Source organism: Melospiza georgiana, chromosome 16 (genome assembly GCF_028018845.1).
Source record: "Melospiza georgiana isolate bMelGeo1 chromosome 16, bMelGeo1.pri, whole genome shotgun sequence".
Classification (NCBI taxonomy): Eukaryota; Metazoa; Chordata; class Aves; order Passeriformes; family Passerellidae; genus Melospiza; species Melospiza georgiana.
The window spans coordinates 540,511-609,148 of NC_080445.1; the positions used below are offsets into that span (position 1 = coordinate 540,511).

Here is a 68,638-nt window from a genome sequence, read left to right on the forward strand (position 1 = left end):
TCCTTTCTGCAACATTATTATTAAAGCCAGTATTGAATTGGTGGTGTGATACGTAAAATTTCAATCCTGGCTTTGACATTCCAGGAAGTTAAAAACCAATTACAGTGTGTGCTTTGCCTCAGGACAGAATGAATCATTGAACACAGCCACTTCACCGAGAGAAATTAAAGGCTGAAGCAGCAACATGGGGAAGGTATTACGTTAAAAATCAAAGGTCAATTAAAGAAAAACTGAGTCTATTTTATTTTTACTATTTTGCTTACATTTTCATTCCTTTCTGATGAACAGGGAGACAAAATAAACCTGCACTTGTATTTATCTGCCAGGTAATAAATCCGGGCAGAAGCTGTTTTCAGGAGCTGAGGGGAAACATTGAGGTGATAAAAACTCCCAATAACCAGCATTAATCTCGATGTAACGAAGCCAGCACAGCAAGAGGGCAGCCCCCGCAGCAGAGAAGGGGTGCCCAGGGGACAATGTCCATTCGCGGTCACTCCGAGCCCACAGGGCCCCCTTTGGGCCCGGCTTGGCTGTGCCACACGGGGACGGGCGGCACCGACTGCAGGAGGGGTGAAAGACGATGCAGGGCAGACCCTGGAGCGCAAAGAGCTTCGTGTCCCGCAGACCCTGGAGCGCAAAGAGCTTCGTGTCCCGCAGCCAGCGCCTTCCGGGGAGCGCGGACCCACCGGGCCACGGGTGGGGCAGCACCGCAGGTCCTGGGGGCACGACCGGCCCTGCAAGGCAAATCACCCGAGACATCAGTGGAGCCCCTGCCCACCTCCCTCCCTCAGCGGCAGAGGTGATGCCACAGCCCATGAACCACCCAGCACCGGGGAGCCGCCTCCAGGTTCCTGCTGACCGGGCACGGCAGGAGCTGTGAGCCATGGCAGGAGCTGTGAGCCATGGCAGGACGGTGCCCCCGGGCAGGGGCAGGGGCTCGGCGCTGTGCCAGGGCAGCGGGAGGGCACTGGGCTGTCTCCGAGCTGCGGCAGGAGGTGCTGACCCCTCCTGCCACACAGCAGACCGCTGGTGCTTGCCTCGCTCGGCAGCAGCTTGTCAGCGCAGATGCCTTCAACATGAGCTCTAATAGATAATCCACACCTTGAAATGCGGTCTATCATCTGCTCGTTACCCTCAATAAATCATTCGCAAAATACTAAAGTGCTTCAAGACTGTCCTGGGGGCTCCGGGAGCTGCTTTGCGGCGCTCACGCTGGAGCAGAGGGAGCGGGGCAGCAGCCGCGGCGTTATTCACAGTCTGGAGCACAGAGCGGCCCCCGGCCCCATTACCACTGCCAAACAGTCTGACCCCAGCCCTGGAAACTCATCAGGGCTGTTGGGAAGTGCAGCCGCTCTCCAGGGAGCCGGTTCTGCAAGATTAAAAACGGGAGCGATCTGCGGAGCGCTCACATCTAACGGAGTGCGCGCCACAGGGACAGCGAGCTAATGTATTCCCAGACAATTTAGACTCATTTCAATAAAACCACAATTAGATGGCAGCAAATGGCGGGGAGAGCAGCTGTTACAGCACCGGGACACCCAACACGACACGCCCTGGGGCTGCGTGACACAGACAGGGCAGAGCGACCGTCTGCTGGCTGGGCGGGGAGCGAGGGATGGAGCAGGGCTGCGAGTGAGGGATGCTCGGGAGCTCCATAGGGGCTGGAGCTGGGCTGCGAGTGAGGGATGCTCGGGAGCTCCATAGGGGCTGGGAGCTGGGCTGCGAGTGAGGGATGCTCGGGAGCTCCATAGGGGCTGGAGCTGGGCTGGGAGTGAGGGATGCTCGGGAGCTCCATAGGGGCTGGAGCTGGGCTGCGAGTGAGGGATGCTCGGGAGCTCCCATAGGGGCTGGAGCTGGGCTGGGAGTGAGGGATGCTCGGGAGCTCCATAGGGGCTGGAGCTGGTTTGGGAGTGAGGGATGCTCGGGAGCTCCATAGGGGCTGGGAGCTGGTTTGGGAGTGAGGGATGCTCGGGAGCTCCGTAGGGGCTGGGAGCTGGTTTGGGAGTGAGGGATGCTCGGGAGCTCCCATAGGGCTGGAGCTGGGCTGCGAGTGAGGGATGCTCGGGAGCTCCATAGGGGCTGGAGCTGGGCTGGGAGTGAGGGATGCTCGGGAGCTCCTGCCAGGGCTGGAGCTGGTTTGGGAGTGAGGGATGCTCAGGAGCTCCATAGGGGCTGGAGCTGGGCTGGGAGTGAGGGATGCTCGGGAGCTCCTGCCAGGGCTGGAGCTGGTTTGGGAGTGAGGGATGCTCGGGAGCTCCCATAGGGCTGGGAGCTGGGCTGGGAGTGCCAGGTGCCTCCTAATCCGAGGGACCTGCTCCCCAAGGACCCCACACCCCCAAAGCTGCAGGAACACCCCAACAGGATAAAGGCCCACGGGTCAGGAATTCACAACCAGCCTCACTCCACAAAGCCACCAGCATCCATCACCAGGGGAGAGCCCCAGGGGCTGGGGGAGCTGAGCAAGGACACGTGAAGGGGTTGGGGAGGTTGCCCAGCACCAGAGCCCCTCATTGGCAGTGATCTCCTGCAGCCCCAGCCCAGCCTGCTGCCCACCAGCTCCTGTCACACACAGCAGAGACCAAGGCAGGAGGGGACACATCATGGACCCAGGTCCTGTGGGGTCAGGGGACCCGAGCCAGACCCTCAGCCACCATGGGAAGGGGCACAGGAGACCAGAAAGGAGATCCCACATCTTCAAAAGCCCCTCAGGCCGCCCCTGCCCAGGAGGCTTCTGATGGTCCCTGATGGTCCCCGAACAGCCCCTGCTCCCCTGACCTGGGGACCCACAGTAAAATGGTAAACCCACCTTGGAATCAGCCTCTGGCTGATGTCGCCATTTCTTATTAAAAGCTGGGTTTTTGCTCTACGATGGACTAGTTTTATGTTCCCATAAATTGCCAACAGTTAGCCCAGATCCCCACAGAGCCAGGATCGATACCTGGCCGAGGGGAAAAAGTGCTGAGGAAGGAAAAGCAATACTCCAATTAGAGCAAAATTTAAGAGTCCAGGGGTAGGGGTGACAGTGCCTAATGTGTTACAATTTATTGACAGCCTCCCAAACCCGGGTTTGTTGTGGCTCTCAGAGGCAGGCAGTGTCCCACCAGGCACCCACTCTGCACTCTCAGTCCTGACTGGCACAACCAGGGACCATTCCTGTGTGCTTTGGCACCTCCAGCCACGCACAGGCTGTTCCTGGCTCCTCTGGTGCATCCATCAGCAGGGCAGCTCTGCTGGTGCCCCCTGAGCTGGCAGCACACCCTGCAGCCCATGGGACAGTGACAGGGCCAAGGAAACACCTGGCACTGCCCCACGGCTGCTCCTCAGGGACACAGCCCCTGCCCAGGGTTCAGAGCCCTGTGCCCAGCTCTGCCTGGTCTGATCCCAGTGAAACACAGCATAATCCAGCCTGGGAGCGCCAGCCCCGGGCTCCCCTCCCAACCCACCCCAAGCATTGCTGGGCCCTGCCCTGCCCCAGGTGCTGCCCACAGACCCTCAGAGTGGGAGGCAGCAGAACTGAGCACTCCAGGATCAAAGTTCTCAGATGTTCTACATGAACCTTGCACCCCCCTCCCAGGGAGGCTGGAGGATGGCACTGGGCTCACTGTTAAATCCTGTGGCCAGAAAATCCAGCTGGATTGCAGAAATGTTGGCAAATACAATAAACACAAGTACATTAACTCTAATTCTGCAAAGCCTTCGGCTATATTAATCTCTCTTTAATGTAATCACCTATAAATAAATGATGACCCCATGATTTAATATGACATCTGCCATCCCCATTTCCACACAAGCTGTGAAGCAGTGTCTCTGGTACACAGTAGGGGTGGGACTCGTGTGCCTGACTGGCCAGGGCAGCTCCCAGGCTCAGCTCCAGCTCACCACTCCCAGCAGGATGGATGGATGGATGGATGGATGGATGGATGGATGGATGGATGGATGGATGGATGGAAACACAGACCAAGGCTCCCTGGCAGGGACCATGCATCCCCCAGGGCCCCAGGACCCTGTGGGCAAGGGCTCATGCAGCACAGCTGTTGATGGACACACCAACATCACCATTTGTGTAACCACTGCCAGGCACGGGGACAGGACACCCCATCTGGGGATTTGGGCAACAGGGGGAGTCACTGACAACTTCCCCTTTGGTGAGCACTGAGGGCATGGGGGTGACAATGCTGCTCACCTGTGCAACAGTCCCCTCCTGCAAAAATATGCACGGAGGAGGAGAGAAAAGGAACCCTAGAGAACCAAAAATCGTGTTGAAAGGTGAGTTTGTGATGCCCAAGCCAGCCCCTGATGCACTGATCCGAGGGCACAGCACAGAGGGCTGCAGGCTCAGGGTGGGGCACATCCTTCCATCCTTGGGCCCAGAGGAGACCCTGGGCTGCCCAATCTGTGCCCCCTCTGCCCCGAGACTGGGCAGCCCGGCAGGGGCTGTGCCTGCACAGCTCTCCCAGCCCGGCTGGGTCACTGCAAACAACCCACCAGGGACAGAGGTTTTCCATTCAGCACCAGGAGAGGCAGCCCGTCCTGCTCCTGCCTTGCTCCATCCTCCTCCTCCTCCTCGCTGGGCTGGGGGGTGGCAGCAGGAGCAGCCCATCCTCACCCTCCTCCATGTCTGGAGCCACCGCTGCTCACCCTGCTAAAGGAAAAATGATCTTTAATTAGCACAGAGCTGGAGGAGCTTCAAGCCTCCCGTGTCTGCTGCTGGCAGAACCCCTGAAGCCACCCCAGCCCCCAATACCTCTGGCCATGCTGTAGCAGGGCTGGCCTGAGGGTCTCCTGGAGGGGCGGGGATGTGCCTGGGGGTCTCCTGGCCCCAAATGCCACAGGAGCTGGGGCCACGTGTCCCTCCTGTGGGGAGCCTGGCCTCAGTGCTGTGCGTGGCAGGGGGCAAGGGCAGGGCTGGGGGTGGCAGGGAACTGCTCTGGCACTGAGCAGCCCCTTCATGCGGGGGGCTGAGACACGAGGGATGGATGGATGGATGGATGGATGGATGGATGGATGGATGGATGGATGGATGGATGGATGGATGGATGGAACCATGGATGGATGGAACCATGGATGGATGGATGGATGCATGGATGGATGGATGGATGCATGGATGCATGGATGGATGGATGGAACCATGGATGGATGCATGGATGCATGGATGGATGGATGGATGGATGGATGATGGATGGATGGATGGAGGGATGGAGGGATGGATGCATGGATGGATGGATGGATGGAGGGATGGAGGGATGGATGCATGGATGGATGGATGGATGGATGGATGGATGGATGGATGGATGGAGGGATGGAGGGATGGAGGGATGGAGGGATGGAGGGATGGAGGGATGGATGGATGGATGGAACCACGGATGGAGGGATGGATGGATGGAGGGATGGATGGATGGAGGGATGGATGGATGCATGGATGGATGGATGGATGGAACCATGGATGGATGGATGCATGGATGGATGGATGATGGATGGATGGATGATGGATGGATGGAGGGATGGAGGGGCAGGGAGCACTCCCAGCTCTGCCTGGGCAGCTGTGAGCCCTCCTGCAGCACAGAGGAACCCGAGCACCTCCCCCTGCCCTGGGCTCAGGGCCCCACTCACCAGCAGTGGCTCTGGTGCAGGTCCCACACCCCTCCGAGCAGGGCAGCGCTGGGTGAGGGTCTGTGGAGAGAGAAGCATCAGGACAGCACAGGGGCAGCAGGAGCCCTCCCCTGCCCTGCCCTCCCCAGCACACAGGCTGAGCCCAAGCCAGGCTCTGCCTCTGTGTCCCCAAAGCAGCCCTGGGGAAGCTCCTGTGCCCCCACCCTGCGCCCAGAGCAGGCAGGGCAGGAACACAGCAAGGCTGAAGCTGCAGCCTGGAAAAACGCTCACTCAGGCAGGATGCCTAGTAATAAATTTATTGTATTTTATTACATATTCCCCTTTTTGCACTTAATTCCAATTCCTCATATTCAAACTCTTCTTTCTGAAAGAAAATGATTTTTAACATAAAAATATAAATTCTGCATATTAAAAGTGCATACACCTCGAATAATAAAACATACAAATAAATAATAAAAGGCATTGACACAGTCTCATGCAGTTGTCCTCAAATAATTTAAAATTTATGGTACAATGTTCAACCCCAAGTAGACAGCCTGCTTTCCAATTACTGTACAGGTCAAAAACATTAAAATACAGAGGAGAATATCAAAGGTGTGGGAAAGCCCCACGTCCCTGTACCAGGTACAGTGATGTGACATGCAGTTTGAGAACTGTAGATATTCCAGTGTAAAATCTGACATTGTGTCCAGAAGAGAAATTGCATTTGCAACAGGACTTAAAATTCAATTTTAACCAATGGTGAGGCACAGGTGGTGAGCAAATCTGTACAAATTCATACTTGGAAGGCCACAGGACAATGAAGGAGCCACCGGTGGCCTGGATTCCCTTGTGTTACCCTACCCAAGGCAGTGTAGCACCTCCAAAGGGGTTATTGCACTCACAAATGGCACACGAGCCTGAGGCCAGCCCGTGCGCGCTGCAGGGCTGAGAGAGCCGGGACTGGTGGTTACACTTAGTTTTAATCTGTGTCTTTTAAAAAACACTATTTGCAGATAAATTGAGTGCTATCACCTTCCAAAAAACAGAGTCCCTAAGCCTTCAGGTCTAACACAGACATTGTACAAGTCTTCAGGTGCTTTTCTTCTACAAAATAAAGCTCTTAACAGTAACTGCTTTACGATGCTTTTGTTGAGAAAACCACGTAGGACTTTCATCTCACCACAGATTAAAACTAAATTTCAGTTCCCTCCACAGGTATCATTAGATACTGCCAAATTCTTTTGGATTAGTAGGCAAATGACAAAGATTTAAAAAAACCTAAACCAAACCAAAATAAAACAAAAAAAAAAAAACAACAAAACAAAAACAAAAACCACCACCACCCAACAGTGAAATTATTTGGAATGTTGTTTCCACACCCTCTCCATGCCAGCTGACCAAGGGGAGGGCACCAAAGGAGGAGTCCTGGGACCTGCAGGAAGCCCAGGGCAGCTGCCCTGGCCGTGCAGCACACAGGGCTGCCCACAGGACATGGCTCCAACCCCAGCACCCCAGCACCAGGGCACTCTGAGCACGGCCGGGCAGCCCAGGGCTCCCCCAGAGAGGCAGGCAAAGCCCCAAGAGCAGCCTGGGCAGCAGGGAACAGCAGGGAACAGCTGCCCTGACAAGGACACTCACAGCAGCTCTGTGTGCCCTGCTCACAGCCCCTCATGCTGCATGCAATGCCAGGCTGCACACAGAACCCCGAGCAGGTTGCCCTGCCAACAAAAGGAAAAACAACACAAAAGAGAAATCAGTTTGTTCTCATTTCCCTGCTCCAATCCCTCTAACCTTACGTTACGCTGCAGCCTTGTCAGTAACGCAGAATCCTGCAAAGGAAAGAGCCAGAGATGTGCAAAGGAAGCAGAACCCAGGGACATGCTCCTGTGTGCCAGCAGCAGGGCCAGCACAGGCTCCAAGCCTGCCCCAGAGCCACGGCTGGGCGAGAGGCTTGCATAGTTAGGAGGGACATGCGGGGGGACAGCAGGGCCATGCAGGCTGCCTCACACCGAGGACAATGCTGGGCATGCTCCAGTTGCAGCTTCAGAAAGCAAAACCCCTGCAGCGACAGCGGTGAGGGCACTTGCAGTGGGAGAAGTGCAATTAAGCTGCTAGCTTTCTATCCTAAGCATCTTGTTTTTATTAATCCGTATTTGATAAGTGTGAAAGGGTTAACAATTTACACACCCAAAGTGAGACACAAGTTACAGAGAACTGCAGGCACCAAATTGTCTATCAAATGTGATTAATACAAATAAAAGGTGCCTCTTCAATACACGTCGTTGAAAATGTGCTTATAACTTGAATACTACTAAACACTGTCCAAAAGACACAGCCCAAAAAGGGTAAAAAAAAGTCTCTAGGTGACTCCTGTAGGAATTGAGCACTGGAATGAAGGCGCTGCTCTCCTGTGCCCAGGGGCCAATTCCAGGAGCAGGAGCAAGTGGCAGACTGGGGATGTGGGGTGAAATGCAGGTCCCACGCTGGCACAGGCAAACCAACCCAAAGCCAGCTGGAAACACTCTGCCTGAACGCTGCTTTGCCTTGGAGCTCACCTGTCTGGGAGCAGGGCCATGCCTGGGCCTCCCTTCCCAGGCATTGCCCATCACTGTGAGCTGTTCCTGGCTCCCAGGACCTTGGCAGGAAGGCCCCAGACCCCGCCAGCCCAGCCAGGCTGGGCAGGACAGAGCTGGCAGAGCTGCTCCCATCACACTCAGATGCCAGTGAGACTTCCAGGCCCTACATGCCACCACCCAGGGCAGGCAGAGGTCCCTGGGCAGCAGCAGCCTCTGGGAGATGGCAGAGCCCACCTCCCCCACAGCCACGAGTGCTTCTGATGGCCAACAGGAACTTTAAGATGTGACCATGTACATGCAGCTGCTCCAGAACAGCTCAAGCCACTGCTGCTTGAAGGATCCACCGGCAAAGCCACGGTGGTGCTGGCATCTAGGACTTGGCAGATCCCTCTCTCGAGTGTTCCCTGGTACCATGCCACATCCTGGCAGCTGGACAACACAACACCATGGACAGGAGCTCCTACACATGAAAGGGACAAGAGAGAAGTCTGCTTTAAAGCAAGGAGAGAAGACTGATGATTTTCCCCTTTAAGTAGGGCCTGTAATAACCTACATGCCATTTCTGAAACATTTATCCTACTTCACTGATGGAGTCAGGACTGTAACAGCAACAAGGCTTCGATTAACACTCCCAGAGAACAGTGTTTCCCTCACCCTTCAAGCCTGTCCTGTGCAAGGAAGCTCACTGACTACTGAAGATGTGTGACACAGACAGGCAGAGCTGTGCAGGGACAGCAGGGGCTGCTCCCAAGGCCCCTGGTACAGACACAGACACGAGCAGGATGCACTCCCCACAGGCTCACACTCCCCCATTGTGCACAGTGCATGTCTCATGTCCCACAGGAGCCCTGGTGCACCCTGCTAAGCCAAACCCCTTTGCCTGGTGCACCCCAAGCCAAACTCCCTGAGCAGGAAACCCACCCGAGAGGAGCAGCTCCACCCGCTCAGGGACAAGGGCACTGCAGGGCAGCCCTCCTGCCTATCACACTGCACAGCAAGGAGCCTGTGCACAGAGCTGCCCTTCCAGAGGGACAGAAATCCAGGCTGGCTGCATTGAGAGAGCAGATAGGGCTGGAGCTGGCAGCAATTAGCATCAGGAATTATGGAGAATGTGCAGAAAGAGAGTGAGATCGGCTTCTCATGGGATCGCAGAGGTTCAATTACTTTTATCAGCTGCTGGAATACCAGGACCTCCATCTCCCTTCTACCCAAATGAGAGCTCCAAGGACCATTATCTTGCTACAGATAGAAACACTGAACTGGTGTTCAGCTCAAACATGGGTTTGGACATGGCTCCAAATTCCCTTCAGTCAGGCATGCAGCACAGGAGCAAACCACCTCAAAACCCACACACCAGCTTCCAGTTTAAACTCCTCCAGTGAATGATGACATGAAAAAAATGTCATTTGATAAAAATAACCTTTCACAAATGTCCATGGCAAAATGCACAGAAAGTAGTTCTGTCTATTAAAAGATCCCAAACGGAGCCAGCGTAAGCCACCGGAATTACATTCTTGCTAGAAGAGTTGTTACAAGAGAAGAGCCAAGACAGTGTAAGACCTTAATACAGATAAAACCTTAAACAAATACTTCAACATCAACATTTCAGGGAGTAATTTAAGTACTGCAATGTGAAGCAAGTCTTATCTGCTCTGCTGGATGTAACAGAAAATAATCCATGAATAATCCAAGTCATACATTTCAGAAGCAAGCAATGCAATCTTTGCTTCTCGTTGCTGCAATAAATGAGACTGAAACAATGCCTGGGCGAAGGAATGCATGGGGGGACAGTCATGTCTGGGTTGGAACAGGCAGGGCATTCCACCTCAGGCTGTGGGCACTGCTGGAGCACGTGGAGGGGATGCAGCAGGACATCACCAGGACCCTGCAAGGGCTCCATGGCAGGTGGGCTCATCCCACACTGACCCCAGCTCGAGGGCACTCCCAGCCCAGCCCCACACACACCAGGAGCCTGCTGCCCCCAAGCCCTCCTCCCCAAGCCTGCTGCAGGTGTGTGCTGAGCAGAAAAGTGATCCCAGAGCAGCAAGGTGTCCTGGGGGCAAGGCTGCCTGCAGGGCAAGCAGGACCTCAGCAAGGGAGGGGGCAGAGGCCAGTTTGTTATGCTGATGGGACAGAGCACACACGTCCCTGGCCCAAGCTCTGCCATTGGGCTGGACAGGCACAGACCTCACTCAGCAGAGAGCCTGCCCAGCACATTGCCCAGCTTGTCACAACCTACACAACAGGCTGTGGATAAAGGATATGCAGCATGTCAATAAAAACTCATGGATTTAAAAAAAAAAGGATTACACCACATATATGTAAAAGGACTTAAGAAATCCACCTTAAGAGGAACCTTACAGACCTTGAGGAATCTCCCCTGTAAGAAGGGCATGTAAACAAAGACATCAGTAGATGTAGTGTTTTGACCCTGGTGGAGGCTGTCATCCAAACAAGAAGGGGAACCTTCCACTGAGGGACATGTGGCAGCCAGTCCCACGGGCAGGGGACAGGCAGGCCAGAGGGAAGAATGTACAGCACTCTGGGGAACAGGAAAACTGCCCCTACAACCCACACCAAGGGGCCTGTCAAAGCATGCTCAGAGAGGGCACGATGACACTTGGTCTAAACATCACCCCTAGAGATAATGGAGGCTTAATTACACCTCTAGGATAAGGGTCTGAGCACATCAGGAAATGCTTCCCAGGAGTTTGAACAGAGCCATCCTGACAGCATCATGGCCATCCAGGTGTGTGGATGTAACTCTCCCATGGCACTGCTTCCACAGGACGAGCTGGCCAGCAGCTGCTGCCCAGGGATTTCTTCTGTTGTTTAGTAGAGCATTTCAGAAGAAAGTAGTGAAACAGGACAGGCTAGAGGTTGCCTTGGGTATGGACAAAGCAAAACTCTTCACAGACACAGCAACAAAAACTGCAGGTTACATTTCAAACTTCCTGCTGCTGGAATGCAAAAAGGAAATCTATTACACAGACGTGCACAGAGACACACAGGTACCTTTCTGTCCGTCACTAATGCTAGTCCCTCCTATACTGGCTGAGTATATACCTGAGAAACAACATTAGTGTTGAAATATTGCCCTTTAGAAAGCTTGGAAATGGAGGGGAGCAGGGACAGAGAGTTGAGAGCAGAAAGAAGCGACAGTCTCTCCAGTTTCCTTCGCATCCTCCACAGCTCAGAACAAGGCCATACACCAGTGTGGACACAGCCCACTCAGAACAAGACCAAAGGAATATCAGTTCACAGCTCTACAAAGCACACCAGTGTCAGTACAACTGCGGGCAGGTCCCAACCCTCAAATCTGAAGAAAGTTGTTGCACTTTCGACAGAGACTCCTGTACAAGTGCTATGGGACAGCTGCGTTCATGTTCAACGACTCCAGCTAGGCTACTTGCACCAGTGCTGGCTGCCTGTGGCTATTTGGTTTGATGGCAGAATCAAAGGCGCTTTAACAACTTGCAGTTAACTTCTCCTCAAAAACATACATTAGGCACATGAACAAAAAACAAGAGCTCAGAATAAATTAGCTTCTCAGCAGAAGAAAAGACACCTGGATTGCAGCATTTCACTGAGGTTCCAGAGAAGGCCGTACAGACACCTGCATGCTGGAAGGTAACTTTTTCAGCGGCTTGTCAGCAGACTGCTTGCCACTGGAAGGAGGAGACTGGACTCCGGGATCTAGCTGGGAAGACTTGGACTTGCGACTGGATAGCAGAGAATGTTTGTTAGATGTGGCATCTTTTGAGACAAGTTTTTCTTTTGTGGTCATGTTGGCATTGGTTTGAGAGGCTGGTGGGACACCACCTTTATCCGGTTTGTCCTCCAGCACGTTTTTACTGCCTGACTTGGAACTGACACTCCCTGTCTTTTTTGAAAGCATTGTTGTCTTCCCCAGGTCTGCCGACCTCCGTGTCTCCTTCTGCCTTAAGGCTGATTTAAAGAAAGACAAACCCTTCTCTTCCGACTTGCTGTCCCTCTTGAGGCCGGAGCGCGCGGCAGCGCTCGGGGAGCGCAGGCTGGCCATGGAGGAGCTGCGCACGTGCCTGCTGTCCACCGCCCTGCTGTCACTCCTGGAGTGGCTGATGCGCGGGGAGCTCGTCCTGGAGCCGCTGGTAACGCTCGTTTTATCCGAGCCCAGGCTGACCTTGGAGCCCTCCCTGCTGAGGCTGCGCTCCGAAGTCCGGCTCTTCCCAGAGGAAGAGCCCTTAGTCAATGAGCCTGATGGGGTTTTCTTGGCAGCTGTGGAGGATGGAGAAGAACCTGACTTCTGCTTCTGTGGAGCTGAAGGGACAGACGCCTCCAGGGGCTTTGTGCTGTGGTCCTTCCTGGCCTGCGTGGGAGCAGGAGACCCGTGTCGCCCGCTGACCCTCGAGGAGTCTGCCTTACTTCGAGACCGGGAAGCTTTCTGAGAGCTCTTCAGTGGAGGAGAAGAGTGAGAGACTTTGCTCTCTTGGGTAGCTAAGACTGTCCTTCCCTTCCTCAAACTTTTGTCTGGCTCAGAAGCTCCTTTGGAGCTGTGACCCTTCTTAGGGGTGTCATGTGCCTTCTCCACAGCCAGCCCAGTCCCAGCTGGGGCTTTCACCTCCTTCACTGGGGAGCTGTCCACAGAATCGCTCTGGTCAACAAAGGCGATTTGATTGTTGTTATCAAAAGGGTCCAGAGCAGGGTGATTCCTGTCTGGCTGCACAGAGCTTTTCCCATAGCCATCTGAAAGGTCTGAGCTCGATGTCCTTACAACGGACTCTTCCCTGAACGCCCCTTCCATGACAGCCAAAGGGGCTCTGCGAGCTGTCCTGTGCTCTCGCCGACTGCTGTCACAGGGCTCCAAGTAGCTGCTAGAGAGATTCCTCAGGCTGCCAAAGCACGAGGTGGAAACTTTATCGTCAGCAGCTTCCCCAATCTTCTCCAGAGTGGAAGCAGAGGTATGTACTGGGGAATCTCCAGAGAAGCGCGATGGGGAGTTGGAGCGGAACTGCAGCTTTGCAGAGAGTGACCACGAGGGCCTGACACCATTCTCACTCACTGCCAGCGGGCTGGTGACAGAGGATCTGGATGACAAGCTCTGACGCTGGACACTCCTCACAAATGGTCGAGTTGAAAATCCTCCTGCAGAGAGAGCACATGACAGTCTCAGTGGGAAAGCCAAGGTGCAGCTGGTTTACCCCACCCATCCACGTTTCCCCACGAGAGCCAAGCAGCCCACCCACACCTCACCATGTTTATCTCCACGCAGGCTGCAGGCACAGCTTCTTGCAAAAAAGTTGAATGAGGAATCCAACAACTGTTACATGCTAGGGGTCACCCAGGAGCAGCTTTCTGAAGCCTCTAACTGATAACCCAGATTCTTTTCTCATCCCTGAGCAACAGATCAAACACAAGGTTTGCACCTCCAAAGTCCTTGAAACTGGCAAGATCACCAGCTAGGATTATGATCCTGTATTAAAGAATATTTCTCAGAGCATTCTGTGAAAGGCAAAGTAGGATTCCTACCTCTAGATCAAGTGATGTAATTGTATTTAGAAAAACAAAATATAAGTATTTTAGAAGTGTGACTTCCATGGTTGGGCCTGACAGCTGTCACAGCACTGCTGCAGGGGCATCTCCACAGCAGCTTCCAAATGCTCTGACTGACCCATGAAGCTCTGCATTTTCAGAAGTTACAAGACAATGTGTGGAGGAACCAGGCAAAGCCAGGAACTGAACAGTAACTTGCACACATGGGTGAGTTTTCATCTCCCTCCTTGGGACCATCCATAAGCACAGCAGCAGGTAATTAGTGCTTATGTTAAATCTGCCAGGACTCTGTCAGCCACCCTGCAAAGGTGATGCAGTGAGACCCAGAGAGAACACTAGCACGAGAAGTTCCTGACTGAAAGGTTTTATTGATGGCATTTGCTTTCTTTGAAAGGCTCCTTAAGGTTCCTGCCCGCTGTCCTCCAACTTTTCCTACGAGACAGAAGCCCACCCGTGCTCCCACCGAGCCAGCTCCTGCCTGTCTCAGCTGGACTAACCATCCCTCTCAACCACAGATGTTGCAGCTGTTTCCGCAAGGATCGTGCCCCAGGAGGACAAGCAGCCCCACGAGAGGTACACACCATCATCTTCGCTGCGCTCCCCGGTGAGCTCCACGGACTCGGAGAGCGAGGCGAGCGACGTGCGGCGCGAGGAGGCGGCCGAGGCCACGCTGGGCTGCTTGCTGCCCGGGAGCCGGCTGACCCAGTGCTCACACAGCGACGAGCTGGTGGAGCCTGCGGGACACACACACACACAGACACACTTCAGCAGAGCGGGGCAGCCCTGGCTCGGGCACTGCTGCACTGCCCTGGGTCACACCTGAGCCTGGAGCTGGCCCTCACAGCCTGTGGGACACACACACACTTCAGCAGAGCGGGGCAGCCCTGGCTCGGGCACTGCTGCACTGCCCTGGGTCACACCTGAGCCTGGAGCTGGCCCTCACTGCCTGTGGGACACACACACACAGACACACTTCAGCAGAGCCGGGCAGCCCTGGGTCAGGCACTGCTGCATTGCCCTGGGTCACATCTCGCACCTGCAGGACACACACACATCAGCAGAGCGGGGCAGCCCTGGGTCAGGCACTGCTGCACTGCCCTGGGTCACACCTGAGCCTGGAGCTGGCCCTCACAGCCTGTGGGACACACACACACATCAGCAGAGCGGGGCAGCCCTGGGTCGGGCACTGCTGCACTGCCCTGGGTCACACCTCGCACCTGCAGGACACACACACTTCAGCAGAGCCGGGCAGCCCTGGCTCGGGCACTGCTGCACTGCCCTGGATCACACCTGAGCCTGGAGCTGGCCCTCATGGCCCCAGCACCCAGACACTGCCACGGGAACAGGGCTGTACTCTTGTGGAGCATTTATGGTCAGATCTGCACTTGTCCCAGCGTGCTGTGAATACCAGCACACAGGCACTGGCACTTCAGCTGCCACCCCAAGGCCACAAAAATCCCTTTTTTCCAGGGGCCACAGCTCACCCTGGATTCCACCAACACATGCACTATGGGCACCTCCTTAGGACTGAGAGTGCTGCCACAGGGAAGGAGCAAGTCACAATTTGATGTCCTGCACAAGGGCAGCTCTGAGCAGTCACCCATGGGGCACAGGGGCTCCCCCATCTCCCTGCCAAAACTGCCCTAGCAGAAGAGCTGGAAAGTTGCCATGGCCTCTGACACCCAGCCACAGACTCAGACAAGCCTCGCTGAGTTCTGGGACACAAGAATGGGGGTTTAAGCAGAGCTGGGTGGAAAATTCCCCAGAAGGACAAAGTACCCAAGGAAGACAAGTCAGAGGCAGCCCTGGACAGGGCCAGCAGGGCTTACCTGCCACCGAGCTGTTGGCAGACCACGAGGGGATCGCTGTGCGCCGCTGGTAGAACAAGATGTAAGCGGTCTGCTTGCAGACTTCACTTTCAGAAAGCTGCTGAACTTCACTGTCATCGAAGCAGTACCACTGGCCATCCACAGAATTCTTGCAATAAGCTAAGGAACAATACATTACTGTAAGACTCTCTCACTCCTACTGCTCTCAGGTTTGCTGCATGACATTTAACATAAGGTTATCTGCTATGATGGACTCAGACAATGCAAGAGACAGATGGATTCTGGCATCATCTTCCAGTCTGACTGGCAAGATGGAAGCCTGAGGCTGCCAGAACATTATAAACAGCTTACATTTCAGGACTTTCTTTGTTCACTAATACCACTCAGAACAGAACATCATTTGGGGAGGCTCCATTCCCGTCACCCTCTGTAACTTGTGACACTGCTTCCATCAGTGACTCCCTTTCTGACTCCATACAGAAATATAACCAGCATCTTTGTGAAAGGCTCCCCCACAGACAGCACAGCAGGACACTTGCCTGTATAATGTCCCCCTTGCATGGTGCCATGGTGGTTGCAGACAGCATACAGGTCATAGATGTAGTCCTCAGGATCCCTGCCGAGGCCATAGGGTTTCCTCCAAGGTGACCAGTGTGATGGCAGGCTCCAGCTGCTCTGGCTGCGTTTCACAACATGAGGAGTCATGTCCAAGCCACTCAAGGGAAACTTAACCATGTTCTGAAGTTTCATCCTTCGGTCTCCTTCCTGTGTACAGAGAAGAGCATGAGCTGCAGAGGCCGAGGCCACCATGCCTGGGAAAGCCCAGGTGAGGAACACATAGGGCGGAATGGCTGCTCCTAAAGAGGGGAGTTCACTCACATCACTCAGCAGTCCCTCAGCAACACCACAGGCATCCTTACCTGCCTAAACCTTTTGAGATGTATGATGAGAACATCAGGTAAGGTCCAGAGGCTCAGTGTGATGCTACCCTGCTGCAGCTGCTTACAGTGTGGGCATCGCCATGCATCATCTGGGGCAAGCTACAAGGAACAGGCAGGAGTGGGTGTTGGTTTGCAAATCCAAGGCAGCTTGCACCACACCCCTGCTCCCCTGCTGCCCCTAGCCCCATGCAGACATTGACCCCTCTGCCTCATCTCCCTCCAGCACTTATCGAGCTCACTGGAAATGCAGGGTTCCCAGTGATGCTTTTCAAAGTGACAGGCAGAGATATGTGTGTCTCATTCAGGAGGTACTTTCTGCTGCAAGGCAGAATTCAGCCAGTGCTGCTGTGCAGAGGACTTTTTGCACCTTATAAACACCAGTGCCTTGGAAGTGGAGAAGGAAAAGGAAAAACCAAGGAAAAAAGCAGGCAGGCTTGGCAGCCTGAAAAGTATTGTCTCAAGAAAACCAGCAGTAGAAAAAAAAAGCAAGGATAAAAAAAGCAGAAAAAAATCAGAGCAGAAAGAAGAAAGGTGTACTTTGGATGCCCCTCTGACACCTCACTGCCCTCTGGGAACCCTCTCCTTCTTCTGTAGTCCCAACAGCCCAGAGTTACACACTGAAGACTCTTCTCCCTGTCCCCCAAGCCTCCCACCGAGCCCAGTGCTCAGAGAACTCAGCAGCCACAGAGATTTAACTCCTCCCCCACCTCTGAAAGAACCAACAAGAGAGAGAGGTTCCCAAACTATCACAGTTCAATCCTGGGTCCAAAGACTATCTCCAGATGAGCCCTTTGTGCAGCAGATTAGAGACCACCACAGGAATTGAGATGGCTCCCATGTGCCAGGCAGGGGCCAGGTCAGAGCCCTCTCCAGCCTGCCTGTGCACACCATCACTCCTGGCCCTCCAGGCTCACACAACGGGCAGAGCCAGAGCAGGGGAGCAGCCACCTTCCTGCAGAACTGAACCCATGAAGGCACACTGTCCTGACCCTTTATCATATTCACTGTATTTCACAGAGGAAATTGCCAAAGAGAGGACTAAGTCCTTGTATCAACATTTGGGAGGCAAAGAACCCAGCAGCAGGACCTCCCACAAGCTTCTCACTGCAGAGGAGCTCCGTTAGCAGCACAGATAACTAATCTTGTGTTACAAATCTATTCTCCTGTCACAAGGAATCGGTGTTTGCACAACAGAGCTGCCTGGAGTGAGGGAGTTCCTGCAGCATGTGAACAAGCCAGAGCACACAGTCTGTATCTACCTGTTCCTCTTTGGTGTACAGTTGGAAACACTGAGATAAAGTGCAGATCTGAGGTTGATGATGAAGCTCTCTCTGCTGGCGGACGCTTTCAGAGTCTGGAATATATTCCTCTTCTGTATTCACAAACAAGCTGCATCAGGGAGACACCACATTTACCAGCACATCCCCTTGCTCCCCAGGCTGCCCCTGCAGACAGGGGCTGGGCACAGGTGGAGTTTGAGTGGTCTCATGTTTGCTGAAGGATGCACAGTTCACACAAGCAAGCTGCAAGCAGCAATTGTGGGCTGAACACAGTTTAAGGTTTTTTACTTCATACTTACTAATCTTTAGTTTCTTTGTCCCATTCTACCACTAATTTCACATGAGCAGTTCCCCCCTGTCCGCATGACTTCAATGCCCTGCAGGGAGGAGCAGAAATAAGTCAGACCATCCTTCAATCCAAAGTCTACATTATCTTCTACAGGCATGTAATTTCTCTCTACAAGCCCTTCACCCTTCCTTCACTCCCACAGCTGAGGTTTGCAAAGGAGTAAAAGGAATTCACACAGCAAAACACAAGGCAAAGCTGGTAAATGCCTTCACCCAAGTATGCAAGTTCTGCAAGGCAACATACACCTGTTACAGATCAGGCATTTATCAACATTCCAAAGAACAACAGGCACAAGAAAAAAATTTTAAATAGTGAGAGTAATATTTTCATTCTGTTCTCCATTTCCAGGGAGGACAGACTCCAGATGGCATGACACACAACTGAGGTATTCTCACACAGCTTCCTGAGGATGCTCCCTCATTTGCCTGCTCCTCAGTGCGTTCCACACATCCCCACCAGGACTGCTCATTTCTGCATGGCAAACACCGAGCTCCCAGCTAACACAGCTCTCTGCACTGCTGGGAAGCACCCAGCACTGAGGGCCGGCTCACCTTTCCACTGTTGGGTGGCAGAGGGGTCGCTCCTCCTGAGGTAGCAAGTACGTTATGCCCACAACACTGACCACTCGCAAGCTGAATGGGCAAACCTGCGACAGGAGAACAGAGACACCTCAGTGCCTCCAACCCAACCTGCCCCTGGCTGACAAAGACTTCACCCTAGAACACATTTGACATGATAAAGCAAATGTACAAGGTCTCAAAGATGCCTGTGCCAATGAGCTGAGAAAGGGCTGAGCAATGGAACCTGTGCATGCAACAGCTCACATTTGTCTCACCTGCAAGCAGGCTGCAGGCCGCAGGAAATACTGCATCTTCTCCAGTATTTCCTTCTGCAGAATATCCCAAGCAATTGTTTTTTCCAAGTGCAACACAAAGGGCAAGCCAAACCTATGGAAAGGAGAAGCATTTGAGGAACAATTAAAAGGTTATCCTGTTCAGCAATCGGAACCCCAAACTGCATGGGAGAACTTCATGTGAAGTTTTGTGAAGCTTCAGAGGCTGAGGCAGTTCTCAGCCTCCAGCTGATACAAATGCCTTTGCCATGGTTGTTTCTCACTTCTCTCCTTCCCCCCACTTTCCCTCCAATTAAAAATTCCCACCCATAACAGCGTCTGGTCAAACATGCTGCTCTCAAACCAGACAAACATGGTGTATCCCCCCAACTGGGCTGCATTTGTTTCTTTGCAGTAATGCAATACTTGAAGTTCACCAAAATTAGAAATATTTTGCTGCACCATTAATGCTTTTTGATCAACAAGTTCTTTAGCACTTGATGCTGCTCCTTCACCTGAGCCTGTACTAGAGGACAATAAAATCCAGGTCAGTTTAGGAAGCAGCCAGAAAAGTAACTCCAGCCATGCTGCTGCCAGTCACCTTTTGCTCTGCTGTCCAGTGCACGCTCTGTTACACACCAGCAAGACAATCTTGTCATTTGCTGCTAGTTTAGGAGAGGACTGTTCCAGTTTTCCAGACTTCACCATTCCTTGAGAGTAAGCTATTGTTCGGGAGTGCTCAGTGCCACATTTCAAGTTATTCAGGTTATTGTTCACATGTATTCCTGAAAAATTAAGAGAAAGGAAACATTTCATTATGTCATTTGCCTTTGGTGCCCTGATGCCCCCCTCAAGAAGCCCTCCTTGGGCTACAGAGGAGCAGGTCAGTGTGGAATCAGGAGCATTTTCATCACTTGGACAAAGGCTTCAAAGAGCAACTTCCTTTCACAGTGTTTATCAGCAAGTGCTCCCCATCTGATTTTTCACAGCAGGTTGTACAAGCACTCCAGCTTTTACTGCCCGCAAGAAACACTGAAGAGCCAAGAACCCAACTTGCTACTTGCAATAATAAAATTTGCCTTTGATTACACTCCACCTGCCCAGGATACCATGATTCCCTTTCACTGAGGGGCCATGCAGAGGCTGAGGAGTTTGAGCTTGGAAAGAGAAAGTGTTTGTTCATTCCTGAGACTGTTTATTCATCACTAGCAATCTGATTTTAAATAACACAATTTCAGTGGCTTCATCTGGTCCCTAGCAGGCCTTTAAATTAAGCCTGACAAGAGATTTCCCATTAAGCCAGCCTGGCCTGCAGCATCAGCCCCGAGAAGAGGCAGAAAGGAGTGTACAGCACTGCTTGATAACCTCCCAGCTGACAACACTATTAAATCTTCCGGAATGAGCCTGGACAAAGTCAGAGCTGAAATCAATACACCAGAACATCAACAGCTTGTGGGACTCATTCTTTTCCCACACAAACCTCCCTCACCAGTCACCCGAGGTGGGCATTAAGAGTTATTGACTCACCTCTCTGACTGAGGATGCCCTCAGGCCTGAAGATCTCTGGGGTCTCAAAGGCAAAAATGCAGTCGCTCTCGTGGATGGTGTCCAAGTCGTCGGTGTCGCAGAAGGAGCGATGGAACCCATCGTAGTACATCTCTGTCAGCACGATCTGCAGGCACCACGAGCAAACCAGAGCCCATCAAACCACCCACACCAGCTCAGTGCCCCATCTCTCAGCTGCGATTTTCCTGCTAAGGGATGGCACTCCTCAACACACCCTGTCATCAGCCAGGAGCAAGGAACAGGGAGAAGGACAGCCACAAATCAGAAGCTGAGGTAAAAGCAACATATGGAGAGGTTTTGGTGGAATTCAACAGCTTTCCTGAAGCTCTTCCTACAGAGGAATTTGCTGTGGTTGCCTCCCTGCCAGCATGCACACCATGGGGTCAGGCAGGTCTGCACACTGCACTGAGTTCTATTCCAACATCACTAGGATCCAAACAGCCAACGCACAGGGAAGAGCATGATCCAGATTTCCACCACTACCTCGCTTCCCTATTCAAGCATGGGCAGCCAATTCCAATTCCTATACATCCAACGAGGGACCAAAGCCTCCCCTCTCCCTCCCATCGCAGGGAGGGCACCCAGGTGAGCAGCCCAGCCCCTTACCTGCTCCGTGGGTATCTTGGTTTCCGAGGACACGGCCTCGCGCAGCCTGGCCACGGTGCCGGAGATGGGCACGGCCACGCCGATGCGCATGCAGTGCGAGCACTTGCCCTGGTACACCACGGTGACGTAGAGAGGCCTGTGGAGAGCATGGCAGCACTGCCAGGCTGGGCTCAGCACCCCTGGGCACTGCCCGAGCAGCCTCAGCCCGGCCTGGGCACACCCAGGCTGCCCCCCAGGTACAGGGCCCTCCTGACTGTCCGGATCCACCCCACTGCAGCTGCACCCAGCCGCAGCCTGACAAGGGTGTTTGATTAGAGACTCCTTTCCTACTATATGGCCTGGTGTTACCTGCTCCCACAAGCAGAACATCTCAAAAGGGCCCACAAAGTTAAAACCAAAACTGTCTAGCAGAAGGCAATCAGGTTTCCAGCAGGGATCCAGTAAGGAAGCTGGGCACAGTCAGTATAAGACAGCACCCTGAAGTACTTGGAGAGCTGCTACTGGGAACAGGCTGCCTCGATCCTGCCTCCAACAGCAGCCAGCAGCACTACTGGGGAGAGAAGAGGGAGGGGACACCTTCCCTGGACAGCCCACTCAGCCTCCACCCAGTGGTGAAGCAGGGATTTCCAGAGCAAATGTGACAGCAATGTTTCATCTGCCCTATCATTGCTCTGTTCCACTGCTTCTGGAACCTACACAAGTTTTCTGGATGCAAACACCAGGTGAAGGAGTTTGTTTATACCACATGTACTTTTGCTGTGCATCCCTATCTTCACTTTGAATGTTTTATCTGGATTTTTTTCCTCCCCTGAAGTTTTTTCTTTATTTGCATCAGCTGTCTTCCAAAAAAGCAAAACATTTTGGAGGAAAGATTTTAACTTCAATTTTTGAAATTGGAGTGATCAGTGAGGCTGTTCTCAAAAACCAAAGTGTTTCATCCTTTTCCCTTTTTTAATTTTAAAATGCTATAAATCAAGGGAATAGCAAAATATTTTGGTTATGTGAAGCCAAGACTTTTTCTCCCAAAATTAATTCTATAGGAAGGATAGGCTTTTCAAGTAAAAGCCTCAATTTTCCATTTGACCTAAACAGCAAAACATTAATCTCCATACGGTCCTATCTATCTTTTTAACGACTTATCAGAAATGTTGTTGGCGTTGTCTCCTGCAGCAGCAGGTGAAGGAGCAGGACAGGCAGGGGAAAGAGCCGAGAGCTCGGGACAGCTCCGTACCGGGTGTGCGGCAGAGGGATCGGCAGCGAGATGCACAGGAAGGGGTCGAAGGTGTTGCTCTGCTTCTGGCAGTGAGGGCACGTCAGGGAGGACCTGGGACAACATGGATAACAGGGCACAGTACACCTCACTGGCAATGTATAAACCATCAAATTCCATATCCACCACAGGAAACCTGGAAGGGTTTGTCTTTGGGGAGAGGTGAAGCTACAGGACAGGGACAGAGACAGCCAGCACTGGGGTGCACACAGCCCTTACACAGGGAAAGCTCCAGACGAGACTCCATTCTCATTCTCCAGGATTCCATTCTCATTCAGAATCAATCTGCACCTGACAAAGGCTTTGTGTCTTAGACCAGGCTTAAGGTTTTACCTTTACAAAGGAAAAGTTGGCAAATACTGGGGAGGAAGCCCAGCAATTTAATTCTTACAGGAGTACAGGCACAAGTCATCAAGGAACACTGGTGATTCAGCTGTTCTCTTCCAATAGCTCTAAATTAGAAAGCTCACTTGTCAGAAAGAAGGGAAACTCAAGGGAAAGCCCTGAAAGGACAGTGATAACTTCACTCAGAATTCCCAAGTGCAGATGACAAGCACTCTGCACACACTGGGGATCCCTAACTCCCAGGCACCTCTAGATCCTGCCATGGGCTCTTCCCTCTGACAGTCAGGGTGAGCCCCAGAGCACTAGGCTTTCCTGAGCCTTTGCCCATGATGCACTGACTCACTCTCAGGATGCACAGGAACAGGCGTAGTGGGACATACTGCAGATTTACACAGAATATACCAGTTTTGAAGCAGTAAAGATCTCTCTTTCCTCTAGAGCAAAGTCTTAGTTCAGCAGGAATTCAGAAGCAGCTGTTAACAGAGTGACACCAGTCCCAACTGTACTGGGAGCCAGTGTCAGTTTAGAATCATACTGGGGTCACCCATACATTCAACAAATTTACAGAATACCATACCTGTACTGGGCTTGAAAGAGTTCCTGCACAAAAGTGCTACTGATGGGAAAGGCTGGGCCCTCAAGCAGCACATCATCCTCCAGCGGCGGCTAAAAGAGAGAACAAACCCTTGAGGCACACCCAGGTGTGGGGGGAGCACCAAGAGGGTGCCTCCAGAACCCCAGTCAGATTGTACTTTCCTTAGCCAAAATCACTGGGAAAATGCCACAAGCATTTTTAACTACCAAGCACCCTCTGCTCCAAGGGGTGGGCATGCAGGAAGGTGAGGTGGGCAGGGCACCCCAGGAAGGGCATGGGGCTCACACCTGACAGGGTCTGGCAGCCCCCAGTAAACCCTCCTGGCTATTGCAGAGCCACTCAAACACAACTGCCCCAGGGAGCGGGGATTACTGGAACAGCTGGTTACATTCCAGGGCAGAAACAAACATTATTTTAATGCAAGCTTTTGTTCCACTTGAACTACTGAAGCTGAGAAGCCAATGGGGAGAACTACTTTAACAGAAAAGCCTGGGTGCGAGTTAGCCTCCCACAGTGTCCCCCAGCAGCATCCCTTACCTTGAGTGGAGGCATGCCACCGGAATTCACCACATTGTTGAGATCCTCGTGGACTCTGTCGAGCAGCCAAAGCAGGAACTCCTGGGCATCGTGCTGGGCGTTGCCGCGGTACTGCATCGCGTTCTTGGACACGATGTTCTGTGGGGAGAAGAGACCCTGCAGCAACAGCCAATGCACAGCTGGGGCCACTCCAGCACACCTACCCTGCCTCACATAGCACCCGACACTGCTGCCCTAATGAAACCTTCTGTTTGCTCCAGCTGAAGCAAAACAACAAGTTAGTCTCCTAATGCCCACACACTCTGTCTTGCTGACTGCAGTTTTGGTGGGGTCACACTTTTCCCAAAACCTTGATGCAGGTGATCAATGCTAATCTAGGTCTACAGTTCCTGGACTCAGCCAGGACCAGGACATCTAAATCACAGATGCTTCTGCAGTCTGATCATCATCACGCAGGTAGAGCAAAATTACGTCCCATCAGCATTGTGTCAAGCACGGGAGTAGTACAGGCCATCATGGAATTTTTTCCACTGGGTACCAAGACTGAACTCCACTATGCATAACTCACTCATCCTAAACACTATCTTCTACTGCCATCCAGGCCAGGGAGGTGCAGCTCTCCCTGGACACAAGGAACCATGGCACCCCAGAGCCAATGCTCCCAATGCTGGAGCAGCACCTGTCCCATGCTGTGCTGCACCTACATCCTTGGCACACCTGTGTGAACAGAGAAAAACTGTTCACACAGGACTATGACTGACAGAGCAGGGTCCTCAGGAGGGGCAGTGGCAGGGCAGAGGCCAGGCAGCACCTGCAGGGCAGGAATGGGTGGGAAGGAGCCCAGGCCCAGCAGGCTGCACATGTGCCTCGTGCCAGAGCTCCTCCACTCCTCTAATCAGAGTTGGCAACAGATTCGAGAAATGAGGTTGGGCTGCTCGCTTTATCCCTCTGAAAATGGAGTCACCAGAGAGGGGGGTGGTGATGAAAGAGGCAGGAAAGGACTGGTAAACATACACCCTCTATGCTCTATAATCTGTCCACTGTCTCAAGGCTGCAAAATAATGGGAAACAGAAATAATCTGCTCTCATTACATATGTGCAGATCTTCTGACAGCAGATTTACTGCCCTTGCTGTGCAGGGACCAGCACTCTCCCACATAAAATATGTGCACACAGCTTGAACCATGGGAGTGGTCCCTGGCCAACACTCTGTGCCACACTGGTGTGATCCCAGCACCTCTGAAAAGGGGACATGGCGGGGTTCTCATACGGACTTCAGGATCCAGGCTAGTACTTGTTATTGCCTCTTCCCCAGAGGCACATCAGTCCAGTCCAGAGCCTCCCTGGCTTTTGCTGATGCGTGTCCCTGGTGATGCAGTGTGCCCAGAGAGCAGCCAGGCTGTACCAATCCCAAGCACAGTGAACAGGGATGCACAGCAGTGACGTGCCCTGCTCTGTATCTGTGCCACTGCTCGGCTCAGCAGCATCTCCATGATAATTGCTCTGCTTTCCTCAGCACTCCTGCAGCCTGAGTGGACTAAGGATAAAGAGCTGCCTGTGGAGACACATCACAAGATGTTGGAAGTGATTCAGGAAGCACTACAAAATATCAGATGCAACTTCCTCACGAGAGGCTCTGCTAAACAAACACTCCAGCATCAGCAGCGTGTTCCCAGCACCACTAACAGCTCCTGCCAGCGCTGCTACAAGTGGGTGTGTGGCTGTTGCTCTAGGGAATGCCCTGTGCCCTCCTCCCAGCCCCTGTCAGGGGCTACAAGAGGGTCCCTGACTGCTGAAACCCCTGTGGCTGCTGCTCCAGGGAATGTCCTGTGTGTGTGTGTGCCCTCCCAGCCCCTGTCAGGGGCTAAAAGAGGGTCTGTGACTGCTGAAACCCCTGTGGCTGCTGCTCCAGGGAATGTCCTGTGTGTGTGTGCCCCCTCCCAGCCCCTGTCAGAGGGTCCCTGACTGCTGAAACCCCTGTGGCTGCTGCTCCAGGGAATGCTGTGTGTGTGTGCCCTCCTAGCCCCTGTCAGTGGGTCTGTGACTGCTGAAACCCCTGTGGCTGCTGCTCCAGGGAATGCTGTGTGTGTGTGCCCCCTCCCAGCCCCTGTCGGTGGGACTGTGACTGCTGAAACCCCTGTGGCTGCTGCTCCAGGGAATGCTGTGTGTGTGTGTGTGTGCCCTCCCGCCCCTGTCAGTGGGTCTGTGACTGCTGAAACCCCTGTGGCTGCTGCTCCAGGGAATGTCCTGTGTGTGTGTGTCCCCTCCCAGCCCCTGTCAGGGGCTACAAGAGGGTCCCTGACTGCTGAAACCCCTGTGGCTGCTGCTCCAGGGAATGTCCTGTGTGTGTGTGTGTGTGCCCTCCTAGCCCCTGTCAGGGGCTACAAGAGGGTCCCTGACTGCTGAAACCCCTGTGGCTGCTGCTCCAGGGAATGTCCTGTGTGTGTGTGCCCTCCCAGCCCCTGTCGGTGGGTCTGTGACTGCTGAAACCCCTGTGGCTGCTGCTCCAGGGAATGCTGTGTGTGTGTGTCCCCTCCCAGCCCCTGTCAGGGGCTGTGGCAGCAACCCCAGACACGCAGGGTGTGGGGGGAACAATGGACACACAGAACAGTCAGTGCTGAGGGACGTGATTAAACCTGAGAGAGACAGAGGTGCCGACTCAAATTAACAACTTAACAACTGAGACAAATACCAGGAACTCCCATAGGGCAGGCCCCCAGCCTGATGGGTCAGCACCAAACACAGCCCCACACACCTCCCTGCTCCCTGGTGGGCTGAGGGCAGCAGGCAGAGCAGCATGGGGGTGCCCACAGCCCTCAGCAATAGGAAGGGCTGTACAGGAGCTGGGGATCCCCACAGCCCTGTGCTGTGGATGGGGCACTGCAGCCCCTCAGCAGCCAGACTGGCCATTCCTGAACAGCTCCAGGAACGTTTGACAAGGCAAAGCAGACAGATGAGCAAGAGCCTCAACACTGAGCACTGGCCAGCCAGCACCTCTCCATATTTACTTTCCAAGTCTGCCCTTGCAGCCCAGCAGAAGGTTTCTGGCTCTTGCCATAACCCTAAACTTTCACCCCTCTTTTGCTCATCACTTAAGACAACACCTAATTTTGCTGGTCCTGCAGTAATGCAACAGCAACTGTAACTGGATTCAGACACAGGGTTAGGATGCAAATGCTCTAAAAACACATGAAAACCACCACATTTACCAACCCCCAGGAGCCATTAATCCTCTGCCCCTAATCTGGTTCTCCTGTAAGCAGAGCTGGCACATCTGACCAGCTTCTGTCCAGCATTGCAGGGTGTTAAGAATGACTCTGGAACAATTCTGGTGTGGCTGGTTCAGCTGTGAGGCACCAGGAGTGGGCATGGACGCTGACACTGCCTCCCAACACCTTCCACAATGCACAGCACCTCCAGCCCTATCCTCAGCTCAGCCCTTGTGAGCCTCGTAGGTGGGTCGATCCTCCATTCCACCAGATGTGCATGCAGTGGGACACAGACACCCCGAGTGAAGTGGCTCCATCCAAAGAGATAAGGGGAAAAATCAAAATTTCCCATCAGTCCTACTTATGTACCCCTAATACAAGCACCCTACAACCTTATCAGTCCCTGCCTGTCCATGAAGCAGATCTATAGCAAAGACATTATCATTTTTACCAGGCCACTGAAAGTTTAATAATAATTCATCTACTGCTCCAAATAGATGCAATAAATAGATCAAAACAGAGCTGAACTACTGGCCTCTTCTTTGCTGCTATTATTGTTCCAGATCACAAAGACAATGAGAGGAAAAATGCCAGGCTGCTACTTTCCAGTGTGGCCCCGCTAGGAAGCAACTGTGGAAGCGTTTGCAGATACAAAGTCAGCTCAGCAGAGACCTGACCCAATGACACACATGAGCAGGAGAGAAAGGCCATTCTTTATCTTCTGTCCAACAGTGAGTTATGCTCAAGCACGGTATTTCTCTTGTTCAAGCCCACAACCACAGTTTGGTGTTTGAGTAAGTTCTACAGCAGACAACCAGTTACCTGAATTGTCCTCTCTGCTCACACACAGACAGCTCTTCCCCCTCTCTGGAGATGTTCTTTTCTGGGGAGACCAGCACCCAGCCAGCAGCGTGGTTCAGGCCCCGGGGTCAGGACGGGAGCTCCTTCATTCAGGGGCAGAGGAGATCCCTGTGGACTTGGCCTTAGCACAGGCATCACACAGGGAAAAGGGAGCTTTGATGACAGGAGGTCTGTCACAGCGGCCGGGCAGGACAAAGCTCTCCTCCCTGGCCTCTGGGCAGCCAGAGGCACCAGGCTCTGGAGGCAGCAGCCCGTGTCCCCACACAGTCCTGCCCTGTGCAAGGCAGAGGGGAGTAAGCACAGCCCTAATGAGAATAGTTCAGGAAGCAAAGCCATGAGGAGCACTACAGGGAGCAGCACAGCAGCACCAGAGGGATTCTCCACCACGTTCAACAAGCCCAGACAAGAAGCATCATCGCCCTGCCCCTGCCTAACACCTCTCATGCCAGCAGCTACTCTCACGCTCCCAGGCTGAAGCCTGTTAATCCTCATTAAGCACCTTCCTTCAGCCGTAGGGAGAGAGTGAAGCTTGCCCAGATGATGCTGTGCAGAGTGTGCACAGACACAGAGGCAGGATGTGTGCTGCACTGCCCAGCTGGCACACTCCTCTCCAGGCCCTTCCCAGGAGGGCAGCTCCCGCTGCCAGGAGGCACTGCCAGGAGCCAGCGCTGCCTGCCAGGGGAATTCACCTTACCAAGAGCAGAAATCCCACATTGCTCAGCAAGAACTTGTTCTCCTGCTACACTAGTAGAGCAACTGGTGGGATTGAAAAGAATAAGGGATTGAGGAGCAGGAGAATGCCACAAACGTGAAGCAGCCCGGTAAAGGACTATCAGTAAATGCTGGCACAGAGGGCAGACGGGAAGGCTGGGCTCAGAGCCCAAGGAGCTGCACACCTGCACCTCTCCTGCTCTCCCCAGGCTCTGCTGCAGGGCCCAAGCTGGACACAGATACTGAGATGGGGGGATCCCATCATTGCCACTCCGAGAAGCCTTCCCTTGCACATTATAACAAACACTCACTTCAGTGACACAGCCATATGCAAACAAGTTCATTAGCAGCGCTGTGCTGAAACGGCAGGGAGAATGGGCTCGCTCCAATGAAGTGTGGCCATGTGCAAAGCACAGGGCAGCACAGATCCAATTAAACTGCCTGGGAACACACATCCCCCTCACGGCTCCCGTGGGCTGCCAGGCACCACACAGTTCTCATACTTTCACCATGTGTCATTTTGCACAAGCAGCATGGAAATAAAACCTGGAAGCTCAGAAGACAAAAAACACATGTGGGCAATGATGTACATTCTCCCCCAGCCTCACAGAGGGTCCTGCCAACCCCCATGGGCACCTGGCAGTGGAGCAGGAATGCTGTTCCACACTGGAGTCTCTTCTGTCTCTTCTCTTGCCTCAGCCAAGCCTCTGCTCTGGAAAGGAGCACCCACAGCCCATTTCTGCTGCCCCTCTAGCAGAACCCCCTCAGCAAACCACATCCGACCTCTGGATTCTGCTGCTCAGCCTCGGCTCCCCAGCCTCATGCTGCACTCACTCCGATCAAAGTTTGAAGCACAACACAGAAATCCCCAGAAAGCATTTTGACTTCACAGGTAAGTCAGACAGCTGCCTTAAGGCAACCAGATCTGCTGCAGGAAACCCTTCCCAAGGGGTTTATGTGTGTAGAAAGAGAGTAAAGCAATTGTAAGGAAAAACAGGCAAGAAAATAAGCAAAACAAAACAAACCATACATGCAATAATGGACTTACATCTTATTGATAATGAACATTGAAAAAAAAAAGGTGTAAAGTGGCAGGACTGCCAGACCTTTGTGATCCCAGTGAAACACATTCCTGTGATGCCAAGAACCATCAGAAAAATGATGCAGAAAACTTGTAACTTGCTTTTTGTTTTAAGGAAAGTGTTTCAACTCCAACTCCCAGAGCAGCCCTAGGACAAATCTCCTCAGTTTGATGCCACCACTGGAAGCACCTGGACTGAACTGCAACAAGCACTTCAACATCCCACGTTACCTAACCCACTCAAAGCCTCTTTAGAGCAACACAGAAACTGAAGCACCAGGAACCACAGCCACGCTACCAGAAGGGAAGGGTGAAGGGTCTCACATTTATTCTTTCACGTCCCTTTCTTCCATCCCTCTGTGCAGAGGGAGGACAGTTTGCTCTCTGCAGAAATATCTTAGGAATAAGCAGTTGATCCTACCCAGAATAAAATAACTGATCCTGTGCTGGGCAGAGAGCAAGACAATTAAATACAATCCAGGAGATCACATCTGACACATCACTGGCCCCATTAGCAAGGCACAAGGGCTCTGGGGAGCAGAAGGGCCTGGGGCTGACAGCTCCGTGAGCAGGACCAAAGGCTCCTGACAGCCACACTGCCCCAGCAGCCCCAATGAGAGCTGCTCTCACTGCACCTTCAGCAGGAGGCAAAGATCTGACCATGTCAACACCTCCAGGAGCTCCTTCATCACTCACGAGTTAGTGATTAACTCCCAAACAAGTGCCCAACATATTGCTTGTCCCAAAGTGATATATTTGCACCAAATGCATTCCCGAAACACCTTGAAATGAGTTTCAAACAGCTACCTGGAAATCCCACACCAAACATAAGTTTAAAAATAAATTTAAAAAAAAAGGAAGCAGCACTTTTAACCTGGCACAATAATCCCTGCTCTACCAACAGGGATTCATTCTGGGTTCGGATCCAATTCTGACAATCCAACCCAGATGAGTTATGGTGACTGTGCTGTATTTGCTGAACATGCAGCAGGTCACAGCCAAGACCATCTTCTTGTAGGATGAGAAATGCAATCCCAGCTCTGGCGTGCAAAGGGTCTTGTTAAACATGGGCATGCTTCAGTGGCCAACTGCCCCGGAGCCTCAGAGAAAGTCTCAAGACAGTAAGAGCCTCATCATTCACAGAAGGCCCACACTCCACAGAAGGCAGAGGATTTGCATAAGAACATAATTTTCCAAGCCCAATTAGTTTAAATCACAATCCTTCTCACTGCCGACCCCCACCATCACCTCGGAGGGCTCCAACACAAAGGGCACTCTGTGCTGCCGGTCTGACACTGCCGGCAGCTCTGCAGGCAGCACGGGACAGCTCCCTGCACGAAAACAACCCCAAAACCCTGCTCATACAATAGATGTTTGTCACCATTGTCACCCCATCACAAAGGGGAAAGAGGAAGCACAAGCTGCAATATCGGCCCCTGTTATGAAAGCAGCAGCTTTGTTTGCGCAGGAAAACAAAACCCACGGAGCAATCGGAAGAGAAGGCTTGTTAAAGCAAACAGCAAAGGAGCCCAGCACCAGTGGGAAAGTCACCCTCAGCAGAGACACCCAGCCACTGCCATGGCGCTCTGCCACGGTGCTCCTGTTCTGTTCCCACCCGGGAACCAAACCCTTCTGCTCCACCTCTCAGTCCGGTCCTTGGGGACCTTTCCTACCACCTCAGCCTCCTTTCCCCTGCTCTGTCAGCAGCCCCAACCTCCCCTCTCTCTGCCAGACTCTCCCCTCAACAACCTGCAACTACAGATGAACCATTTATCACAATCCAGCTGTTCAAACTGCATTTTGCTTAGCTTCAGCAGCTGCATCATTCAGAGACCCATGACCTGGGTTATTTCCTGAAGACCAACTTAAAAAGAGAGAAAACACTACCAAGGAAAACCAGCTGAGGGTAAAAAGTATGCTAAAAACCAGCCCTTCAAAGGCCCTTGTCCACAAGGACTCCAAGACATGCTTCCTTGAAAATAATTTCCTCTCTTCCAAGATAGAAGCCTTCAGATATAAGAATGAGCAAAAAAATAAGTATCATCCTTTGTCCTAAAATACATTTAGTAGCTGCAGAGAAGTACTTAAGAATTAGCAAGTGCTTTTGCCCTGTTACATTTGGTGCCAAAAGAGGAAAAATAGCAAACAAAACAACACATGGATTTGAAAGCATGCTGAATAAAGAGCCTTTTGCCTATCAAATAAATATGACTGTCAGTGGCTATTACTGTTGGAGGGAAAGCCCAAAATTACTCTGCGAAAACACTTTACACCCTAAAAAACAATTACATCAAGGCAGGGATGTTCCACCCTCTAAGCAGAACAAGCTGGGGGATGTTTTCCTTGTTTTGGGGAGAAGCAGCAGTTTCCAGAATGAAAATACTGATCTTTGCCTTTCTCCAATCTGAGCGCATTGTTTACATTTGTAAATGATCTGTGCAAATCTGCTGTTGAGAAAAAGTTTAATGGTAGGTTCAGCAACTTAACTGTCTTTAGAAACATTAATTTCATATTAGAAGTAATTGACCTCTGTAAGGGAACAGCACTTGACACAATGACACAGTCCTGCAGCAGGACCCAGGCTGCTGGCACCGTGCAGTGCTGAACTGGATCGACTGGGACCAGATTCCTCCAGCAAGAGGCTTTTCAGAACCTCCAGGGACCTGGCAGGTATGGGATGGATGGGCTCCAGCTCCATCCCTAGCAGAACAGCGCTGCCTTACCGTCAGCAGCGCCTGCAAACAGCAAAGTTCTGCTCTCAGCACCCGCGGAACATGGCCCTAATTTAATCCCTGGCCATGATGGTCTTCCTCCTGCTGCCACTCGTGTCCCTGCTCCCACAGCCTGGCCTAGAAAGAGAGCTGCTCCCCCTTCTATCAGCTCCACTGCCAGAAGACAATCCTGCTTTCACCATTTTTCCTGCTATTACTCAGGAGAAATCCACAATTTGTCCTCCTGCCACACCACCTCAGGAGCAGTGACAGGTCAAGGTGAGTGCCCCGTGGTGCTGCCAAGACTGGACTCAGAGAGTGATCAGCTTTCCAAGTGCTCTCCCATAAAAACCTCTCCTGAAAAGACCAGAGCCACGCGTGGTCCTTGTGCCAGGCATCCTGAGAGAAGGCAAACAGCCAGGGTCTCCAGGGTTATTCCCTGCAGGACAGGTGGGTGCAGCTGCCTCAAGAGGCACAGGAGAAGCAAAGAGAAGAGAGGGAAGAGGTGCTGGCCATGCAAATGACTGAGGGTGCCAAAGGCCACTGCCACCTCAGAGAACCCTCTAGGACATCCCACCATCCAGCAGCGCCAAGGGAGAGCTGACTTTGGGACGCAGTCTCTACCTGCTGTGCACCCCAGCTGAACTGCACACAGAGGGCCCAAGACTGTGTCAATGTTCTCACTGCTTTCATGCATTTGAACATCTCCTCTGCAAGTCACCCTGCAAGAAAAATACCCCTACAAGTGGTAGAGACATTCCCCTGAGTGTCTCTAAGTTCATGGTGTGGAGGCTACCACCCACCCTCTGACTCTCTAACACAGCCTGAGTCTTCTGTGCCAGGAATAACACTTCTCCCTGTTCCAGGAGGCAAAGCAGGCCTAGGGCAGTTTTAAAACAGTTGTGCCTGATTTCATCCAAAGCCACAGCAGGGAGTTTTTACACCACAGCACAAGCACCAAGCCCTGTGCTCCAACAGCTCCTGGGGCAGGCGCAAGGCCCGGGCAGGACAGGGGCTGTTGGATGGAACCAACACTGCAGGACCAACCACCAGCGAGTCGGAGCAAGAGAGGACAAGCAGGTACTCCTGAAACACGCCCCCTAAATCAGCCCCAACTCACGAGTTCTTGGTTAGCAGACTTCAAGGCACACCTCTCAACAGCCTCCTTCCTTTCATACTCACAACTCACAAACAACAGTTAGTTGCAACTTCCCTGATAGTAGCACAGTAGAGGAATGAAACAGTAAAATGGGTATTTTCACCGATAAAAACCATCCAGAGCCATCAGCCAGCATCAAGCACCATGAGCAAAGAGCACGGCGGCAGCACCGGTCCCATCCCCACGGCGCTGCCGTGGGTGCCCAGCGCTGTCACCTGGGCAGGGTGCGCTGCCCGGGGAGGATGCTGGCAGCAGGAGCAGCACTCCAGGGCCATTGGCACACAGACAGCAGGGCCAGAGGGCTCTTCCCACGGCGCGGCTGCTCGGGCCGGCAGGATACCCTCCGCAGCTGGCGACCGGGGCAGCCTGCGGTGCCGGTGCGATGGTGACCCGTCGTGTCACGTTTGGACCTGTCGTGAGCCACGGCAGCACCGGCTGAGCCCCGAGCCCCGCCGCCTCCGCACCGCGGGCACCGGCCCTCCGGGGCTGCTCCCGGCGGCCTGGCCTGGCGCTCGCTCCTCCCGCCTCGACGGGACGAGGCCCCGGCTCACCTTGAAGTCGCGGCTGTGCTGCGGGGTGTACTCGAGCGTCCAGAGCGCCCGCACCAGCTGCGCCAGCTGCTCCGTGACCTCTCCGGGCGCGGGCGGCGGCCCGTCGGCGGGGGGCGGCCCGCCGCGGAACTGCTCCAGCGCCAGGAACTCGGCGAAGAGCTCGGTGTTGCTGAGGCACTGCAGGATGGCGTTCATGAAGCAGGTGTTGCCGTGGTTGCGCAGCCCCGCCACGCCGGGCACGGCCTCGGAGCCGCCGGCGGGGCGCGGCGGGGGCTCGGGGCTGCGCGGCGGGCCCGGCGGGAAGCAGCTGCCCAGGCCGCCCGTCGCCTGCGGCGGGGGCAGGCGCGGGGCGAGCGCGCCGCGGGTCTCGGGCTCGCTGCTGTAGTGCGAGAGCGTGGAGAGGGTCTTCAGCACGCGGCTCATGAACCCGCCGAGCGACCGCCCGGACGGCGCTGGGGCCGGGGCGGCGGTCGGGGCCGAGCCCGCGCCGCCGCCCGCCGCCCTCCCGCGGAAAAGCCGCTTGCTGAAGGAGCGCTTCTCCTTGGCGCTGCCGGCCGGCCCGGGGCCGCTCACCCGCGACATGGCGGCGCGGCGCAGCGCGCATCCCCGCCCGGCGCTCGGCCCGCCCGGCGCTCGGCCCGGAGCTCAGCCCGGCGGCCGCCGCATCCCGCCGGGCCGGGTCGGGCCGCGGCTCCGCCGCTTCACGGCGCCGCCATGCAGCGGGCGGGGCGGGGCGCGCCGCCGCGTGACCGCGCCGCCACCTTGGCGACGGGCAGACGCTGCCGCAGCGCCGCCATCTTCGGTGCTGGCGCGGGGCGGGGCCGGGAGGGCGGGGCCGGGACCCACCCCCGCGGCCGCGCCCCCGGTCCCGGCGCTGGTCCCGCCCCCAGCCCCGCCCTTCGCGGTCCCCGCGCTCCTCACCGGGGGCTCGGGCAGCGCTCCCGGGACCCGCCCGGCCGGGCCCGCCCCGCTCGGGCCCGTTACTCCGGGCACCCCGCGCAGCCCCGGCCGCCGCCGTGGGGCGGCGCTGCGCGGCCGCGGAGCGGGGCGGGCGGGGCGGGGCGGTCCGGGGCGGGGCGGTCCGGCGGCGGGGGTAGGTACCGGGGCGGCCGCCCGCCGGCCCATCGGCAGCGGGACTGCGAGAGGAGCATGACGCCGCCGGGCCCCGAGAGCGGCCGAGGTGAGGCGCGGCGAGCGCGATCCCCCTGGCACGGCCGTCCCGGGGATCAAACACCGGGAAGGGGCGGGATGGCGGGTGACGGCTCCGGCCGGGACGGGACCTGCGGTCGCGGTGTGGCGGGGCACCGGGCGGGCGCCGATCCCCCAGCCGCCCGCTCAGTGCCCGGTCCGCCCGCAGCGGCCGCCACGGCTCCCGGTAAGAAGATCACGGCGCGGCTGAAGCGGACGCTGCCGGTGCGCGGCCCGCAGGCGCCCACGCTGAGCGAGCTGATGCGCTGGTACTGCCTCAACACCAACACGCACGGCTGCCGCCGCATCGTGGTGTCCCGCGGCCGCCTGCGCCGCCTGCTCTGGATCGTGCTGACCCTCAGCGCCGTGGGGCTCATCCTCTGGCAGTGCGCGGAGCTCCTCATGAACTACTACAGCGCCTCGGTGTCCGTCACCGTCCAGTTCCAGAAGCTGCCCTTCCCCGCCGTCACCATCTGCAACATCAACCCGTACAAGTAAGGCTCGGGGGGCTGGCGGGACGATGGGAGCTCCCGAGCTCGTCCCGGCGCTCCTTGTCGGCACTTTCCCTACCGCGGCTTTTCCCTGTGGGGCACCTGGTGTGCCACATCCCCCTCCGTGCTGTGTGGCTTACACTCTCACCTCTCGCTGCTGCCGGCTCGGTTCGTGCTTTCTGCTCCAGACAGTCCCTGTCAGCTCTTTGGCTCTCTTCAAATTCCCTTCTTCCCAGGACCGAAGTTCCAGGATTACAAACAGCATCATCTCCTAAAAAGTGGAAAGGGCAGATCTCTCACTCCTCTCTTGCTTCTTTCTTTCATTATGGGATATTTTGACATGATTCATCAGCAATACTTTTTCTCCTGTCAAATCATGCTTTGCATTGCTCTCTGTTCTGCTGCCAGATTCCCACCACCCTGGTCCCCATGGGGATCCAGCTCTTTAATGAAGCTTCACAGATGAAGTCTTATTTCCACATGCTCTGCCTCCTCAGACTTCCTAACATAAGGAGCTTGAGAGTCTTGGGAGAACTTTCTCTGTAGTTCAGTCTGCTCTGCTCCCTGGGGTCCCTGCTGCAAGATCTCTCCATGGATGTAGTTCTGTCTGCCCTCACTGATGTGAGAACCTGGTGGGAGACCACAGGGAATTCTGTCCCAAGCCACGGCATCCACAGTGCAGCAGGCAGAGCCCTGCAGCTGGGCAGTGAGGGGGGATGGGATGTCACTGTTACCTTGTTTCCCGTGCAGGTACAGTGCCATGAAAGAATATTTATACGAATTGGACAAAGAGACAAAAAAAGCTTTGGAAACTTTCTATGGATTTTCTGAGGGCAAGTCCAAGGTGCGCCGGTCGGTGGATGACTGGAACAGCACAGGGAGCGACTTCTTCGAGCAGATCCCTCTGCTGAAGGTCGAGGACTTCTCCAGGACAGCCACTGAGCTGCACACTGGGCAGAAGAGGAAAATAGAGGGAAGTGTCTTTCACAAGGACTCGTCCATCGTGAACTCGGGCGATTCCAATGACATCATTGGCTTTCAGCTGGTGAGTGTCACTGTGCCCTGGCCAGCAAGTGTCCCGTGGGGCAGCAAGGGGCTGTGTTGGGGTCAGTGTCCCTCTGGCAGGTTGTATTGCCTGCTCAGGTGGCTTTGTAGTGCACAGTGGTGAAGAGCATCCTGTCTGCTCTTCTGCCTAAGCCTCCATGGCTGCTGCAGATCCACCTCCAGAGAAGTACCTTCCTGAAGTCTTCCCAAATAGTCAGTGTCATCTGTGACCTTTCTTTTGGTCCTGAAATATTTGGTCATATCACTTAGCCCTGCATAAAAGGTCTTTGATGCCCACTGTAACTTCCTACATGGTTATTTCTGTGGAAGAGAAACACTGTCATATGTACAATCCTTAATTTACGCCTGCCTTGTAGAATCCCTGATTTCAGTCCATCTGAAATGCTTTTTCCCCTCTGTGCTTGTCAGTGTGATGCAAACAACAGCAGCGATTGTGCCCTGTACACGTTCAGTTCGGGGGTTAACGCCATCCAGGAGTGGTACAAGCTGCATTACATGAACATCATGGCACAAATTCCCCTGGAGATTAAAGAAAAATTGAGTTATTCTGCCGAGGACCTTCTGCTGACATGTTTCTTTGATGGTCTATCTTGTGACAAAAGGTCAGTGCACAGAAAATTCCTGCCATCTTAACAGCTTATTTCCAAGTCCATAATATGTAGGAATGGAATATTTGGTATTTGCTGAATTCCAGCAGGAGCCACTGCTAGTTCTGTGAATCTGCCTCCCCCATGCTATTAACCCCATTCCCACATTAAAACTTCCTCGAGTTTCCATCTCCTGAAATATTAAACTAGATCATACTGCCATGTAGTTTCAAGTTACTCAGGAAGAGACCCACATCTTCCAGCAAAATAAACTTCTTGAAAAGAAGTAATAAACCCCCCCGTGCAGTCCTGGTCTGTCTCTGTCAAAACCAAAGTCCAAATGTGCTGCCTTTTTCCCACAGACAGAACTATAGGGAACAATGTCATGCTATTCGATTTATTCCAGGCATTTCACTCGTTTCCATCACCCCCTGCACGGCAACTGCTACACCTTCAACAGCGGCGAGAGCGGAACCATCCTGAGCACCTCCACGGGCGGCAGCGAGTACGGTGAGTGCCCGTGGCACACCTGGGCTGTCCCGGGGCCCGTGGCACACCTGGGCTGTCCCGGGGCCCTTTGCACACGTGTGGTGTTCCAGGGCCCTTTGCACGCGTGTGGTGCTCCAGGGCCCTTTGCACGCGTGTGGTGCTCCAGGGCCCTTGGCACACCTGGGCTGTCCCGGGGCCCTTTGCACGCGTGTGGTGTTCCAGGGCCCTTTGCACACGTGTGGTGTTCCAGGGCCCTTTGCACGCATGTGGTGTTCCAGGGCCCTTTGCACGCGTGTGGTGTTCCAGGGCCCTTTGCACGCGTGTGGTGTTCCAGGGCCCTTGGCACACCTGGACTGTCCCGGGGCCCTTTGCACGCGTGTGGTGTTCCAGGGTCCTTGGCACACCTGGGCTGCTCCAGGGCCCTTGGCACACCTGAGCTGTCCCGGGGCCCTTTGCACGCATGTGGTGTTCCAGGGCCCTTTGCACGCGTGTGGTGTTCCAGGGCCCTTTGCACACGTGTGGTGTTCCAGGGCCCTTGGCACGCATGTGGTGTTCCAGGGCGGTTTGCAGAGGAACTGTTTGATAACAAGTGGTGCAGCAAACTGGATCCTGCTGGAGCGTGAGCGATGTGTTGGCTGTAGATGTACAGGCTGATTGGGGAAATGCCTGTTTGAACTAGTGCAAACTCTTGCCTGGGAATACAGATAATATCATTGCATCACTAATGTTTTCCAGCTGAAATGACTGCTGCCCAGTTATATAACTTTTTGAAATGAGTTCCAGCCACGTTCTCAGCAGACGTTATTTGTTTGCTGTACTCAGTTGCCACAAAGGGATGTTACTGGCTGCAGGTGTCTTGATCTGGCTGGGCAGAGGCTGTGCTTGGCTGTTACAGTTCTAAAGGCCAGATAACATGAAGCAAACCTGCCCTCCCTGACCAGAAAACGTGGCTCTAGCTCCTGGTGTAACTTCCTGCCTTGTGTCTGTGGTTCAGGATTGCAGGTTGTTCTGTACATCGATGAAGCAGACTACAACCCCTTCCTGGTGACATCCACAGGAGCCAAGATCATGGTCCACGACCAAAACGAGTATCCCTTCATTGAAGACATTGGCACGGAAATTGAGACTGCAGCGGCCACCTCCATAGGGATGCACTTTGTGAGTGGCAACAATCTCCTTTTTGGGCGCACCTTTGCCTTGGTACAGCTGTAAATAGGAACGGATGGGGTGATTTCAGAGAGCCAGCAGCTCGAAGGCCTTTAAATGCCTCCCACTCAGCACCTGAAGTGCCCTGAAGGAAATCCTGTGACAGCACTTCTCTGAAAAATAGGCCGTGGGAAAATCAGGTCTTTCTAAACCAAACTGTCCTGGGATATTGTTTGCTCTCCCTTTTCTTCCACCCCTTGGCTTTCCAGGGGATTTCTGGTTTTGTTTTCACAGCAAAATCCACAACCACAGAAATGTGTTGCCAAGTGCCTCGCTTGGCTTTAGCAATGAGCAGGGAGTTTGATCCCACGAGGGTCCCCGGGCTGAGGAGCCAGAGCTGGAGCTGCGGGTCCCCGTGCTGGGGTCGGGTCCTTAGGGATGGTGGCAACACAACCCCTTCAAGTGTTTTGTGACTGTAAGCCTCACTTTGCTGGTTTTCTCTGTATCCCAGCAGCAAACAACCGCCCTAAGGCAAGGAGAGCTGCAGCTCCTGCTTTCCCCATTTAGCATAGTTCAGAGGAGGCATTTGGCCCAAGGGGATTCGGCACAGCAGCGAAAGCTATGCCAGGTCCCCTTTCATCTGGATGGGCTGTTAAGTGAGCACTTCAGCTCTGCCTTTCTTTCTGGTGGTCTGGTGGAACATCAGCTATCCTGCTTATCTGGGTATGCCGAATATTGATAGGCTCTGCATTAGAAAAGGCATTAAAAGAGGGCTGATGTTTCACAAAATGCAAATAGTTAACTGTCTTCCAGCTGTCTGGAAAACTGTGGCAGCAGCTCCTTGGTCAATCATGACTGAGAGGTTTGGGAACCGGGATGGTGTGAGGACACAAAGTCTCTCTCTCAAGACTTTTCTTTGTCACCATCACGCCGTACTGAGGCTCTGTCACACAAGGCAGTCTCAATATTTAATGTAATATGTTCCTAGCACAACAGGGTTGAACTTTTGCTGTAGTATAAAAAACAAGATTGGGCATATCTTAATGTCTGTATATAAAGGATTTATCATGAGGAAGGGATCCAATTGCATCCTAATGAGGCAGCCAAAATAGAGGCTGGACACAATTTCTGGTGTCAGAACAAAAGCTGGGGATGACTGTCCTGCTGGGAAAAGAACTCCAGAGAGCCTGCTGGGTGGTGGGGGGTCCGGGCTGTCAGGACAGGGCTGCAGCACCGAGGTGCCAGGTCAGGGTTTGTCCCCACGTGCAAGGTCACCAAGGAGGACACGGCAGCTGTGTCCCTCACGGTGCTGCTCGCTGGGCTCTGAACATGCCATTAGTGTCTGGTTAGTGCTCATGGCTTTCTGCTGGGTGCTAGGACTGCCCTCCACCTCCAAAAATATTCCAACCTGTTTGGCATGCAAACAAGGCGTTGCTTGGTCAGAGTTACAATGCTTTAGTTAAATATTTCATTTGGAAATTATTTCAGTACCTGAAGGAACAAGTAAGTTTTGTAGGAGCATAAGCCACAACAAAATAATTCTGTACAAAGGATCGATCATCTCTTGGAAGCCCCAGGAGCAGACTGAGGTAGTGTCTTGGCACTACATTGCATGTGGAATTTAAAAGTTGGTTTCAGTCAGTTTTCAAAAGTAAGGCATCTCTAGTACTGAAATCCCATCTTTTCCTCCAAAGAGAGATTGAAACATCTCTAAAAGTGTTGACTTGCACCATAATGGCCCAGAGCCTTCTCTGGCTGTAGACAAAGTGGTGAGGTATGCTCTTATCAGGTGGCCTCAGGAGCTGCATTCAGTGCCTTAGGGGTAACAGCCTTTCTCATGTTCCTGCTGGATTGATCCTTTGTGAAGAATTTTAAATTCTAATTTTATACTCTGTAGAGAAAGATCAGTGAATGGATTCTTAAATGGATGTTTCTTGTGGTTTCAGGCCACTCTGTTGTAAAGTGGATAATTACTGGGGGAAGATAGCAGGGGCTGAGGGAGGTAGGGCAGTCTGCAGGAAGTGGGCCATGCAGCTGGGATCAGAGCTGGGAATTTGAGGGCTCCCAGCCCTGGCTTCACAGAGCTTGCAGGCACAGGCTTGGCATGTCAGAGCTCTTTGCTCTGGGCAGAGATTGGGAAAAGTCATTAGCATTTGAGAGGAAGGGTCAAAGCAGCACCTGGAAAAAGGTTTGAGGGAGATTTAGAGTGGATTGGGAGAGGTGCTGTTGAGCACCAGTGGAGCCTCAAGTGCTATTTACCCACAGCACAGGAGCAGCCAGGCAACAGCAGCTCAGGCAGGTGGGGATCCTCACAGAAAATAACCCAAAACCCCCGACAACAAGTGCCCTCCCTCAGAACACAAACATCCAGAGTAAAGACACACAGCCTCTAAGACTTGGAGAGAACGTGCATATGGATTACTGTGCTTTGAAAAATCCTCACTGCCATGATTGCACCACCTTGCATTCCTGCAGAAGGTTTCCAGGAAGACAGCAGAGAATCCCAGCAGAGCAGCTTTTTTGGGAAACGGATATTAGTGACAAAAAAAACCTTGTTTTGACAAGGGATCGACAAATCACTTTAGGTAGCAAAAGGTAAACATTCTACTCAAAGCTGCCTTATCACTTACAGTTTCAGAGTTGGGATAAAGTGTCACTGAACCCTTTGGTTTGTCTGTGAACTCCAAAACCACAATTTTTTTCTTTTCTGTTTCCCAGACTCAGTCTCGCAAGCTGAGCAAACCTTACAGTGACTGCACAGAGACAGGAGCTGACATACCTGTGGAAAATCTCTATAACAAGAGTTACTCACTCCAGGTAAAGCCATTGCATTTGGGTTTATCAGTTGCTTGAAAACTGCCTGCATGAAAAGCTTTGCAACAGTCTGTGGTTGAGGACCTGAGACTGGGAACAGTCTGAGCACAGGGTTGTTGCTTTTACCACTGATGTAAAATGCAACAGCACTTCTTAAAATCCAACTTTTATTCCTAAGTGGTTGCTGTTTGAAGTTCCCTCAGGCACCCTGTTAGATAAAGAGAGAACATGAGCTCATTAGGCAATTTTCAAGCAATGTGAGACTGGAAAATATTGGCCAAGTAAAGGTTGCAGCTTAGTAACCCTTGAAGCCAGAAATTGTGACCTTTAGGACTCCAAGAATAACAGAAACCATCTAATCAGTATCCAGATAGCAGGATGTTTGTTTACAGAGTAAGTTTCCACTAATTTTGCATGGTTTCTGTAATTTGGTCCTCTTGGAGAGTGTCAGTTGTTCTGCCACTCTCCACTTGAAGAATCGTACTTACATTAGCTCCAGCCTGCTGCAAAGCCCAGGTCTGGGCTGAATTTCTGTTTTATGGGGAATATGAAATCTGCTCTGGTCTAGTGCCAGGTAGGATCACCCAGACATGATCTCAGGTTTTTAATAACAGTACTTCACCGAAACTCAGTGCTCAGGAGGGCTGGGACTGGGACCGAAAGGCTTGACTGGGATTTAAAAGAGAAGTTCTGTTCCTGCATGTCCCAGTGTTTTAGCACAAGCCACAGCTCTGCTGCCCTGTTAATCCTCCCAGCTTCACCTCTCTCAGTAGGCACCAGCAGGGTTTGGTGGAAGCTGTGAACGTTTGCTGCTGTGAGTCACTTCCCACACCTAGTTAGTGATTCATGGGCCACGTGCCATGGCAGGCCTAAAACCCTCTCCTTGACTCTGTAAAGAGCAACTGCAACACTGAAGCTTCTGGTGGCTGTAGGGGAAGTGGGGGCATTCACAGAATCCCCATATATGTAATCCTCCATGAAGATTACGTTTTGTTTTTTCTTTGCACTAGAACCTCAGCCCTCCACCATGCACCATATTTGTATTCACTCACAGCAGAGCCTGAAGGCCCAGGGAAACAGGGTTCCCATCCCACTGCTGTTGTCATAAGCAGGGTGTTTTTAGGTGCAAAGGAGCTTGGAGCTTGGTGCTACTTCTTAGCCCCCAGGTGTTGTTTCTCCCCAGATCTGCCTGCACTCCTGCTTCCAGAAGGCCATGGTGGAGTCGTGTGGCTGTGCCCAGTACGCGCAGCCCTTGCCCGCTGGCGCCGAGTACTGCAACTACAAGAAGAACCCAAACTGGAGTTAGTATTGAAACACTGTGGCACTGCCCATGCCTCAGCTGCCAGTCCTGTCCCCAGCACCCCCAGTGTCCCTGTCACCCAGCCCCTGTCCCCTGCACCCTCAGTGTCCCTGTCACACAGCCCCAGCACCCCCAGTGTCCCTGTCACACAGCCCCTGTCCCCTGCACCCTCAGTGTCCCTGTCACACAGCCCCTGCACCCTGCACCCGCAGTGTCCCTGTCACACAGCCCCTGTCCCCAGTGTCCCTGTCACACAGCCCCTGCACCCTGCACCCCCAGTGTCCCTGTCACACAGCCCCTGTCCCCAGTGTCCCTGTCACACAGCCCCTGCACCCTCAGTGTCCCTGTCACACAGCCCCAGCACCCCCAGTGTCCCTGTCACACAGCCCCTGTCCCCTGCACCCCCAGTGTCCCTGTCACACAGCCCCTTGCACCCCCAGTGTCCCTGTCACACAGCCCCTGCACCCAGCACACCCAGTGTCCCTGTCACACAGCCCCTGCACCCTGCACCCGCAGTGTCCCTGTCACACAGCCCCTGTCCCCTGCACCCCCAGTGTCCCTGTCACACAGCCCCTGTCCCCAGTGTCCCTGTCACACAGCCCCTGCACCCCCAGTGTCCCTGTCACACAGCCCCTGTCCCCAGTGTCCCTGTCACACAGCCCCTGCACCCAGCACCCCCAGTGTCCCTGTCACACAGCCCCTGCACCCTGCACCCGCAGTGTCCCTGTCACACAGCCCCTGTCCCCTGCACCCCCAGTGTCCCTGTCACACAGCCCCTGTCCCCAGTGTCCCTGTCACACAGCCCCTGCACCCCCAGTGTCCCTGTCACACAGCCCCTGTCCCCTGCACCCCCAGTGTCCCTGTCACACAGCCCCTGCACCCTGCACCCGCAGTGTCCCTGTCACACAGCCCCTGTCCCCTGCACCCCCAGTGTCCCTGTCACACAGCCCCTGTCCCCAGTGTCCCTGTCACACAGCCCCTGCACCCTGCACCCGCAGTGTCCCTGTCACACAGCCCCTGTCCCCTGCACCCCCAGTGTCCCTGTCACACAGCCCCTTGCACCCCCAGTGTCCCTGTCACAGCTGCTGCACACCCAGCGTGCTGGGATGAGCCAAATCTGCCTTAACCCACTTAAGCCCCCCCACCCAGAGCCAGACTGGCTCCCTTGCTCACACTGACTGGTTTGTGAAACTTGCCCTGATGGCTGGTCACCTGTGCCCACCATGGAACAGTCGAGTGGAGGGCTTGACCAGGTGTGGCAGTTTTCATGCCTATATCAAGTGACAGCCACTTCTCAAGAGTCTTTTGCAATATTTATAGGATAAATCTTTTTATCCCCACCATGTAGGCGATGGCCACAAAGGCCACCTATGCCCCAGATGTCCCACCCCAGCCCAGGTAGCAGGTTTTCTTTCTGGCTTCTCACACACGTCCTGCTCCTCCCCTGCAGTGTACTGCTACTACAGACTGCATGAAAAGTTTGTGAAGGAGCAGCTGGGCTGCCAGCAGATCTGCAAAGACGCCTGCAGGTAAGTCCTTGCCACAGCCAGAGGTGAAGCGTGTGTGGGAGTTGGAGCTCACCAGTGACACCCTGCCTCTCTCTGCAGCTTCAAGGAGTGGGCGCTCACCACCAGCATTGCTCAGTGGCCGTCCGTCGTGTCAGAGGTCAGTCCCCACTTGCACTCCACCAGAACAGCAGCCTGGCACAAGGCATTGAGTAACCCCAGAGGCTCAGCACAAAAGCAGGAGGCCCTGGGGTAGTCAGTAGCATTCAGTGATACTATGTCCAGAGACCAGTCTCTAATTTCCAGCTCAGGGCTTCCCCTCCAGCCGTTCATCATTAAACTGAAATTTGTCTTGGGAGATCCCCTTGGGCTCAGCTGGCCTGTCACACACTCACTTCTGATACCCATACTAGCCCAAGGAGATGTGGAGCACGAGTCCCTTCCCAAGGGTCTCTGCACAAGAACCTGCAGCTAGAGCAGCATTTTCTGTCTGTTCTCCAGGACTGGATGCTCCGAGTTCTCTCTTGGGACAAAGGGCAAAAACTCAACAAGAAGCTGAACAAGTAAGTCCCCCTGTGTGTTCCTGCCTTGCACCTCCAGCTCTGATACGATCTCAGCAGCCCTAATGATGGCAATTGGGGAAAAAGCTCCCTTGGAGCAGCCCAGCCCTACTGGTCCAACTGGTTATTTGCATAGTTTTTCAGTATGTTTCATGTTATTGTTTTACTAAACCCTCTGCCTGCCTCCTTCTTCCCCAGGACAGACCTTGCCAACCTCATGGTGTTTTACAAGGACCTGAACGAGAGATTCATTTCAGAGAATCCTGCCAACACGGTGAGTGAGCATGCTGGTCCCTACTCCCAGGAGACGCAGCGCTTCCTCCCACGCAGGCTGGAAGCTTTCACCTGCCCAGGGGAGCAATGCCACACGGGCAGGGGCAGGAAGCTGATCTCAGATATGCACCTCTGGGCTGGTCCTGCCCTTTCCAGCCCTTATCTCGGGCCACGTCTCTGCCTGTCCAGCCCCGAGCCCTGTGCAGGGGCTGCACAGCAAGCTCAGCTCCAGGCTCCTTCTGAAGCTGAGCCAGAGAGAACAGCAGCAGAGATGGGCCCACTGCATTGGGAGTGCTGAGCGTTGGGTGCCCCGGCTCCGTCTCCCTGCCTGCTGTCATGGCTCCATGGCAGACCCTCACCTTGTGCTCTCTGCTCCTGCAGCTCGTCATTCTTCTGTCCAACTTCGGGGGCCAGCTGGGGCTGTGGATGAGCTGCTCCGTGGTGTGTGTCATCGAGATCGTGGAGGTGTTCTTCATCGACTCGCTGTCCATCGTGCTGCGGCGCCAGTGGCAGAGGGCCAAGAAGTGGTGGAGCGGCCGCCAGCAGGGCAGGGCGGCCCAGGCCGCGGCCGGCGACGTGGAGAGGCAGGGCCACGAGAACCCCGCGTGCATCGACGAGGACCTGCCCACCTTCACCACGGCCCTGCGCCTGCCGCTGCCCCAGGACAGCCCCCTGCCCAGGACTCCCCCGCCCAACTACAGCACTTTGCGGCTGGAGACGGCCTTCACAGAGCAGCTGCCCGACACGCTGGAGCTGGGCCAGCACTGACACCTGCCACACGCACACCCGCCCCCAGGGGGGTGCTGGACACGCCTGTTCGGGGCCAGGCGCCGGTCCGGACAAGCACTGAAGGGCTGCCAGGTCAGACCCTTGCTCAGGGATTGAACTGGCACTCAAAGCTGCCCCGAGCAAAGCTCAGACACAGACGCCGAGGGCTCAGAGACGTTGGGAGCTTCAAGCAACATCAGTTCTCAAGTTAATGATGGCAGGAGATGGCTGGAGCAGGATGTGGTGCTAAGCTGGGATGTCTCACCAGGCAAAGGCACGCATTAGCCACCAGCTGCACACACCCCATTGCATGTGGGCAGGAATTGCTCCACAGCAGCAGATTGATGCCACATTGAGCATTAACACTAATTGCTCTCTGCTGTGTGGCTGGACTTGTGGGAAAAACCCCAGGCTGTCAGGAATCCAGGATGGCATTTGTAGGAAGGGCATGACAGGGGCTTGGGCAAGGCACAAAAGAGCATGAAAGGAAAGCTCTCACTTGAATTTTCATTAGAAACCCAATTCCAATGGTGGCCTGAGGAGCTCTTTCTTGTGAGATGAAAAGCCAGGACAACCAAAAATGGGCTTGTAGAGCAAGTTACTACACAGCTGGGGTAAGAAAGCCCAAGTCATCCCCAAAGAATCATCTGAAAGGGCATGAAATCCAATTTGGAGCACAGTAATGAAGTGCATCCTCTGCAAGCTTGTTCCATTCCACATCACTCAAGCAGCCCTTAAACATAACTTCCAAGGCGCTCATTAAATTACTTCCCAGAAGCCTCACAGGGAGTTAGCTGGCTGCTCTTTTCCTGCTCAACCCCAGGCAAGGACTTCCTCCTGCAGGCAGTTCCCCCGCTGCCTGCCCTGGAGCTGGCAATGCCTGGAGGGAGTTTTGCCCCTTGTGTACCTCATCCACCTTGCCCCCACACGGTCCCATCCACAGAGCAGTGTCAGTACCCACGTTTTGCCTCCCGTGCTGCTCCCCCAGGGCCGGGGGCTGTGCAGCACAGCCATGAGTGCTCCTGGGGCAGCTGGGGCCTCCCTCCTGCCACAGCCCAGTGTGCTGCCTTCAGCTCCCTGTGGAGATGAGGAGCAGAGCCCACCCCACACGGGCTGGTGGGGTCTGTAGGGCCAGAGCCATGCAGAGCATGTCAGGGGTGTCTGAGTGGAAGAGTCTCTCCTTTCCTTTCTCTATGGCCTTATTTTATACAGGACAGTGAGAATCCAGAAAGGTTCTTTAATGTGCAATAAAACCTATTTTAACTGAATTATTTAAATATATGATAAACTGAAAAAATAAAGATATATTTTTGAGTAACTGCTTTGCCCTTTTTCTTTTTTAAATCACCGCTGTATGAGTTAGTTCTCCGCAGGCATCCTGAGAGCTGAGAGGCATTGTCTCTGCCTGCCCAGGGGCTGTAGGTTCTCAGATACCCCAGGCAGGGGGGTTCTGTGGGAGCCAGCTCAGAGCAGGCAGCAGGAGCATGGGGTGCAAGCACTAACAGTGAAAAGGCCTTTCACAAAGCAATGTTAACCGGCTAGAGACCAAAACCACTGGAACTTCAGGTGTCCCCAGACAGCTCTGCACCTGAGCAGTCCCTTGGGGGCTGCAGGAAGAATGGGAAGCAGATCTGCCTCAGCCGCTGGTGCAGCCCTGGGCGAGCCATGGCTCATGCCCATCCCCTCTAACAGCACCAAATACCAGATCATCATGGCAATCTTGCCCCATGGGCAGCAGTAGCAGAACAGAGCTAGAGCAGAATAGGGCAGCCCCACCTCCCCTTGGTGTTACAGGCATGAGCTGTCCCCTCTACAGCAGGGACAGGAGTAACAGCAAAGTGCAGAGCTAAGGAACACCTCACCACAAACCCCCTCCTTGCCAGCTTGGTGGTGCTGGCACAGGAGCTGGTTTGGCCCCGTTACACCTAACTGAGGACCTGCCTTTCAGGGCAGAGGGGTCAGCTGCCCCCAGCTGCCATGGAGCACAGCCTGCAGGGAGCATTGGGGGGCTCACCTCCCAGGGAAAGCAAGCAAACATCACAAAGTGGGCCATAGCACAGCTCTTCCACTCCACATCTGTACCTGTGTGTGCAGCAGCACCCGAGACCGCAGCTCTCACAGGGTTTGCTCACATCTGCTGCAGGCAGTGCTAAGGAGAGCCTACCCAAGCTCAGCTTGATGCTGGTACTGGGCTTCTTCTTCCCCCCAGGCTGCTCCAGCACCTCTGCCCAGCCCCAGCAGCCCTCAGAGCTGGGTATATCAGGAGTGCTGATCATGCAATCAGCCCCCTGATAGGAGGGATGCCCCCAGCCCAGCTCCAGGGCTAGGGAAGGCACTGGCAGCTGGCACAGACTGGGATGGGGCAGGGGTTTGTGCTTCTAAAGCCTCCCCAGAGCAAAACAAAACCTTGAAAAATAAACAGATTAGTGCCAACCCTGCACAAAAGCAGGTGTAGGACTGGTCAGACTTTATAGCAAGAACTGCAGTTCCAATAAGGGGAATATCCTTTGATAGAGAGCAAGGTTGCTAACCTGTAGTGGTCCAGCAGCAGAAATGTCAGGGCTCTCCCACTGAAAGCCCAGGATATGTGTCCTGATAGATGCCTCTTTAGGAGAGCACTTGCTTTACATTCTTTGGAAAAGCACAGGTGTTCTGCAGGTGCTGTTTGCAGTTACTCTTGGGCAGGTGCAACGCCTTTTCTCTGTATGAATAATGCTCAGAAGGCAGAGAGCCACGGAGCTACAGAAATGGCTTACTTCATCATGAGTTAAACACTGCACTGTGCTGAACTCCTGAGTCACCTCAAACACAGAAAGGCACCGGGTCTGAGAATGAGGACTGGCACACGCTGAACATCATAAACCCAAAGTTCCTGAGAAACTCAGCTCGGAGTTTACGGGAACAACAGGCTGTAAAACCCAGGGCTCAGCACCATCCCCTGCTGCACTGCGCTGGCTCTGGGCTCAGGTGGGCAGCCTGGTCTCCTGCCATGGGACAGTGCTCCCAGGAGACCCACGGCAGGCACTGGGAGCCCAGCCAGCCCTGCTCAGGGCTCCAGAGCAGGCACCCCTCACTCACAACAGGCCCTGCTTGCCTCCCGTCCCTGGGGTACAGCTGCAGCCACAGTGGGCAGCTCTGGGCAGGGATGGCAATGACCCCGGACCCACAGACCCACAGCTGCAGCTCTGAGATGGCCCCGGACCCACAGACACACAGCTGCAGCTCTGGGCAGGGATGGCAATGACCCCGGACCCACAGACCCACAGCTGCAGCTCTGTGGCACCGCAGGGCTGCGGGGAGCAGCTGCAGTACCCAAAACCACAGCCAAGGTGCAGGCAGCATGGCAGGCACTGCCTTGGCCAGGGACAGGCTGGGGAGAGGTGTTGAAACAAACCTGGGGCAGCAGGTGCCGGTGACTCACGGGAAAGGCTGCTGGCAGCCTGGACCGGCCCTGGAGGAGAGCAGGCACAGCAGGAGAACCTCACTCTGCTCCTCCACGGCCACTGCCAGCAGGGAGAAAGCCAGAGGTGATGGAGGGGCTGTGGGGAAGAGTGGCTGAGGGGGAGGAAAATCCAGCTGCACAGAGATTTCCTGGATGGCAGGAACCTGCCCGTGTGGGGCTGTCAGCCTGGAGAGTAGACCCCAGCCTCCCTCGGAGTGGAAGGAAGGGGCAGCTGTCCAAAGCTGCTCCCAGCAGATGTAGCCAGGCAGCACCGACAGGGTTAAAAACTGCCCAGGTCCCTTCCAGAATGGTGACATCTGGGTGACATCCAGTGGTCCACAAACAGGTTTGGGAGTTAAATGCCTCATTAATGTAAATGGGGCTGGGCTAGGGAAAGGCATCTCCAGCACATGCCTATGGAAATGGAAAATCCATCCAGGCTCTGAGCCTCTGTGCTCAAGCCCAGCTCTGGGGAGGCCAAACACGCAGGACAGCGTGGATGGCTCAATTTTACCCCTTTGCCTCCAGGGCAAGGTGAGCCAGCCCAGGAGCAGTTCCCCATACCAGACAGATGGCCTGAGCCATCCCCACCAGCCTGTTCTCAGCACTTTGGAAGCATTTTCCAGCAGCTGGAGCATCTCCAGCCAAGGCCAGGCCATGGCAGGGCAGCTGTGGTGGCACCACAGCGGTTCCAGGTGAGTCAGAGTCTGACCCAGGCTGCAGCAGGGACATGCCACCACAGGGCCCCACACTAATCCCCATGGCAGAGTGACCCAGGCTGCAGCAGGGACATGCCACCACAGGGCCCCACACTAATCCCCATGGCAGAGTGACCCAGGCTGCAGCAGGGACATGCCACCACACGGCCCCACACTAATCCCCATGGCAGTGTGACCCAGGCTGCAGCAGTTCCCCCACAGGGACATGGCATCACAGGGACATGCCACCACACGGCCCCACACTAATCCCCATGGCAGTGTGACCCAGGCTGCAGCAGTTCCCCCACAGGGACATGGCATCACAGGGACATGCCACCACACGGCCCCACACTAATCCCCATGGCGGCCTCTCCCTGGAGCAGGACAGGCTGGGACATGCGGAGCCCTCACCAGCTGCCCACACCCCCTGGCACACACAATGGGCATGGCTCACCCTGGAACCAGACTGAGAGGAGAGCACTGCCCAAGGCAGGAGGGGGAGCAGGAACCCTGGGCCAGCTTGGGCACTGCCATCCCAGCTGCCAGACTGGGCCTGCTGTGCCACTCCGGCCTGGGCAACACGGACACGGCCTGCACCCGTCCCACCTGGCTGGGCACCCCTCTCCAAAGCAGTCCACTCCGGCCTGGGCAGCGTGGGCACAGCCTGCACCCGTCCCACCTGCCTGGGCACTCAGGGCACCCGGCCCTGGGGAAGTGGCTGGGCAGGGATTTGGGCTGTACCCGGTGTGCAGCAAGGGGCAGTGGAGCCCCTGGGGCAGTGGTGATGGAGGGCAGGGTCTCTCCAGCCCTCCCTGTCCTTGTCCCTGCCCCTGTGGGCAGCTGTGATGGAGGGCAGGGTCTCTCCAGCCCTCCCTGTCCTTGTCCCTGCCCCTGTGGGCAGCCGCGGGCCCGGTGCTGACCCACAGCCATGCCTGCTCCCTGGCCTGGTTGTAACACAGCCGGGGGCGTAAACAGGGAAACACACCTGGCCCCAGGGCTGTGGACGCAGTGTTCCTGCCTCTGTCCTCTGGAATCTTCAGCCAAGCCTCAGCATTTTCCTGTAACACTCTTGCACTGCCTTGTCCCTCCCAGTGGTGCACATCTACCTCAGTTTGCCTGGGTGGGAGCAGTACCCTGTCAGGACCTGAGCCCCCCTCACTGCTGGGTATGTGGCTGCCAGCCCCCCAGGACTGTGGTGGCACTGTGACCCCAGCAGCCTTGCCATTGGCAGTGTTTCCAAAGCTGTGAGACACAAACTACAGGAGGGGACACTGTGGGGAGGGGGACAAAAACCCAACCCAACCTGCAAAGCCCCAGCAACTGAGCCAGGCACGCCCCATCCAGCACCAGGGGTGGGATGAGGGGTCACATCTCTCTCTTCCACTCATGTGCTTTGTCCAAATGTATTTCTAGGGATTAAAACCATGTGTTCCCTGTATTTATTCACCTGCCGCAGAGCACAGCGCCGTCCTGGCGGGATGTGATCACCCAGAACACAGCGGAGGTGGCAGCCGGCTCCAGCCGGGGTGAATCACCCTGTTGTCACAACCAGTGCCGTCCCTCTGGGTTTTAAGACCTTCTCACCCAAGTTTACATAATGAATCCTGAACGGTACAAGCTGTTCCCCTGGGTACACAGGGGTAATCACTCCTGGGTTTGCTATAAATCAGCTCTGGTCTTGTTATAAAATGTCATCAGTCACAAAATAGTTCACATTTGCCCCAGGACATGGGAGGGGACCATAAAGCACCAGCCCAGGGCACCTTTACATTGCTGCATCCTGCTGGAGCCATACTGGCACTCCCGGCCTGTACCAGGGCGGCCTGGGGGCATCCAGAGGACCTGAGCTGCCACATCCCAGGATGCTGGAGTCACAGCAGGACGGATATTTTTTCCAGTAAACTCGTACAGCGGAAAAGGCAGATGAGTGCAATTAATGCCCTGTCACAATTAGCTACAGAGCTGGTCAGGGGAAACCCCACCAGTGACAAATGATCACAGTGCTGTGCCGAACCTGCCCAGTTGTCATCCACAGTGCTGAGGCTGAGCAAGCTGGGCCCCAGAGCAGTTTGCCCCATCCCTCTGTCCCTGTGGCCGCAGCTGGGCTGGCAGGGCCACACGTGGTGGTGCCGCAGCCCAGTGCCCGACCCTGGCACCGAGCAGCCCTCGCTGTGCCACGGGCCACCGAGCTGTGCCACCGGCCACCGAGCTGTGCCAGGCCAGCAGGAGCCCGGGGCCCCTTCCCTCCCTCTGCTGCGCCTTGTAAAACAAAACCAGTCTGGGTTTTACTGCCTGATCTTTGTAACGCAAACACAGACCAGTTAACAGGTTTGACACGGGGCTCCGGCACAGGGTGGTTGTGAGATGCTCACTGTCACTTCACGGGCTTTTACTGGTCACAACGAAATGACTCTGTTTCATTTAGCGACAGCGGCGTGTCTCTGGAAGTGCACACGAGTGATAAACCTGGCAATTACCGTGCTGGGTGAGCCTGGGCTGGGTGCATGGCTCCCTTGGCAGGGGCAGGGACAGGGGCAGGGGCAGGGACAGGGACAGGGACAGGGGCAGGGACAGGGACAGGGACAGGGACAGGGACAGGGACAGGGAATGGGGCAGGGACAGGGAATGGGACAGGGGCAGGGACAGGGACAGGGGCAGGGGCAGGGACAGGGACAGGGGCAGGGACAGGGAATGGGGCAGGAGGGACAGGGAATGGGACAGGAGCAGCCTCCGTGTGTGGGGACACAATGCCTGCCCCAGCGTTGGGTGGGTGACAGTGACAGGGACTGATGGGGACTGAGAGGAACAATCACCTCTGCTCTTCATCTGTACATCCAGACCTAACAGCATCCAGCAAAATTCCGGCTGCCTTTGTACCAGCCACAGCCACCATCAAAACGTTTTCCTTCCATCAGACAAATTTAGGAGCAGCTGATGTTTTTGGAAGGTGGTGGGTCGGGCAGATGGAGTCACTTTCAGGGCTGGTTTTCCCCGTGGATCTGGTGTCCCAGCTGTATTTAGCTGCTGTCAGCAGTGCATCATGCCAGCACCACACACCACTGGGGAAACAATGCCTGGGATGCAGGGGAGCTTCCTGTGGCGTTTCAGCTGTATTTTCAGCAGGAGGTTTTTGCTTATGAAATAAACTTCCTCATAAACAATTGAGAGACGATGGAAAGTCAAGCAGCTCAAGGTCATTTGGCCTTGCTGGCTGCGCAGCTGATGTTCCGAACCCTGGAACAAACGCCAGCCGCTCTATTTCCAGGGCTGGAGCTGCCAGAGCCAGTAACTGGCATTGTTCTCTGGGAGAGCAGTGCCCACAGCAGGGCAATTACTGTGACAGGGCAGAGGAGCCCGGCAGGTCCTGGTCCATCCAACCTGTTCATTCCAGCTTCCCTTGGAGATACTTCTCAAACACAATCCCGCATTCCACTCCTGACATAATGGCATGAGCTACACTTGTGCCAGTTAAAAATAAAAATCCCTTTTGTTCCCAAATAACAGAACACGAGGACATTTGGGAAAGTCTGACCAAGTCCTGATTGAACAAGAATCTGCCATTACCTCTCCTAGCAAGAGGCAATCGCTCCCCTGTACAATGCTGTGCCCTCAGCAGTGATTTATGGTTCCAAGGAGGTTTGTACATGTTCACTGTTCTGTTGTGAGGAGCTGACGTCTGCCACTTCGCTCGAGATGCTCGGGATTTTACCCCCAAACGTGTTTGTACAGCAGTGCTGGGCTGAGGGATCCCAGCCCGTGGCACACACCGGGCTGGCCCTGGGCTAGGAGAATACAGAAAAGGGAGGATGTCTCTCCAGCCCCCCGAGAGATTAATTACAGGATCAACAGGAGTCAGCAAGTGCAAGACACATAATATCGAGATTAAGTCATGAAATCACAAAGCACATACTAATCACCGTGAAAATCGCCGGGAACAGCTGGGCTGGGAGGACCCTGGCCCCTCTGAGCTGCTGCCTCTCAGCCCTGAAACAAACAGAAATGCTGCTGCCATGTTTATTTCATTCTGTCATTTTATAGAAACATCGCTCATTTCTCCTGGAAAGAGATCGTCAAGGTCCAGATCAGTCCATTGGTGGCCCTGAGCTCTGCCTCCTCTGTTTGAAAATCAATGTCTTGTCTAGTCCACACTTGACAGGCTCGGGGTGCTCAAACTCCTGCCAGCAGCAGGCAGGGGAGCAAACAGCTGTGAAGGGAGGCTTTTTACAGAAAAAAATAAATTAACATAAAACCAAAGAATCATTCAGGTTGGAAAAGCCCTCCAAGATCGTCGAGTCCAACCATTTCCCCAGCACTGCCAAGGCCACCATTAACCCCTGTCCCCAGGTGCCACATCCACATGGCTTTTAAATCCCTCCAGGGCTGGGGATTCCACTACTGTCCTAGGCAGCCTCTGCCAAGGAAAAAAGATTATAGGATCTTTCTAAAACAGCTTATAAAACTGTTTCAAAACACTAATGCACCTCACCTGCATTTATTTACCCATGTCAAAAGCCTGGCACCAGGGACAGTTGGCACCAGGGAAGGTAAAGCAGTGAGGTGACAAAGGGGACAAGGGGGAATGGCTTCCCACTGCCAGAGGGCAGGGTTAGATGGGATATTGGAAAGAAATCCTTCCCCAGGAGGGGGGGAAGCCTGGCACAGGTGCCCAGAGCAGCTGTGGCTGCCCCTGGATCCCTGGCAGCGCCCCAGGCCAGGCTGGAGCAGCCTGGGACAGTGAAGGTGTCCCTGCCATGGCAGGCGTGGCACTAGATAGGCTTTGAGGTCCCTTCCAACCCAAGCCACGGCAGGATTCTGTTCCCAAGGTCCCTTCCTAAGCGAGTAACTCAGTGATTGCGCGAGGTCCGTGCCGCTGATCCCGGGCTGCGTTTGCCGGGAGCCGGAGCAGCAGAACCAGGCGCCGTTCCCGGGATGCGCTGGGAGGGATCAGAGCCGCGCTCCAGGGAACCGGGACCGGCGGGGAGCGCTGGCGGCGCGGGAGGGCGGGCCCGGCCGGGGCGGCGGGGCGGGCCGGGGCGGGCCGGGCGGCGCGGCCGGGGCCGGGGCCGGGGCCGGTGTCGGCGGGAGCGCGGCCGGAGCCGCACGGGCGGCAGGTACGGGGCACGGGGGGCGGGACAGGGCGTGCGGGGGGGGCTGCCGGTCCCTCCGGCCGAGACCCTGCCCAGGGATGCCCCGGCATCTGTCAGCGCCCTCGGGCATCCCGGGCGGCGCCCCGGGCCCCAGGGACCGGCTCGACGGGACCGGCCGTGGTGTCTGACACGGCTACACACCCGAGTCGCCCGGTCTCTGCCTGGTCTGGCGGCAGCGGGGCGGGTTTCGTGCTGGGCAGGGGTTTGGGGTGTACCCGGCGTGCAGCAAGGGGTAGTAGTTCGGATTTAGCCTTTGTTTACCCAGGGGTTTCCTTTAATCTCCCTGATTAATGAGAATGGGAGCAAACCGCATCTTGGTGGAGTAGTTCAGTGTTTGGTTTGGTACTGGAAATGTGCCATCTCCCTCAGGATGGTGCTCCCAGTGAGGCAGAGTGTGCCCGCAGCATCCCAGGGGATGCAGTCCCTGGTGCTGGGGGTTTGCTCCTCTTACTGTCCAGGATTCCTTGCCTAAGCAACCAAGTGAGCTCACAATGTGACCTTCCTGGCACATGAGGAGCACGGCTTGTGATTGTCCCGAGAGAGCGGGACATCGTGGGAGCCACAGGTTCGTGGATTGGGTTGAGTTGGAAGGGACCTCCAAGTCCACCTCGTTTCACCCCCTGCCCTGGGCAGGGACATCTTCCACTACCTCAGGCTGCTCCAAGCCCTGCACTTCCCACCCCCCAGGGTAGGATTTCTTTCCAATATCCCTCCATCCCTGCCCTCTGGTAGTGGGAAGCTATTCCCCCTTGTTCCCCTTGTCCCTCCATCCCTGTCCCCAGTCCCTTTCCAGCTCTCCTGGAGCCCCTCCAGGCCCTGGCAGGGCTCTGAGCTCTCCCTGGAGCCTTCTCTTCTCCAGCCGCAGCAGCCCCAGCCCGGCTGCAGAGCAGAGGGAGCTCAGGCTAGGCAGGGCAGCGGGAGCAGAGTGCCTGGCACACACACAGAGTCGGGGCCGCGCTATCTGAGCTGCAGACTGTAAACACTCCTGAGTGCTGCACGCCTGCCCGTGGGCTGGAGCCCGGAGGCGCCTGCGTGGGCTGGAGCCGTGGGCGGTGCAGCTGGCACAGTGTGCCCTGGCCGCTGTCCCTGCACCAGCAGCACAGGGCATCTGCTGGGAGCTCTGACCCCACCTTGAGACAGGCTTCCATTGCTCACTGGCTCGTGGCTGCTCCACTTTTCCAACTGCCAACCTGTAAACTTGTGAGGTAATAAAAGAAATTCCTCTAATTTGCCAAAGTACCACTAGAGAGATGTCTCATTTAGGAAAACTAGGCTTTTCCCTCAGGGTTCAGGGGAGATGGCAGATGAGCAGCTGCTCATCAGAGAGGAGTGACTGGTGTGTCTCAGGAGAGAAAGTGCTGAGCAATCACAGTGTCATCGGGCTGGTAGTGTCAGCGTGGTTTTGCTGCCCATATCTGACCCTGGAGCTTCCAGGAGTGGGGCAAGTTTTGCTCATTACTTTATTTCCTCCAAGTGGCAATTGCCCTAGGAAAACCCCAGAGGAGATTCAAGAGAGTCAACAGGATCATTTCGTAATGTGGGAGTGTGATGTCACTGTGAGGTGGAGGAGTTTCACCCAGGGTGATGCTGGGATGAGGCAGGGCTGGATCAGCTGCTGGAGACAGGGAGGACACGTCCTCAGCACAGAGAAACCCCGCTGGAACCGGGAGCAGGTTTCTCCTAGGATGGCTTTGGTCACCCCAGGAATGCAGGTGCTGCCAGGAGAGGGGCCTTGGCACCCTTGGCACACACGGGGGCTCGCAGCCCTGGCTCAGCTCAGGTGACCCTGCTGTGACCAGGGCAGCCCGGAGCAGTGCAGGGACGTAACGCAGGGCTGGCTCCCACCTGCAAAGGGTTCAGGGCTGTGTCTATCGAGGGGGTGGCCCCTCTGTGCCCCCAACCCTGCTCAGCTCCTGCTCCATCACTGCTCCTCCTCCTCCCTCCCAGGGGCTGTGGGAAGGGGACACAGTTGTCAGTGCACTGATGGAGAGTGGGTCCTTACACCCCTCATTTATCACCTCTCTGCTCAGGTGCAGCCTGCTGATGGGGCAGAGCAGGACCCACCCCAGGCTGGCACCAAACCTGGCACCAACCCTGCCCTGAGCAGCTCTGGGCTGAGCTCTGAGCACTGTGCCAGGGAGGAGCCCCCAAAACAGGGCCTTGGGGCTCACCTGGGGCAGCTTCCAGCTGTCAGCAAGGAAGGAGCCTGTTTGGAAACACTGGAAATAAAGGTAGGAAGAAAACTGTTAAAATGAGAATATCCATCACAAAAAAAGTCATCCAGGCATGTTCAAATGCAGCTTTTGCTCCTTGCCATTTCTTTTATCCCATATGAAGAGGAATAACTTCTCCCAGTTATGAGTGACCCATAGGGACTGGCACACCAGTGGAGTCCCCCTGTGGCAGGAGCCAGTGGTTGGTGACAGCAGGGACAGCTGAGGGCACACAGCTGGCCAGCAGCAGCCAGGCAGGGGCTGGAAACTGCAATCCACTCTAAATCTGTTACTGGATTTGTTAAAAGGCAGAAAGTGTTTCATCGTCGGCCTCGCGGGGCTCCCCGATGTAGAGCAGCTCTGAGGACTGTAAAGCCAAGGCTGGGCTTGCTGTGCCCCGGGCAGGGCTGGCTCGCTCTGCAGGGCTGGGGCAGCACAGCCCGGGGCTCTCAGCCCACCACAGCCTGGGCAGCTCGGCACAGACCACGGTCACTGCCCCCCTCTGTGGCATCTGCCCAAAACCCAGCCAGGCTCTGGTGCGAGCCGTGCTCCCTCCACGAGCAGAGCACCCCCGGGCAAGGGCAGGAGCAGCCTCCGTGGCACAAGGGCATGGAGGATGAGATGGGGAGGTTGGGGGTCCGGGGGCCCAAGTCCCAGGACACGAGTTCCTTGGAGAACAAAAGCTTTTCTATAAGAGTACAGCCTGCCCTCAGATCTTAGAGGAAGCAGCTGGGGTTTGTTCTTCCCCAAGTCCTCTCCCACAGAGGAGCACCTACATCTAACATCAGAGGTAACAGGCATGCAGTGAAAACCATCACCCCTCTTTGTGTCGTGCAGCGAGACTTCAAAATCTGTTGGGTTTATACGGTTATCAAACTCTCTGTGTGCTACTCAGGAGAACTGGCAGATCTGGCCAGCACATCAAGGAATCAGTATCACCTTCTTTATTTTTGAAAAGTATGAAGAACCCACCTCCTTTCACTCCCCAGGGCCCGTGCGCACCTCTGCTGCCTTCTTTGCTCACCTGCAAGTAATGCTGTGTCACTGTCATTCCTGCCCTGCCGAGTGCTGCTCCTTGGTGAACTATTGCTGCATTATTCCGCCACTCTTCCTCCCGGGATGGGGCCTATTCCCAGCATTAATCTTTAACTCTGCTCTCCTGCAGCTTAAATCTGACAAACGTTCTGAGTGCCTGCCTCAGGTTCTTTTTGAAATCCTGCCTCAGGATGTTAAGATTTAGTAACACAGATTCTAACCTTAAAATAGCAGCACAAAATGTTCTGTTTACTCACAAAATGAATGCCAAGTATGCAGCATCCCTCACCACAGCAGAGGAGTGGGGGGGCCGTACTGATAATATCTGACAGACAAAGGAATTTGGTAGAAAAAAACAATCTGGTCTCCCTCCTCCAACGGGCAGCAGCCCTGGACAGCATTCCTGGTCCTGGGAAAGGTGCTGCTGCTTCCAGCTCCTCTTCTTCTGTCCCTCTGAAAGCTGGATATGCTCTAATACTTCCTACTTTAAAGAAAAATTGTCTCAGGCTCCATGTGGGGTTGATCCCTGAACGCTGTGAGCCTGAGCTCTACCCAAGCCTGCTCTGCGTGTACTGCTTGGTCCATCTAGTGTTGGCCGAGGCTGGGACAGCATTCCAGCTGTATCAGAGTGCACACAGCAGCACCTGGGCAGGCATTGCCACACTGCAGGGCCCTGGCCAGGCTCGGGAGTCACCTGGCACAGCCACATCCCGCAGGTCACTCAGCTCCGGTGGGGCCAGCAAGAACCCAAAACAGGACAAATCATTCGGCACCTGTGGAGCTGCTGATCCCAAAGCTCTCCTGTAGCGGAGGCTGGCTGCCATGCTGCTGCCATGGCATGACCCTGCAGAGCATTGAGTTTTTCCCGGGTTACAAACCACGGCCGTGCCATCGCAGTGGCCGCCCCACTCCTGCTGTGCTGCCCAAACCGGGCACCTGGTGTGGCACAGCCCCTGCTGCTCCCAGAGCTGCTCTGATGCCTTTTCTCCCGCTCGCAGGCAGCAGCATGAACCTGAAGAAGTACCTGGTGCGGGCGCTGCACCGCCTGCAGAAGGGCCCTGGCTACACCTACAAGGAGCTGCTGGTCTGGTACTGCGACAACACCAACACCCACGGCCCCAAGCGCATCATCAAGGAGGGGCCAAAGAAGAAATTAATCTGGTTCTTCCTAACGCTGCTCTTTGCATCCCTGGTCTTCTGGCAGTGGGGGATCCTCATCAACACCTACCTCTCCTACAATGTCACCTCATCCCTCTCCATTGGCTTTAAGACCATGAAGTTCCCCGCAGTCACCATCTGCAACGCCAACCCCTTCAAGTAAGTTTTTCTTCTCCCAGTTTCCCCATGTGTGCCCTAACCCCTCAGAAACATTGCCAGTGAGAGGTACTGAGGGCCGGTTCCTGTCTGAGACATCACATTAGGAGCATCAATGGAGTCACCAGGTGTGCCTTAAAACAAATAAAGAACAATATGGAGATGAATGGCTCAGGGCCAGAGGAGGGTTCACCTCCCTGCGAGTTCTCCTGGGCTTCACAGAATCCCAGAACACTTTGGGTTGGGAAGGGACCTTCAAGTTCATCTCATTTTGCCCCCCGCCCTGGGCAGGGACACCTTCCACTATCCCAGCCCTGTCCAGCCTGGCCTGGACACTGCCAGGGATCCAGGGGCAGCCACAGCTGCTCTGGGCACCTGTGCCAGGGCCTCACCACCCTCACGGGGAAAAGTTTCTTCCTAACACAGTTTCTGTACCATATCGGTCGATCCGATGAAGGTTTTTATCTCCCTGCAAACTTTCCTCAGCTCATAAAAGAACCAAATTCAGCTCACCCTTCCCAGCCAGAATCAGTCTCTCCATCTTTCCCCACAATTTCTTTCCTTCTCCTTCCTCACTGTGAGCATTCTTCTCATTGCTCATACTCCAGTCACTGAGAGCTGGTTCCGCAGTCCTGTCTGCCATAGAGACAGAGAACTGAATTGTGATTTCAAAGGAGTCACTGATTTTCATTAGAGTTGCTTTAAATCTATCGTCATTTTAAATCCATGCAATAGTGTAGCCCAAGGCAAGACGCTCCCGGCCAACACAAGAATTGCTTAGGGGTAGTTTTTCCTCCACTTGCTAGAGGTGTTTTGTGTAAACTGCAGTGAATTACTGAACTAGAACCAATGTGGCCCAGCGTTGGTGTGTTCAGCCCTGCAGCACTCCCTGTTTATCGTCCCACTGCTCTGCCCCGCTGCAGCCTGCTGGGACACCAGGGTGCGAGCTGGCCGTGCTCTGCAGGGCAGCTCCCCTTGTCCTGCAGTAAACTGAGGCAGCACTCTGAGGTGCCCAGGAGGGTCCGGGCTGGCCGTGCTCTGCAGGGCAGCTCCCCTTGTCCTGCAGTAAGTTCAGTCAGCACTCTGAGGTGCCCAGCAGTGTCCAAACCAGCAGTGTGGCAGGTGAGCTGCCTCGTGTCCCCGCTCCCTGGCACTGCTGTCCCACTGTCTGTCCCGCAGGTACTCGGAGGTGAAGCCCCTGCTGAAGGAGCTGGACAGGCTCATCGACGCAGCCCTGGAGAGGATCCTGCAGCCCACACCAGGCAACAGCACTGAGAACTCGTCCCTGCCACTCGACCTGGAGCTCTGGAACCAGATCCCCCTGGTCCTCATTGATGAGCACGACAAAGACAATCCCATCATCCTGGACATCTTTGAGACCAACCAGACTGCTGTGGACAATGAAAATGCCACAGACAGCAGAGCCAATGTGAGCAGTGACACTGCTGAGGGCCACCAGCTCTATGGGATCAATGGAACCATGGACAATGAAACCACTGAGGTGAACCAAACCACTGCTACACCTGCCCCGGCCAACACCACGTTGGAAGAGAAGAAGTACAAGCTGGCAGTGAAGCTGGTGAGAGGAGAGGGGTCCCACAGTGGCAGCAGGCAGAGATGAGGGATGGGTGCCTTGGCAAGGATGCATCAGGGAGATCTGTGTCCCCTCCCCACCAGCTGCCCGTGGCCACTCTGCCCTGGGGCTCTGCTCTGGCCGTGCCAGGTCTGGGCACAGGCCAGACCCAGCCCTGGTGCTGGCTGAGCCCAGGACAGAGCCAGGGCAAGGGTGGTCCCTGCAGGCTCCCAGGCACCTTAACCCCTTCCTGGGGTCAGGCACCCAAAATGCCAGGGAGAGGCTGAGGCTGCTGTCCCATTCCTTTCCTGCTGCAGTCTGCAGAGGCACAAGGTGATCCTGGAATCCCTCACCCCTGCTCCCATGGAGGCTCCAAGGACCCTGCCTGGGCAGACCTCAGAGGCTGGGGAAACTGCAGCCTTAAAGAATTGGTCCAAAATTGACATTTTCTGTTAACTTGTGGGGTCACCCTGGGGATGATGTATGACCTGCCCAGCAGGGAAATGTCCCTGGCTGTAATGACAGCCAGCTCAGAGTGACAGCCAGCTGAGTGTGACAGCCAGCTCAGTGACAGCCGGCCTGTGGCCCCGTCAGGCTGAACCTCTCGGTCCCTGGAGCTGCAGGCAGGGCTGGCATGTGGGTGAGCAGGTGGGGAGGGGGTCCCCATGGCCCTGCTGTCCCCCAGGCTGAGGCTGCCTGCTCTGTGTCCCCAGTGCAGCCACCAGGGCTCTGAGAACTGCACGTACAGGAACTTCAGCAGCGCGGCGCAGGCGGTGACCGAGTGGTACATCCTGCAGTCCACCTCCATCCTCTCCAAGGTCCCGCTGCACGAGAGGATCAGGATGGGCTACCAGGCAGAGGACATGATCCTGGCCTGTCTCTATGGGGCTGAGCCCTGCAACTACAAGTAGGTGCACAGGAGCCCCCTGCTCCTTTCTGTCCCTGCAGGAACGAACAGCACGTGGGTTCCTTTCTCTTTTTAACATATATATCAGCTGCTAATGAGATTGCTGCTGATTCTCAGCTCTAACAACGCTTCCCAGTGTTGGGAAGCACAGCTGCTGAGCTGGGCCCACCTTCTGCTTTATGTTGCACCCCTTTAGTCCTCCCAAGAGTCACAGTTTTCTGTGTATGATTCTTCCAGGAATTTCACCCAAATCTACCACCCAGACCATGGTAACTGCTACATCTTTAACTGGGGCATGGATGAAGAGGCTCTGAATTCTTCCAACCCCGGGGCTGAGTTTGGTAAGGGAGCTTTGAAACGGAGGAGGGGGCTGGAGTAGCAGATGTGAGGGCTCTGTCTCTTGGTACCCATTTCTGTCCCTCAGGACAGACTTATGATTCCTCTGTCACTGGAGCACTGCAAGAGGGAGCAGAGGCATTCCAGAAGGGGGTGAGCCCCAAAAGGAAAATGTGCCACACAGAAAAAAGTGACTACAGACATGTAGCAGAAGGGCATCCTCTGGGTATTTAAAATATCTGAGGCAACACGTGACTGTTGCCTGCTACTGCAGTTCTGGGCATTCACCACCATAAGTGTTCCTCCCCAGGTCAGGCTGCCGTGGCAGCCAGACCCTGGCTCTTCCCAAGGAACAGGAGAAGAAAACAGACTCCTTTTTTCCCCAAGCCTCACCTTCCCATGCAATTCCTGTTGTGTTTTGTCTGGTGTCCCAGGGCTGAAGCTGATTCTGGACATCAGCCAGCAGGACTACATTCCCTACCTGTCCTCTGCCGCTGGGGCCAGGCTCATGCTGCACCAGCAGAAGAGCTTTCCCTTCCTCAAGGACCAGGGCATCTACGCCATGGCTGGGACAGAAACCTCCATTGGAGTGCTGGTGGTATGTGTGGCATTCCTGGGGAGCAGATTGTCTGAGAATAATGTTATCTGATGGGAGCCAAACCAAGTTTGCTTTCAGTCTTGGCTGAACTGGCTCAAACCAAAGGAGGCAAGGTACACACCTGTCAGGGGCTGGAGCGCTTTATGGAGGATTTTATGTAACTGTCCTGGCAAAGTGCTTGATTGAGGCCGGGACTCTGGGCTCGGGTCACGGCTGTCTCTTTCTGCAGCGTGTCAGAAGGGGCTTTGGCAAACCCTGAGCAGCCTGGCCTGCCTGGATCCACCCAGGGAAGGGGCTGCAGCCTCCTCAGCTCTGCCAGCCCTGACTCTCATCTCTAGCAAAGCCAGTGGGGAGCACGGAATTACAGAGCTCTGGAAAATGGCACAGGGACCTGTGGAGAAGAGATAAGCACAGTCTGGTGTTTGGGTTTCTCTCCAGGACGAGCTGGAGAGGATGGGTTACCCCTACAGCGACTGCACCCTGAACGGCTCCGACGTCCCCGTTAAAAACCTCTACAGCCAGTACAACACCTCCTACTCCATCCAGGTAACGCACCTGTGCACCAAGCAGCACTCTGCAGGAAAAGTCAGCAAGGCACTTAGATCCTTGCCTATCATGTAGGTTACGGGGGAATCATAAAATCATAAAACCTTCCAAGATAATCAAATCCAAGTATCAACACAGCACCAGCACTGATAAACCATGTCCTCAAGTGCCATATCACATGATTTTTGAGCACTTCCAGGGATGGTGACTTCACCACTGCCCTGGGCAGCCTGTTCAAATGCTTTACAACGTTTTCCATGAAAAATTTTTCCTCATATCTGATCTAAGCCCCACATGGCTCTGTAGAAAGAGTCATTGAGGCTCTGGGAAACTTCTGCTGAGACAATGTCAGAGTGACACTTCTCAGGAGCCTGTGTTTTGTGTACACAAGTGATATTTACCCCTGAAAGGAGATGAGTACAAAGCAGAGAGTCTCCCTCTGAACACTCCTGCGATCTTTAAGTTTTTTCTCTTTGGGGGAATCAAGTCATTTTTCACCCTGAAAATGCAGCCGGTTCGTGCAGGAAGGGAAACAGCCCTTTGCTTCTTCATCACTCTGAAAATTGGATGAGAAAGTTGAGTGTCAGTAAACCTTGCATCTGTAGAAAATTAGAGGGCCAGCATTAAGCAGAGGTTAATTTGTAACAGGCTGTGCTGGAGAGAGAAGCAGCTCTTGAGGGTGCAAGGTGATAATAAGGGAAACACCCAAACCCTTTGGGGTGATTCACAGATGCACCCGGAGATCAGGAGGGCTTTGGGCTGGCAGTGGTTTTATATTTCTACCTTTATGTAATATAATAACAACTAGACCACTTTAGCCAGCTTTTGAAGATGCTTGTATAAGGTTTAAGCAAACACTCGAGAGGATTGCATTATTCCCTGGAAGTGCAAACGTGATGGAGTTCTGTGTGCACGTAACGCCACTTCAGAGCCCTCTCAGCAAAACCAGGCTCTCCCAGCACTGCCTGGCTGCTCTGCACTCTGGGGGCCTTTCCTATCACTCAGAAATTCTCTGCTTGTCCTGCCCACGACTGTTAAATTGAATTATCTTCTCACAGACTTTGCTATTGCTTTGTGCTGCCTCGTGCAGAATCCCACTCCAGGCTCAGGTGATGAACTTCACGCCTCACCAAGCTAATGGCAGTGCAGCAGCTGGAGCTGCAGCCACAATCCTCCCCAGAAGAGCAGCACCGACACAGAGATCATTCGTCTGCTCTTTATGTTGAAGGATTTGGAAATTCATGGCCTTAAAATGTAAAACCAGCCCTTTGTCAGTGTTGTGTAAAGCCTGGAGAGCACAGCCCTGTCTGTGGTGGAAGAGAACATTTGTATTCCCTTTTGGAAGCGTGAATGTTACCTCTGTGAAGCCCTGAAATGATTGAGAAATGAGCAGTTTCCTGTGTGAGTGGGAGCGGGTGCTGAGCTCCGTGCATTGCCCACGAGGGCTCACGAGTGGCCAAAGAGCTCCAGTGCCCAGCGAGGCTGGCAGGGCTCTGGGCAGAGGCTCTGGCAGCCCCAGATCACCCGTGCAGTGCAGGACAGGAGTTCCTGGGGCACAGGGGCCCGGGGGCCGCTGCCATCCCAGCAGGGCACGGCTCCCCAGGGCTCAGCCCAGCTCTGAGCATCCCCTTCCCTGCCAGGCCTGCCTGCGCTCCTGCTTCCAGAACCACATGGTGGAGATCTGTGGCTGTGGGCACTACATGTTCCCTCTGCCTGAAGGGGTCAGTTACTGCAATAACCAGGACAACCCAGGCTGGGGTAAGAGCTGCTGGGGGTTTCAGGGGCTGGGTCTGCTGCTGTCCCTGCAGCTCCTGCACGGCTGCTCCCTGTGGGACGTGGCCACCTGGGCCAGTGCTGGGAGAAGGGGCTGCCTTTGGTCCTGGCTGGGGGAGCCCTTGGGCACCAAAGAGAGAGAACACGGGATATCACTCCAGGCCTCTGCACCCAAAAATTTTGGGTCCCCTGGCAGGGGCAATGGAGGATCCAGTGCTCCCCTGGGGTAGCACGGGTCTGTGCTGGCAGAGGCCAGGGCTATGCCAAAAATACCAATCCTGGGCAAGCTGGTTCTGTGAGAACTGTCTTCAGAAACTGACAGTTTATTTTTAATTTATTAGTAAATTGCCTGAATGTTTTGCTCAAGCTTCTCAAGGAAAGGAAAGGTGGCAAATCTGTATTGCGTGGTCATACCTAATATTTATTTTGATAAATGGAACTGATATACCTGAGTAACTGGGTCCTTATCTAAAGAAATACTTTAATTTTGTTTTCACCAAACAGCATATTGCTATTCCTCACTGAGGTCCAGTATAAAACAGCGTCAGATCTGCATTGACTCCTGCAAAGAAACATGCAAGTGAGTACCTGAGCCTGATCTGGTTGCTGTGGAGGTGGAGGATCCTTCACTTTGACTCCCATCGGTCCTGACTGTCCTGAAAGGGCAGCAAACCCTGCAGGGCTGGTTTGCTGTGGGAGAACTGAAGTTCCAGGGACTTCAGAGGAGGGGAAATCTCACACTAACGCTCTCCCTCTCCACTCCAGTGACACCCAGTACAAAATGACCATCTCCATGGCGGACTGGCCATCAGAAGCCTCTGAGGTAACCCCCATTCCTTGGCTTGTGACAGACTCTGGTGGCTCCTGTCCCCAGGCACGGGCACTGGCTGTTGTCAGAGCTTTGCTGAAGTCCACGTTTCCCACATGCAGAGCAGACCAGCACCAGGGTATGAGGCAGGGGGGGACCCCAGGGTGGCTCCTCCCTGCTGGGCTCTGCCCTAGTGCCAGCCCAAGGCTGAGCCCACCTTCCCCACCCACACAGGACAGGGAAGGACCCCCACTGCCCTGCTGAGCCCCACGGTGTCCCCCTCCAGCTGCACAGGGTGCCAGGGCTGCCTGGCACGGGGCACCGCACCCGCAGGGCTTGTTCTCTTCAAGAGCACAGGGTGTCTCTACTCTTTGTGAACAGATTTTGTTTCCCTAGGACTGGATTTTCCATATTCTGTCGTATGAAAGGGATATGTCAACAAATGTGACTCTGGACAGGTGAGTGAAAGGAACAACCACTTTATCTTCTCTGCTGAGCCTGTTAACATCAGCCTGACACGAGCCCTGGCTCCGGGCCAGCGCGCGGGTGCGAATGGCAGCGAGGACGAGGTTTGCAGCGTTCATCTGGGACACACAAAAGGCAGATCCAAAAGGCACTTCGTGCATGTCCTCTGCTCTCCAGAGCTGCAGACTGGGCTAGTCAAACTCAAACGTGCAGCAAAGTAAAATCAGCCTTGAGGACAGTTCCAATGTCATTACGTTTGTCACTCCATACTGATGTCTTGGTGTCTCTCTGTCCCACGGTCAGGCTGGAGCAGAGGTGCAGGGCATTGACAGCCAGCTCCTCACTGAGGTGGGTTTTGTTCTTTGCAGGAATGGGATCATCAAGCTGAACATTTACTTCCAGGAGTACAACTACCGCACCATCTCGGAGTCAGCTGCCACCACGGTGAGTGCCCATCCCAGCCCTTCTGGCAGGGCAGGCACAGGAGCCAGCAGCTGGGACGGGCAGGGCTCAGTGCCCTGGGGGACAGCCTGTCATGTCCCTCGAGGCTGCTTCTTGGCACACCTGCTGAAATGAAGTGGGTGAAGCCACCTCTGCCTGGTGGCTCACACCCCTCAATTCCTTCCGTCTCCCATCCCTGTCCCAGCCCTGCAGGGCAACACCAGCACAGGAGAAGCCCCAGCGGGCAGGTCCCAGGTGCAGGGGCATCACCCACATCAGCACTGGCACACGGGTGATGGATCGGGCTGGGCCACATCTGGGGGGCTCACTCTGCTCTCTTCCCACAGATCGTTTGGCTGCTGTCGAGCCTGGGAGGCCAGTTTGGGTTCTGGATGGGGGGCTCGGTGCTGTGCCTCATTGAGTTTGGGGAGATCATCATCGACTCGCTGTGGATCACCGTCATCAACGTCATCAGCTGGTGCAAGGGCCTGAAGCAGCGGCGGGCGCGGGCGCGGTACCCAGACGCGCCGCCCACGGTGTCGGGGCTGGTGGAGGCTCACACCAACCTGGGCTTCCAGCACGAGCTCGTGGGGGCCCCGGCGCTGCCCCCCGAGCCCGGCACGCCCCCGCCCAACTACGACTCCCTGCGGGTGCAGCCCCTGGACACGCTGGGCCCCGACAGCGACGCGGACACCGAGTGACCGCGGGGTCCGTCAGCCCGGCCGCGCGCTGGGCAGCTGTCTGTCCACAGTCAGAGGGAGTGAAAAGCCCAGGCTGTCCTCTCCTATGACTGATCGCTGGCAGGAAGCTCTGCCTAATAAACCCTGCAATAAACCTCGCAGAGTCAGGCTTTGGCTTCAGCGTGTAGGGCTTGTGTACATCAGTATTGCTGTAAAATCGTGTCACTGTTTCTCATCACCAGGTGGGTGGGAAGCAATTCCAGTGAGCAGAGCAGGGTGGTGGCAGGGAGAGGACAGGATGTCCTCACAGTGGATGCAAGGCCCTGGCCTGGTAGATCACAGC

The 68,638-nt window shown here is 54.8% G+C and overlaps 3 protein-coding genes across 6 annotated transcripts; 2 read left to right on the plus strand and 1 right to left on the minus strand.

Moving 5' to 3' along the window:
* Positions 1-261: 261 nt before the first annotated feature.
* USP31 (ubiquitin specific peptidase 31) lies at positions 262-34,715 on the minus strand. Of its 4 annotated transcripts, XR_009115301.1 has the most exons (19): positions 34,134-34,715; positions 23,851-23,988; positions 23,296-23,384; positions 22,335-22,427; positions 21,104-21,239; positions 20,459-20,603; positions 19,533-19,716; positions 18,935-19,046; positions 18,651-18,745; positions 18,050-18,127; positions 17,730-17,859; positions 16,450-16,569; positions 16,069-16,294; positions 15,530-15,688; positions 14,282-14,434; positions 11,235-13,292; positions 5,611-5,670; positions 4,486-4,642; positions 262-734 (listed from the first exon to the last, which is right to left on the minus strand). XR_009115301.1 is itself a non-coding variant. In XM_058035364.1 (16 exons), exons 1-16 carry the CDS (start codon positions 34,713-34,715, stop codon positions 11,752-11,754), a joined length of 3,981 nt encoding a protein of 1,326 aa, XP_057891347.1. In that variant the 3' UTR covers positions 5,901-11,751. The 4 variants fall into 4 exon arrangements, 1 of the variants encoding a protein (XP_057891347.1); XR_009115302.1 differs by lacking the exons at positions 262-734; positions 4,486-4,642; positions 5,611-5,670 and adding an exon at positions 5,901-8,628; XR_009115300.1 differs by lacking the exons at positions 262-734; positions 4,486-4,642; positions 5,611-5,670 and adding an exon at positions 5,901-8,628 and having other exon boundaries at positions 9,155-13,292.
* A 538-nt stretch (positions 34,716-35,253) lies between these two features.
* SCNN1G (sodium channel epithelial 1 subunit gamma) lies at positions 35,254-47,637 on the plus strand. Its single transcript, XM_058035518.1, has 13 exons — positions 35,254-35,313; positions 35,491-35,815; positions 36,563-36,857; positions 37,286-37,479; positions 37,871-37,974; positions 38,948-39,111; positions 41,818-41,916; positions 43,097-43,214; positions 44,664-44,742; positions 44,821-44,878; positions 45,220-45,281; positions 45,477-45,552; positions 45,933-47,637. The coding sequence occupies exons 1-13, from the start codon at positions 35,283-35,285 to the stop codon at positions 46,317-46,319; spliced, it is 1,992 nt and encodes a 663-aa protein (XP_057891501.1). The 5' UTR covers positions 35,254-35,282; the 3' UTR covers positions 46,320-47,637.
* A 7,905-nt stretch (positions 47,638-55,542) lies between these two features.
* SCNN1B (sodium channel epithelial 1 subunit beta) lies at positions 55,543-68,316 on the plus strand. The gene is made up of 13 exons (XM_058035641.1): positions 55,543-55,570; positions 59,853-60,171; positions 61,348-61,747; positions 62,455-62,648; positions 62,886-62,989; positions 63,419-63,582; positions 64,021-64,128; positions 65,769-65,886; positions 66,406-66,481; positions 66,667-66,724; positions 67,106-67,167; positions 67,543-67,618; positions 67,963-68,316. Exons 2-13 carry the CDS (start codon positions 59,861-59,863, stop codon positions 68,314-68,316), a joined length of 2,025 nt encoding a protein of 674 aa, XP_057891624.1. The 5' UTR covers positions 55,543-55,570; positions 59,853-59,860.
* Positions 68,317-68,638: the final 322 nt, after the last annotated feature.

What these genes read in the sequence shown, in the direction of transcription:
- USP31 (XM_058035364.1), bottom strand. Translation starts at nt 34,715, where the DNA reads ATGTCGCGGGTGAGCGGCCCCGGGCCGGCCGGCAGCGCCAAGGAGAAG. An exon ending in GTGGCATGCCTCCACTCAAG is followed by an intron (nt 23,385 to 23,850) that starts GTAAGGGATGCT and finishes TCTCTCTTTTAG; the next exon opens with CCGCCGCTGGAGGATGATGT. An exon ending in TGCCAACAGCTCGGTGGCAG is followed by an intron (nt 14,435 to 15,529) that starts GTAAGCCCTGCT and finishes TGTGTCCCGCAG; the next exon opens with GCTCCACCAGCTCGTCGCTG.
- SCNN1G (XM_058035518.1), top strand. Translation starts at nt 35,283, where the DNA reads ATGACGCCGCCGGGCCCCGAGAGCGGCCGAG. An exon ending in GGGCCCCGAGAGCGGCCGAG is followed by an intron (nt 35,314 to 35,490) that starts GTGAGGCGCGGC and finishes GTCCGCCCGCAG; the next exon opens with CGGCCGCCACGGCTCCCGGT. An exon ending in CCTCCATAGGGATGCACTTT is followed by an intron (nt 39,112 to 41,817) that starts GTGAGTGGCAAC and finishes TCTGTTTCCCAG; the next exon opens with ACTCAGTCTCGCAAGCTGAG.
- SCNN1B (XM_058035641.1), top strand. Translation starts at nt 59,861, where the DNA reads ATGAACCTGAAGAAGTACCTGGTGCGGGCGCTGCACCGCCTGCAGAAG. An exon ending in ACAAGCTGGCAGTGAAGCTG is followed by an intron (nt 61,748 to 62,454) that starts GTGAGAGGAGAG and finishes CTGTGTCCCCAG; the next exon opens with TGCAGCCACCAGGGCTCTGA. An exon ending in CCAGGACAACCCAGGCTGGG is followed by an intron (nt 65,887 to 66,405) that starts GTAAGAGCTGCT and finishes TTCACCAAACAG; the next exon opens with CATATTGCTATTCCTCACTG.